Consider the following 68,590-nt stretch of genomic DNA (forward strand, 5'->3'; position numbering starts at 1 on the left):
TAAAAACTCTTTCTCTTGTTCATGACCAATGAAAGTAGCGTACAATACCCAAGAAGCACAGCAGGAAGAGGACCATGTAATAATACTTGCATAAAAGATAAACCTCTTATACACAATGTAGAAATGTCTTTCCCCCTTTCACGGCACAGGCGCAGTACTAAACGTGGTTCACTGTCGATTTGAAAAAGCCACACAACCAAGGTAGTCACGGCTTTCTGTCCACCCTGGACCAGGTTCAAGATCAATTCTGTGTTCTGGGTACCCATACACACCTTAACATGCTGCGTCCGCTGGAGTAATCTGCGGTAAAGGTTTCTTGTTTTCTCATACTCCTTTTGCTCAATTTCAAAGTCAATGTAGGATTTCCAAAGAACCTGCAAAAGAGAAGTCTCTCATTATGTTCACAGCATCTTCAAACAGCCCTATAACACTGAGATCACTGACATAATGCTTTTTTTTGTTTTCCCCTTGTTTTAATGGAGGAGCATGGATAAATGTGGAATTTGTAGCAATGAAATTCAGACATAAAAGTGTTGACTGTACAGATAGGATTAAGACTAAGTAATATCAAATCTTGTGCACATAATCCATTTAGCTTAGTCCTGTAAGCGTGTTTTATCGTGGGTTTTATAGTCCTGTGTACCCTGTCAAGAAAGACGGTAGCTTAGATGAGACACAGGCTAAGCCACTCTGGTAAGCAGTTCTGTTCAAGATGATAGACTGTTTACATTTTAATTAGCCACACTGTGTAATAAGTACTGTCGTTTTTTTTCCCAATTTTCTTCCATTCTTATATCCTGCTTTCCATCCCTTTTCCCTCTCACTTTCTGTCCAGTGTCCTGTCTCTCATCTTCTCTTACTCTGTCTGCTCCCCATCTGTATCCCATTCCCCATCACTATTCTGCTCTCTCCTTTCTCTCTTTTCTATCTTTTAAAAAAGTTTCCTGTGCCTTTATTTTCTTTTTTTTCACTTCCCCCATTCCTCTGTCTTGTGCCATGTCCCATTTCTGGGTCCATGGAAGTGACATTAGGAGTGACAGGTTGTCTGAAGCATGTCCCTCTGCCCATTTCTGTTTTCTGCATTCTCCGTCTCTTTGTCCCAATCTGCATCTCTCTCTGTTATCACGCAGTCCCTCTCCCCTGTTCTCTGTCCTACTTTTTCTCTCCATATGCCACATTCCCTGTCCCCATCTTTATTCTTCCTTCTTCCTCTCCTTTTTCTGTCCTTTTGTACTGCTCCCTAACCTTATTTCTTCCTTAATCTCAATGTCCTTTTCCCTGTACCTTTCTGTCTCTGCTTCTTAGTCCTCCTCCCTCGTCTTATTTCTATCTTTATAACCCTCTGTCCTGCTCGCCATCCCTCTCTCCCTCCATTCTTCTCTGCTGCTCCTTGCCCGTGTCTTTCTCTCCCCTCCCCAGTCATTATTTATCTCCCTCTGTCCTTGTCTCCCTCTTTGTCTCTCTGTCCCTCTCTACTGCTCTGTCCTGCTTGCTGCCCCTCTTTCTCTCATTCTGTCCCAGTGTCCTGCTCCCTGATCCTCTTTCCCACTGTTGCTGTATCCTTTTGTCTGTCCTCTCCTCACCCCTCACTCTGTTTCTCTCGTGCTCTCTCTTCCTTTTAAATTCTCTCTCTGTCCTGCTGCCCGTGCCATTGTTTCTTACAGCATCCCTCTGTCCTGCTCCTTGCCACTGTTGTTTTTCAGTTCCTCTCCTGTTGTGCTGCCCATCCCTGGTTTTAGTTCATCTCCATCTTGCTTCCTATTCTTATTTTTTTTCTGTCCTGCTCCCACTCGCTCTTTCTGCCTCTCCTCCTCTGTCCTTGCTGCTTCTTTATCTGTCTCTGTCCTGCTGCCTTTTTTTTCTCACTGTGCATCTGTCCTTCTTCTTGTCTGTGTCTTTCTCTTGCCATCCCGTTCCTTGCCTCATGCATTTTCACAATGCCCCCCTGTCCAGCTGGCTGCCACTTTTCTCCTTTCTTCTGATGTCCTGTGCCCTGCTCCTCATTTTTGGCAGCCTCCACCTCTGCCTAGCAGCCCAGCCCAACAGGAGCCAGTCAACCGACCATGCGAGACGAACATAGCTCTGGAAACGGCTGCCGAGGCATTCCAGGGGCTGGGGGAGCGTTGGCTGCACCTCACTTCTGGGGCTGAATAAACACTCGCCGTGTCCTTTGACTTTCCGGCTGCGTTTCTGCTCCCTGTGCCCGGGGCCAGGGGCTGTGAAGAGCCCATGGGAGGAGGTGATGCAGTGTGGGGGTCAGGCGATGGCCCCCAGTTCCTGCCGGGCTCCAGCTGTGGGCTGGGGCTGGAGGAGCCCCAGGTGCGGGCAGTGAGGGTGATGGAGGCGGCCCCTCCCTGTAAAGGGGTGGGTGCTGCTGGAGGGGCTGGTGCTGCCCTGCCCCGGGTGGCCGTGGAGGGGCCAGTGCGAGCCATGGGAGGACTTACTGGCTGTGGACAGGAGCTGCTGCAGCGGGAAGCTGGAGAGGCTGGTGAAAGGTAAGGAAGAAAAAAACAAATGCCGTCTGACTGGTATCTGCCTCCTGCTGCAGCCCAGAGGGAGCCTCCCTCTCCAGGTGAGGAAGAATTCCTCTTCGTAGCCGGCGGCAGGCCAGACTGGCAACATGCACCGCAGGGTCTGTATGCAACCGAAAGCGCAGGACAGGCACGTGTGTGCGCGTGAGGCTGTGTGTCCTCAAAGCCTCCTACTGTAAGAGTGTAAGACGCCAGTCTGTTCTCTTAAGTGGATGACAGTGAAGTGACCAGAGGTACAGAGGAGGAAGGGAGGGTGGGGTGAGAGAGAGAGAGAGAAAAACTCATCCAAACCGTCAAATTCTCGCAGCAGATCTGAGAGCAGGAGAAGCAATGGGTCCTGGACCAGCAGCGTTGTTTCATCCCTCTTCTGCATCCTCATCCCTCCCTGCCTCTCCCTCTCTTTCTCTCACTGCTGTAGGTTTTTTTTACTTCCCTATACCTCTCCCTCTCTCCTGCTACCTCTTTGCTTTATTTTTCTCTCTGCTGCCCATTTTTTTTCCATTTATCGGTCTGTCTTCCTATCACAATTTTCAAAATTTCTCCTCATCTGCCTTTTAGCCTTTCACAGTTCCCACCCCCCATCTCTCTATGTCCAGGTCCATGTCCCTGATTTTTCAGTTCCTCTCTCTCTGCCCTGTATCCTACATACACCTTTTCTTTCTTACATTAGATTAAGTTATTCCAGGTCCCTGTCCCTTTGTTTTAATTTCTTCCCTTTCTGTGCCATAGCCCACTTTTGTCTGTATCATTCTCTCTCTGTCTGGCTCCCTTGGTCCCTCCCCTTAGCTCTTTGAGGTTTTTTGGTATTTCTCCGCCCCCCCCCCCCCCCCCCCCCAACAACCCCTGCCCTCCTGTCTCATGCCCTCACTCCCCCCTCCACCCCTGTTCTGCCTCCCTATATTCCACCCTGACCCCCATAACCCCCTCTGCCTGCAGACCCTGGGGTGATGCCTGCCCCCCACCACCTGACACCTCCCACCTGCTTCCCTGCACCTCACTCCCATCTCAGTTGTTTTAATTGATAATTTGCAATTGTTTTCAGTTTTATCACTTGTCTTTCTGGGGGTTTATTGTTCTCTATTTGTTATTTTTTTACTCTTTTCCTCACAAGTGGTGGTGGTGGTTTGTTTCCTTTTAATTATTAAACTGTTTTCATCTCAACCCATGAGTTTCCTCACTTCCACCCTTCTCATTCTCTCCCCCTCCCACAAGGGCAGGGGCAGAAGACCAGCCCCAGCGGGGTGTATGTCATCCAGCCAGCAAGGTCACCCCCCCGCGTGGTGTGGTGCGACATGGACACCGAAGGCAAGGGCTGGACTGTTGTCCAGAGGAACTCTCATGACACTGAGATCACGTGGAAGCAATCCTGGACTACATACAAGTATGGCTTCGGGAATGTGCAGGGCGATCACTGGCTGGGCACCGAGTATCTGCACCTGCTGACGCAGCAGGGCACCTACAAAATCCGCTTCATCGTGCGGAACAAGGCCAACGTCACCCATTACGCCGAGTACGACATCTTCAGGGTGGAGAGCGAGGATAGCGGGTACCCGCTGAGGCTGGGCAGGTTTTCTGGTGATGGGGATGACTATCTGACCAGCTATCACCCCAAGAAGGGGGGCATACATGACAACATGAAGTTCAGCACGACCGACAGGGACCAGGACCAGTACAGCGGGAACTGCGCCAACAGCTACGGGGGCTGGTGGTATGACCGGTGCCAGAATGTCCTGCTCAATGCCAAAAAACACATCGTTTGGCCAGGATTCTGTGATAATGGCGACTGCACGTCCTCCCTCATCCTGGTCAAACCCACAGATGTGTGCTGACCGTGCCACAGTGCCCAGCCTCCTGGCAGTTTGTGGGAGTGCTGCCGTCCCCAGCTCAGTGCCCTGTTCCCGTGCCTGCCAACAGCCCTGTGCCAGCCCTGCTGCATGTCCTGCACTGCCTGCGGCTCCCGCACCGTCACCAGCTGAACGACAGCAGCTCTGGGGCTCAGGAGTGATCGCCCAGAGCCCCCAGAACGCGGGTGACTTCACTCAGTGCTGCGGTGGTGCCTGGCACTGGGACACAGGCACTGGTTTGGGGTGGGCGCTCCCGCTCCTGTCCTGGGGAGGGGAGACAGTGCAAGTTCCTTCCCTGTGCGATTGGTGTGTCCCTGCTTTGCTCAGGCCCTGCTCCCTCCCCGGGCCCCATACGCCCCACAGCTCTGCTACCCATGGTGGGAGAAATCATCTGCAATAAACCCTGGAGCCAAACTTTGCTGCCTCATGTCTACCAGCCGTCGTGACACTGCACACACGCGCGGGAGCAGTTGAGGTTGAGGTGGTGGATCTAGGGGAAAGTAGGTGTATGATGCAGATCCTCTCCTAGGCAAGGAGACACGCCTGCTTAAAGGATGCCCCATCTCCCTGGCATGTGCAGAGCTCACCTCTCACAGGGCTGACATGGTGGCTTCTGGTTTCAAGATGGTTTGCTCAGCCAGCTGATTCTGCTCCCTGGCTGAGCTGGTGCAGAGCTGGCATAGAATCATAGAATCATAGAATGGTTAGGGTTGGAAGGGACCTTCAAAGGTCATCTAGTCCAACCCCCCTGCAAGGAACAGGGACATCCACAACTAGATCAGGTTGCTCCAACCTGGCCTTGAACTTTTCCAGGGATGGAGCCTCCACCACCTCTCTGGGAAACCTGTTCCAGTGTTCTATAACCCTCATTGTAAAAAATTTTTTCCTAATATCTAATCTAAATCTACCCCCCTCTGTTTTAAAACCATTTCTCCTTGTCCTATCGCAACAGGCCCTACTAAACAGCCTTTCCCTGTCTTTCTTGTAGGCCCCCTTGAGGTGCTGGAAGACCGCTATCAGGTCTCCCCGGAGCCTCCTCTTCTCCAGGCTGAACAGCCCCAACTCTCTCAGCCTGTCCTCATAAGAGAGGTGCTCCAGCCCTTTTATCATCTTTGTGGCCCTCCTCTGGACCTTCTCCAACTGGTCCACGTCCTTCTTGTGTTGGGGGCTCCAGAACTGGACACAGTACTCCAGGTAGGGTCTCACCAGGGCAGAGTAGAGGGGGAGAATCACCTCCCTAGACCTGCTGGCCATGCTTCTCTTGATGCAGCCCAGGATGCGGTTGGCCTTCTGGGCCACAAGAGCACATTGACTGCTCATGTTGAGCTTCTCGTCCACCAGCACTCCCAAGTCCTTCTCCTCAGGGCTGCTCTCAATCCATTCTCTGCTCAGCCTGTATTTGTGCCTGGGATTGCCATGACCCAGGTGCAGGACCTTGCACTTGGCCTGGTTGAACTTCATGAGGTTGGCACGGGCCCACCTCTGCAGCCTGTCAAGGTCCCTCTGGATGGCATCCCTCCCTTCCAGTGTGGAAGCATAGCATGCAGCGGTTCTGTGCTGCTTTTACTTTTTTTTTTTTTTCCTGAAATATTTCAATGTTCCACAGCACTAGCCTGTACCGTGAGCTTTTCTCCCTTCAGTACGGTTGTTTGTTACAGCTGAGCACAGCTGTTGTACTTAATTCTGTCTGTGGTTTAATTCTTAGGTCTCTGGATGCAATATTGCTTCCAATGGCTTGTTTCAGCCACTGGGCACTGAACTGCGGCTGGAAGATTACGATTAGCCAACAGGGCCAGCAAAGCCCAGCGTTTTGCAAAATCCTTGCCCATAGTTTGCCCCTGTCCATTACTGGGTGGTTGGGGAAAGGGAAGAAACCACGGATTGAGGTGTGGAGAGGGTGGTGGGCTCCATGAGGGTGTGAGAGATGTGGGTCAGTCAGTCCCATAGTACTCTGCTGCACAGGGGGAATGTGGCTATGGATCTCCTTTGCAATGGAGGCAAGTTTCAACTTAGGATTCAAAAGAAGCCACGGTTCCTCTCCTCTTTTTTTTTTTTTGTAAGAAAACATGAGCTTGAGGAAGGCTTGTGGCTGTGAATCCTGAACAACTTGGGACTCTCAGGCCAAGATCTACAGCTGAGGTCCCAGGGCACCCTGCAGAGCTATAGCAGGGTTGCGCCGGCAGCCCTAACTGCCCTGGAGGCCTCTGTGGGCCTGCAGCCCTGATGCATGGGGAGATGAATGTATGAGGGTGCTGCTTGTTAAGAAAGGCTTCCCAGTTTGAGCTATGCAGCACATACAGATATCACCACACTGGAGCAAGCCTCTACAGACCCAAGCTGATCCAGGCCTCTTAAAATTCTAGGATCCCGGCCATGTCAGGCTGCCTCAGCTTTTAAACCTGCCCCAGATGTCCCTGTCATGCAGTGCTGTGTGGCTTTGCAGTGCTGTTGTCCCTTTCTTCCCTGTCCACTCTACCAGTTACCTTCCACGGCCTGGGCCAGCATTCACAAGGTTAACACGGCAGGGTGGTTGGCTCCAGGTCATGGCTGATAGGGCTGAACTGGGCTGATGCCTGCCTCCTACCCTCAGTGCTTGCTCTTGGCCATGTGGTACTGCATTCCCTTTTTGAAAGATGCTCACCTTGAAACACAACTATCTTCTTTAAGTGAAAGTTTTGTCTTTAATTCCTCATTTAAGCCTAATGAAAAATTTTCCCTTTGAAAGTCTTTTCTTACTGCACAGGAGCCTCAGGTCTGCTCCTGGCAAGAAACTGGCAGCGGTTACAAGAAGTTCCCAAGCAAATGAAGGATATTTAGGCATGTCTGTGAAGATTCTGAAAACAATTTTATTCTGCAGGATTGTTGTAGGTTAGCCCTGCTCTGAACCAAGCTACGCAGTCTCTCTCTCACTCCCCCCACCCTCCGAGAGACCGGGGGAGATGATATAAGAAAAAAGGCTTGAGGTTTGAGATAAGGTCAGGGAGAGATCCTTAAAGTTACCGTTATGGGCAAAACAGACTCGACTTGGGGAAAAATAGTCATTTATTTCTCAAACCAAAGCAGGAGAATGAGACAGAGAACAAGATAACCTCCCCCCACCCCCCCTCCCCGGGCTTAACATTATCTCTGCCACCTCCCCCCCCCCCGAATGGCACAGAGGGGGAAGAGGGAATGGGGGTTGCGGTCAGTCCATCACACGTTGTTTCACGCCGCTGCTTCATGGTCGGGGGAAGAACTCCTCACATTCCTCCCCTGCTCCTTCGTGGGGTCTCTCCCATGGGCCACAGTCCTCCGTGAAACTGCTCCGGCGTGGGTCATCTCTTCCACAGGGTGCAGTCTCTCCAGAACGGCTGCCCCAGTGGGGCCTCCATGGGCCACAGCCTCCTTCAGGCACCTGCCTGCTCCGGCATGGGGTCCTCCCCGGGCTGCAGGGGGACCTCTGCTCCTCCATGGGCCTCCCCGGGCTGCAGGGGCACAGCCGGCTCCACCATGTTCATCACCACAGGCTGCAGGGGAATTCTGGCCAGGAGCTGCATTACTGCTCCCCCTCCTTCTGCACTGACCTTAGCGTCTGCAGCCGTTCCTCTCACAAGAAATTCTTCTCAACAGGCTGGCAGACGCCTCTCAGAATCTCATTCACATCCCATCTTCTCTACTCTTTTTTTTCTGTTTTCCCCTTCTTAAATCTGTTATCGCAGAGGCGTTATCAGGGAACATTCTGCTACCAATCGGCTCGGCCTTGGCCAGCAGCGGGTCTGCCCTGGGCCCCACTGAGTCCACTGGATAAAGGGGAAACAACTTCTAGAAGCTTCTTACAGAAGCTGCCACCGTAGCTCCCCTCACTGAATAAAACCAGGACATTCCACCCCTCACCTCTGTGAATTTGTGCATGTCTGTGCAGATTCTGAAAACAATTTTATTCTGCAGGCTAAAAGCAAAGCAAGAAGAGAATAAGACCTTGCTGGATCAGGAGGGTTTTAGGTTTCTGTGCAGTTTTCTCTCCAGATGGAAAATGTTTGGAAACTGCTGTGTTTGTATAAAGACTTGTTCTACTAATGATCCCTAAAAACCCACCACAGGTGAAAGGCTAGAGACAAAGCAGGGAGCTTTGCTACTTTTCAGGAGAAGAGGAAAAGAAAACAGGTCTTCATATACAGGAACAACTCGATTCACCCCCAGTCCCCCAGCCAGCAAAATGGGTCCCAGCAGGACACTGGTCTGGCCGTGTGCCTGGTGCAGACAGGAGAGGAAAGAGTACTAATGGTAGGGAGCTGGTTTGATGAGGATGGCAGAAGCTTTGCAGTTCCCGTTGCACAGGCTGCCCCACTTTATGGCCCCCTTGACGTTCAGCTGTACGGAATAACATGCCGAGTACCACCACCCGCCCCCAGAGCGGGAAGCGCAGTTCCCTCTATAAGTGTCCTGATCCCAATCTTTTGTGGAGAACTTCATGTTGTTGTGAATGTTCCTGGGATTGTCTGAGTCCATGGCATCCTCCGCTGTCCCCGAGTACGTTCCCAGCCTCAGCCGGTACCCGTGGGACTCATCTTCCACACTGAAGAGGTTGTAGTCTGCAAACTTTGTATTGTTTGCGGCATCCCAGATGACAAACCTGACCTGGTAGACTTTCTGCCTGGAGATCTGATGGATGTACTCAGTGCCCAGCCAGAAATCAGTGTGCACGTTCCCAAAGCCATACTTGTAGGTGCTCCAGGACTCAGCCCAGGTGATCTCCGTGCTCTGCCGGTTCCTCTGGATGACCGTCCAGCCCCCGTCTGTTGTGTTCATCTCGCAGTACACCACGATGGGGTGCAGGCCTGTGGGCTGGATGACGTAGACGCCACTGGGGCTGGCAGCAAGGACCTCACTGCAGTCCTTGGGCAAACCTGCAGTGGGAGAGAAGGTGATATAACAAAAGTCTGTGCAACAGGACAAGACCATGTTTCACCCTGTGGCAGGGAAGAGGGACATCTGGCCAGAGTACCTGGGGGATAATCAGCTGTCCCAGCCCAGAGAGGTGAGTGTGCTTGGCTGGAGGTGAGAGTAGGTTGGCCTCAGCCCTCTGTTCCATTTCCATATGGGACACCTAACAGGAGGCAGCCTCAGTGAAAGGCACCAGACCCACTGGGCTCTGCTGGTATCAGACCAGGAGACTAAGGACACTAGTGGGCTGTTCTGGGTCTCCTGAAAAGGGATTGTGTCGCTAAAACCGGGTCACGCTGAGGAGGAAGGTGAAGAGGACCTTGCCTCTGCCTGTGACTGAGGGAATGGGTGAAAAATGACCCCTTCAAGCACACAGATACCCTTACCAGTCTGCACAGTGCGTGCGCACACACACACACGCACATGCATGCACAAGTGCAGCACTGCAATCTGCATGAGGTACACCTCCTCACATCCACCATCCTCAGTCCTGGAGCGGGGCCAGGGCTAGGGACAGCGTAGGGCCCTTCCCCACCCGGAGTTGGCTGCACATGAGTGCGCAGCACTGGGTCCCCCCTGTGCTGGCAGGTGTGGTCTCCCCATGCCTTCAGCTTGCTTGCTGCAGGACCTCCCACTGCGGTAAGGTCATCCTGACAGGTGGGCAGAGCTCCTCTCCACAGCTGAGCAAAGACTGGGGTTGATGTTGCCTCTCCCCAGCGTGCCTGCCTGTATACACTATGGAGGTGGTTTTTGGATCTGAGGCATGATGACACACCCTCTCCCAAGTGTCGCTTTATCAAGCCTCCACTGGCCCAGAGCATGGGCTGGGGCTGCTCACTAGCCAGGGCTGACCCAGACCGAGGAACTGAAGGGGGTTGGTGAGAGTACTGCGATGCCCATGGGATGCTACATACTGGTTTTCTTCAGAGCACTTGCCGAAGTGTTGGAGGGAGATTTCTTGAAGATGTTTAGGGTTTGTACACGCATGGAGTGGCCTGGGGCAGCCAAGACCAGCATGCAAGCAAGGAGTAGGAGGCACTGGGCTGCTAGAAAGGGAAAAGATGGAGAAAAGATGAAATGTGACCCTCCCTCCCGAGAGACGGGAAATCCCATGGCTCCAGCATTGCACAGTGTAACACGACCATGTGAGATGCAGGAGTGCACCAAGCATGCTGAGCAGCATCAGACTGGTCCATGGAAGCTGGAAAGCTTGCCAAAAGGCTTCAACTCTTTTGCCCTAGGGATAGAGAACCTTGCCTTTTCCCCTTGATTAGCTCCTGAAAAGTCACGCATGAGATAATTTTGGGTGGAGTGCCACTACCCTCCACAGTGCGCAAAGACCAGTGCACAGAGCCTCTCCCTACGGCTGGGCTGCCCCACCTGTGCTCCTCCCGTTGCTAGCAAGGAGCGCCCGCTTCCCAGCCCCGTACTCACCCACGGTGTTCAGAGAGGGATGCCCTCAGGAGCACAGACCTGTGGAGTGGCAGGTCTCACAGAGGCATTTGTAGAGTTCCCTGCTGTGGGCGGGGTGAGTGGATCCTAACCCCCCGCTCCCGGCTTTCTTCCTTCTGGAGGAGGAAACTGGGCTGGCTTTCCTCTGTGCCCTTAGAAAACACCAGCTGAGATGAAGGTGCCTGTGGCTCTAGATGCATAGTTTTCTGAGCTGCAAAGAAAATAACTCCTGTGCCAGCAAAATTTCTTTGAATGGTCTCTTCTGTGAGTGCTTAGCTGCTTGGATTGAATTTCCCCTGGAAACAGCATATTTGGGACCTTTGAAGAGTGCAGCTCAGTAAATAAACACTTGAATGCCAGTCACCAGCCAGTGTGGAAAGCAAACACTGGGGATGTCCCCGCCTCACACCATTACAGCAGGGTGCTGCCAGGTCAACTGCTTCTTGTCTAATGTGCTTGTGAGAAGCCCAGCCTAGCTCTTGGTGGGGAAGTTAGAGCAGTCTTGAGACTCCCAGAGAGACTGACTGTTGTGGGACAATATTTGGAGTGGCTAGTTTTTTCTAGACTGCATGACAGCAGGCAGGTGGTCCCCATCTGGGGGAAGCAGAAGAGGTCTCTGTTCCACATTCCCTATCTGCAAGGATGCAGCTGAATGGGTCTGCTGACAGTGGCTAAAAGGTTTCTGTAGGCCAGTTGAGATAGCTGTGGTCTCTGGGACACTGGGTTTGGGAGACTGGCCATGCAGGATGGATGGCTACAGAGTAGAGCAAGTGTCTGCCCAGGAACGGAACTAAACTGGGTAGATGCTAGGCAGCAACGGGGATCTGAGCATGTAGGGAGGGGAGTGGAGAGGTCTGAGCATGCACACAGGCGAAAACAGAAAGCTTGACCCTGTGTTCATAGGGAAGGAATGGGGGAGATATGAATGTGCACGGCGGGAAAGTGGAGGGGAACTGAGGGTGCCCAGAGGGACTGGAAGGGATCTGACGTTGGGAATCTTAGGAATGGAGTACCCACAGAAGGGACAAGTGGGACCTGAGTGTTGATGGAGGGCAACACTGGGAATCTGAGGGCACTTGTGGAAAAGAGAGATGTGAGTGTGCAGAGAGGGGAGAAGTCAGCACTAAGCAGGCACTGAAAGGAACAGAGGAAATCCGAGTATTCAAGAAGGGGAACAGAGGACATCTGGGTGCACACAGAGGGAAATGGAGGACACTTGAGTGTACAAGGAGGGGAATGGAGAAGCTATGAAACAGCTGGATAGGAATGGAGAGCATCTGAGAATGCTTGGAAGTGGACAGAATGAGTCTGAGGGGATCTAGAAGCACCCAGAAGGGAACAGAGGGAATCTGAAAGCATGGTTTGGATGTAAGGCACTCAGAAAGGATAGCGGGGACTGGGGGGTGCACAGAGGGGAGTGGAGGAGACCAGAGCATGCATGGGTGGGAACTGTGGGGTTCCAAGGCACAGGTAGGGAAGCAGAAAGGATCTACAAGCACTCAAAAGGGAATGGAAGGTAATCGAGGGTCCACAGAGGGGAACAGAGGAAGCATGAGCATAGAGAAGAATGGAGGGGACCACAGTACCATGTGGGAGAACAGAGTTGCATGGAGGGGATCTGGATGCATGTAGAATTGAATGAATGGTTTTGGTGTACCCTCTGATGCTCCCCAGGGTCTTTTATTTGCCCTCTGGTGCAATGCAGAGGCTTCCATTTGGTCTCTTGTCCCCTAAGAATCATTCCATTTACCTTTTGGTGCACCCAAAAGAAGGTGTATGTTCGGAGGGCTCTGATTTCCCTCCTGTACACCTCAGACTCCTCTGTTTGCATTCTGGTGCTGCCTAGAGCCCCCCATTTTCTTTGCAGTGCATCACAGTGTTCTACATTTGCTTTCCTTTTCATGCCAGAGCCCTCTGTATGCCCTCAGGTGCTCCCCAAGCCCTCACCTGCACTCTGTTTCCCTTTGCAAATCCTTGTCACCCCAGAGGCCCTGGGTGATGCTGAGTAGAAAGTCAGGATAAGACTCCAGTCTGGAGATAGTGACAGTCCATTCCTTGCTGGGGCCACAGACCAAGCCTGCCTGCAGAGATAGGGAAGGTCTGAGGTCAAGCCCAGTTCTGTCCCATCGGGGCAGAACTGGAGGAATGAGGCTTGGCACAGACATAGCTGCTGCACAGCTGCCATGTAGCCAAGAGTAAAGATGCAGCTTAAAAGCAACTCTCGAGGAGGAGTGGGCCGTCTCTTCTAGCTTTTTTCACAACAGTCCTTTTCAGTGAAGGAGCTAACTTTGGACATGGCCGGCTAAACTCCTTAACTCAGCAAACTATGCTCTGAGAAGGTGGAAACGACTCAAGGGCGCTGGCATTGGCCCACTCTCACAAGCAGTAACAGGGGAATCTCTGCAACAACCCAGGCAAAGTCCTGTGGTACGGGAAGCAATGCCTGATGGTTCCTAGGGCCAGCTCCTGCCTCAGGATCTAGGTCTTCCCTTCCAATAGGGAAGCACAAGGATCCCCAGTGCCAGGTAAAGACAGGTTTTACTTCCATAACTAGGGACAAAGGACAGTCTCTGGATGCCCAGGTATCGTGGTTACTCTAAGGTCTCTTGGGCTATGGCCCCACCATGCATTCTTCTCCCATCTGTAACAGTGACAGTGTCTGGGGTGGGTTGGGTAAGGGCCTGGGTGCTCTGGGCAAATGCAGAGGCCACAAACCTACAGGAGGCCCTTGATTCAACTATAGGATTGTTTTGGAGGGTGTGCTGATCCAGGAGGATGAGGGTAGGGTGTACTGACCTTAATAAATGTGGTCTGACCAGGCCCTCTTTGCTGCCATTGAGGTAAGATGTTTTCCGGCACTGGGGAAACAAGTGGTTTGCTGAGGCAGGTGGCAATGTGATGGCCTCTCTTGCCATCTCATTGGGATGTGATGGCAAGATGTGAAAGGACCTCTGGAGATCTCCTGGTCCAACACCCCCCTCAAGAAATATCAGTGACAGCAGGCCACCCAGGAAAGTGTCTGCTTGGGTTTTGAATATCCCCAAGGATGGAGACTCTAGCCCTGGGCAACCTATGCCAGTGTTTGGTCAGCCTCACAGTGAAAAAGTATTTTCTTGTGTTCAGATGGAACTGCCTATACATCAGTTTGTGGTCATTGCATCTTGTCCTGGCACTGGGCACCAACTGGAAAGAGCCCAGCTCGCACTTCTTTGTTCTGTCCCTTCAGGTATTTATACACACTGATAAGATCCCTCTCTGAGCCTTCTTTTCTCTAAGCTGAACAGTTCCAGCTCTCTCAGCCTTTCCACAAAGGAGAACTGCTCCAGTCCCTTCATCATCTTTGTGGCCCTTTGATGGACTCTGTCTAGCATATCCATGTCTCTCTTACACTGGTGAACCCAGAACTGGACTCCAGGTAAGGTCTCACCAGTGCTGAGCAGAGGGGAAGGCCTCCTTCAACCTGCTAGCAACACTACTCCTAGTGCAGTCCAGGGTGCTGCTGGCATTCTTTAGCATGACCGTACATTGCTGGCTGATGGTCAGTTTCTTGTCCACCAGGATCTCCATGTCCTTCTTCACAGACCTGCTTTGCAGCTGGATGGCCCCAGGGTTGACTCCAGGAGTATACCACTGGTGACTGGTGTCCAGCTGGACTTTATGCCACTGATCAGCACTCTCTGGGCCTGTCCATTCAGCTGTTTTTCAGTCCACCTCCCTGTTCACTTCTCTAATCCATATTTTGCCAGTTTGTCTGTTAGGAGGTTTTGGGAGACAGTGTCAAAAAGCTTACTAAAATCGAGGTGAACAATATCCACTGCTGTCCCCTTATCCATCATGCGAGTGTCATTGTAGAAGGCTAGCAGGTTACTTAAATACAACTTTCCCTTTGTAAATCTATGCTGACTAGTTCAGATCATCTTCTTGTCTTTCATGTGCTTGGAAATGGTTTCCAGGACTAGCTGCTTCATCACCTTCTGAGGATCAAGGTGAGGCAGACTAGCCTGTGGTTCCCTGGGTCCTCCTTCTTGCTCTTGAGTAACATTTACTTTCCTCCAGTCTTCAGACACTTCTCCCAGTGGCCAGGATCAATCAAAGATTATTGAAAGCGGCCTTCCAGTGACACTGGTCAACTCCCTCAGCATTTGCAGGTATATCCTGCCCATGGACTTCTGTATGTCCAGTTTGCTTAAGTATTCCCTAACCTGATCCTCTTCCAGCAAGAGTATGTGTTACTTGCTTCAGCCTTTCCCCTGATCTCTTGGGCTTGGGATTCCTGAAGACTGGTCTCCCCAGAAAAGCAGAAGTGAAGCCTTTTCCATGTCCTGTGTCACCAGGGCCTCTGAATGGAGATTCAGCAGCAGATTCACAGGAATTCCCATTTTCCATAGTATTCCTTTTGTTTATTTACTTGTAGAAATCTTTCTTGCTGCCCCTCACCTCTCTTGCCAGATGCCACTCCAGGCCAGCCTTGGCTTTCCCAGCCCCATCCCTGAATTGCTGGACAGCATCTCCTTATTCCAGCAGCCATCATACTCTGCTTCCATCTGGTGAACGCTTCCTTTATATGTGTAAGTTTACTCAGGAACTCCTTGCTCATCCACACAAGCTTTCTGCAACTTTTGCTTGATCTCTTGCTTGTTTGCAGAAAATATAAGAAAAGCATAATATAAACATATATAATAAAATCATGTCCCCTATCTCCATCTACTTTTTTGCTTTTGGGGTGAGAAGTGTGCTGGTGGTCCCCACTTCCATAGATTCCTCTGCTGGGGGTGGCAAGGTAGATGGTGCAGAGCATGGCAGATCACCTCTCAGGATGCTGGTACACACTCTGATGCACTGCCAGCCTCCTCTCCAAAGTGACAGCCAGGCCTAAGAGCTGCCGCAGTCTCTGGGGAGGGTCCACTCTAGCCATCTCATCACTGAGATTCTCAGTCAGCCCCAACCTGCAGCGGGCCAGAAGGGCTCATTCCCCTTTGGACAGTCTCAGGAACTGGATTTTGTGCTTGGCAGCTGATGGCTTCTGTGCTAGAGCTCCAGCCAGGCTGGTTGAGCTGCTGCTGTACAGCTGGGCCCTGCGCCAAACAGCTCGGAGCATACAATAATGAGTCAGGGTCCTGGAGGACAAGGTCACTGTGCTCTGTGTAGCAAATGACCATGTAGCAAGCCCTCCGCTGTGAGACTGCAGCAAACCAGCTCCCTCTCTGCCCTTGGCTGCTCCATGCTGTGCTGAGCCCCTCCAGCACTTGCCAGGGCCTGCCATGGAGAGGAGAAAAGAGCCCGAGAGGTCTGAGAGGAAGGGAGAGCCTATGCCCAGTGGTGGCATCTTTCTGTCACCCTCCTTTGCCAGCTGTGTATGCTCCTGTTATCAGCATTCAGGGTGGGAACAGCTTCATCCCCTTCCCTTTACTTCACACAGCCATCCACCTGAGGGAAACCTGTAACTGATTGCTTGGGACTGAATGCAACAGTGGGATATGGGACATCTTCGACTAGATCAGGTTGCTCAGAGCCTCATCCAACCTGGCCTTGAACAAGCTGTGTGGTGCTGTTGACACGCTGGAGGGGAGGGATTCCATCCAGAGGGACCCTGACAGGCTGCAGAGGTGGGCCCGTGCCAACCTCATGAAGTTCAACCAGGCCAAGTGCAAGGTCCTGCACCCGGGTCGTGGCAATCCCAGGCACAAATAGAGGCTGGGCAGAGAATGGATCGAGAGCAGCCCTGAGGAGAGGGACTTGGGAGTGATGGTGGACAAGAAGTCTAACATGAGCCGGCAATGTGTGCTTGCAGCCCAGAAGGCCAACCGCATCGTGGGCTGCATCTAAAGAAGCGTGGGCAGCAGGTTGAGGGAGGGGATTCTGGTGCTCTGCTCTGCTCTGGTGAGACCCCCCCCCCCTGCAGTGCTGCGTCCAGCTCTGGAGCCCCCAGCATCAGGAGGACGTGGAGCTGTTGGAGAGGGTCCAGAGGAGGCCACAAAGATGATCAGAGGGTTGGAGCAGCTCTGCTGTGAGGCCAGGCTGAGAAAGTTGGGGCTGTTCAGCCTGGAGAAGAGGAGGCTCTGGGGAGACCTTAGAGCAGCCTTCCAGTGCCTAAAGTCCCGGACAGGACAAGGGGTAATGGTTTCAAAATAGAGGGAGGTAGATTTAGATTGGATATTAGGAAATTTTTTTTTACAATGAAGGTTATAGAACACTGGAACAGGCTTCCCAGAGAGGTGGTGGAAGCCCCATCCCTGGAAACGTTCAAGGCCAGGCTGGATGAGGCTCTGAGCAACCTGATCTGGTTGGAGATGTCCCTGCTCCTTGCAGGGGGGTTGGACTAGATGACCTTTGAAGGTCCCTTCCAACCCTAACCATTCTATGATTCTATGATTCTATGATATAGGCGTACTCTGCATATACTGCGTTTGTTTTTCTGGTAGTTGTTTCTTTCTAACGTAAGTCTAGGTACATATTAAGGCCACACAGAGCACTGGAGACACTGTGATTTTTTTTTTCTTCAAGTAATCATATACCATTCTTCCTTTACTCTTTGGCCATTTTGTTACAGGCATAATGTCTAGAAAATCTCTAGCAATAGTTTATCCAAGTTACTGAATTGAAGTCAGCTGGGTTATAAAGTGGTATCAAAGTAAATATGTGATAAAATGCTTTTAGGCAAACAATCAGAGGAGAAAGTAACTTGGCATTTGGAGTGGCTATGACATCAGAAGGTATCTTTGATACATCAGTATCAAGAGAAAGCTTTCCTACAGGTAGCAGTCTGACCTTCCCTTAGTGCTAGCTGTTGAAATGCAGGGTGAGGAGCATCAAAACTATGTTTTGGACTGCTTATGTGCTGCGTGGTACCCAGTTATTCTGGACGCAACCCCATAGACTTCTATATGCAAGCCCAAGACCCCAGCTCTCTATCTCCAGCCTAATCCAGATTTTATCACTCTCTGGTTCTGTTTTCAGACTGTTCCCATTTGCACATGTCACCTCCAGCGCAAGAAAAGCAATTGCAGAAATGTTGGTCCTCAGGGATGGATCCAGGTGTCAAGCTCCCATAGTCTGAATCCAGGCATCGGGAATCCCCTGGGGGACCCTGTTGTCCATATCTGTGGGGTGTCCGGAGGTCACTGAGATCTGGGATGCTCTGACATTGCCAGGTGGCCCTGGGAGGCAGAAGGAGGAATGAGAAAGAGGAGGAGAGAGGAGGAGACCCTTATATCCCCATCTTAGGAGGGGTGATCATGGGGCATCTAGGGGGACCAAGGGACAATTGATGGCTCCTGGGGGCAACTGATGGGTCTAAAGGTGAAAGTATGTGACCCTGGGGGAAAGTGGGGGCATCTGGGTCAATTGACTGTAACTGGGACCCTGAAAGGCACAGTGAGAGGTCTGGGGAAAAATGGGGAAAAGTGGCAGGGTCTTAGGGGAAATTAGGGAATCTGGGGGAAGCAAGGCAGCCTGGAGTTGTCCTGGATGCAAGGGAGGGGTCCTGGAATGGGCCAGAGGACAATGGGAGTCACAGGGGGAAATAGGAGGCCCTGTGAGTTTAGGAGTCCCGGCAGCCTACAGCTGCCCCTGGACACCTGGGTCCCGTCACATTTGTAGGGAATCTCAAGAGACTGAGGGTCCAGAGGGAGTTCTGGGAGCCCCTGGTCTGCAGGGGGCTCCAGAAGCATGGGGATTTTGAGGGTAAGGTTTACCATGTCAGGAAGACTCACACCAGCAGCAGGACGAGCGCCATGGAGCCAAGTGCCAACACCAGCCTCAGCCATGCTGTGTGGTGTGGGGCCATCCTGCTGTGGGGCAAGCACAGCGCAGCGCTGAACCGAGCCTGGAGTGCCAGCTCTGCTGCCACTCTGACACTGTGGGGACTCAGGCACCTTGGGGCGCTGTGCCCCAGGGACCGGATGTCCCTGCAGCACCTGCTCCAGCCACAGACCTCACTGCCCCCAGAGAAGCCAGGCATTGGGAGCTCCTCCTCCACTCCATCTGTCCACCATGGACACAGGTGTCCTGGCACCCCGCTTACACCCCCATGCACCCCTCTCCCATGGACCCAGGTGTCTGTGGTCCCACTCCACCCCACACTGCTCACTGACCCCAAGGCACTCAGGTGTCTGGGCCCACCGTTGAGGTAGAAGTACTTAAGAACCATGCGCTCAGAAGGGACCCCTCGGGGACAGGCAAGGATTTCCGAAGTAGGGTCCTGAAGGGTCAGACCAAGAGCTCCATCTGCAATCCCATGCAGCTCCTCAAACATTGACAGATCTTGTGTGTGCATCTGAGGCACAGAGGAACACATCAGTGCAGCCTGGTCCTCCGGGTACACGAAACAGCAGACGTGTGCATGCAAAGGCACCCGTGTCCTGCACATGCTCGTCATGTCCCCTCCATGCTTCTTGTCCCCTTTGCTCATGCAGGTGTTGGATACCTGGAGTACCAGGGGCACTTAGTGAACAATCCAGACCGAATGGAATTGTTATGTTTGTGAGCAGCAGGCCTCAAGGACATCACTGAAGCCGCTTGTGAGAAAGTAATGAAGCCGCCTGTAAGAAAGTACTGAAGCCACCTGTGAGAAAATAATGAGGCCGCCTGTGAGAAAGTAATGAAGCTTCCTGTGAGAAAGTAAACGAAGCAACCTTGAGAAGAAGGAAAACAGCTGGCATACGTGACTGGGGGCTGAATGTGAAGCAGGGTGCAGGTGGAGAGAGCCGTGCGTGTGAACATGGAGACTTAACGAATCATATTTTAGCTAGGAGCGCGTGCATGATATAGTTAACCAATTAGTAGAGAGCTTGCGTATGATACGGAATTAGAAGGGCTATATTAACCGGGATGTATCAACAATAAATTGGCATTTGCTTGATCATATTGGTCGTCAGCAGTGTCCGTTACTTCCGCGTCAACACGCAGGTGCATGCCCCTCATGTCCCACACATGCTCCTCATGCCCCATGTGTGTGCACACAGAGATGCACAAGCAGAGCATACAGAAAAGTCACTTCCTTCACAGACGCGTACACACAAGTGGACATGGATCTGCAAACACACAAGCGACCTGCCTCTTGCTTGTGTGCACCCTTCACATGCATGAGCATTTGCATGCATCCTGTGCATGCTTATACACATGCTACTTATAGCACACACACCTACTGTAGAAGCAATACCTGCATCTCTTGACAGTCCTCATGCCAAGTGCACAACTGTGTGCGTGCAGGCGGTGGGACCCATGCCCAATCCTCTCATGAATATCTACATACACTTTTGCACATGCATGTGCAACTCATGTCCTTAGCAAACATCCAGGTAATGGGCAGGTGGTGGGGGGTGTCGCAAAGGGTGCGTCGCAGTGCAGCGTAAGGGCTGGGGGGGTGCTGAGCCCAGCTTGGATGCCCATACCTGGGCAGTCCAAGAAAAACTGGCAGTCCATGGGATAGCGGGTCACACGCTGGAAGATGCAGGCACTGGCTGGTACCCAGGGAGGAAGAGACTTGGTGGTCCCAGGGGGATGTTAGATGTAGTAGGGGACAGGGTGTGGCAAGACAGAGGGATAGGCACTCACCACAGGGAGGGACGCACGTTGGAGCTGGTGGGGAGGCAGCAGCTTTAGACTGGGGATCATTGTGGATCCACATCCCTGTGATAAGCCGTAAGGGCTCAGCCTTTGTTCAGCCCAGAAGGGTTCCCTGGGGGCCCAGGCCCTAGGGTGGGCCAGGTTGGGGGTGCCCTAGGGTGTAGATGTCCAGAGTGGGGGGGCCTGTGACAGTCCCTTGAGTGGAGGTCCTGGGTGTTCCCCAGGGTGGGAGTTCTGAATGGGTGATAGCACTGGCCCTGTACCTTTCTACAGCTGGCTCACCTTCACCCAAATTAGAATCAGAGAACCCTAGAATAGTTTGGGTTGGAAGGGACCTTTAAAGGTCATCTCGTGCAACGCCCCCCGCCCCTGCAAGGAGCAGGGACACCTGCAACCAGATCAGGTTTAGGGTGTCTCTGCACACGCCTCGGCCCAGTCGTGCTGACGGGGTCGTCACCTTTGGGGAGGGATGTGTGCATCACCCCTTCCTCCGTCCCACTGCAGCCGCTCACCGCTCCTGCACCTGTTTGGATATTATTGAATACCAGACTAAAGTCCGAGAAGATTTACACGAAGCCCTAGTGTTTGAAGGGAAAAGACTTTTTATAGATGGCTCCTCTAAATATTTTAATGGAAAACACTGTAGTTAGCCGTTAGGGCTTCCCTTTATCGGGAAGAACCTGTTTGTGGATCTTGCTGAAAGTATAGCGGGAGAATTGGAGGTTACCAACTGTTGGGTTTGTGGGGGTCTTCTAATGAGTGAAGAATGGCCATGGAAAGGAATCAGTTCAGGTCCCCTCCAAATTCAAAGGTTTTCACGACACACTAGTCCAGACACACGCAGGGTCTAAGGGAGTGACTGTGAATTACTTGAACCTTCAAGCGCCTGTCATTCAGAACAACCAGCCATGCCTGTGTTTCTATATGCATTCATTCACAAGAGCAACCAACTAGTTTCAATATTTTCTTAACTGGTTGTTTCCTGGGCTGCATCCCCAGCAGCGTGGCCAGCAGGTCGAGGGAGGGGATTCTGCCCCTCTACTCTGCTCTGGTGAGACCCCCCCTGCAGTACTGCATCCAGCTCTGCAGCCCCCAGCATCGGAAGGACGTGGACCAGTTGGAGCGGTGTGAAGCGACAGGGGATGAACTGACCATCACCCCCATTCCCTGTTCTCCCCTGTGCCGCTCGGGGGGAGGAAGGAGGTAAAGTTAAGCCCGGGAAGAGGGAGGGGTGGGGAGGAAGTTTGTTCTCTGTCTCATTCTCCTGCTTTGGTTTTAATATTTTTCCCCGCGTTGAGTCTGTTTTGCCCATAACTGTGACTTTAAGGATCTCTCCCTGACCTTATCTCAAACCTCAAGCCTTTTCTCTTATATTATCTCTCCCTATTCCCTCGGAGGGTGGGGGGAGTGAGAGAGAGACTGCGTAGCTTGGTCCCGAACAGGGCTCAACTATGACGCTAAGGAAGTCCAGTTTCCAAAGCTACATATCTAGGTAGCAATAGACTCCTCTTGGCATTTGAAATAAGCTGGCAGATGGGAGGTGAGCGCTGGTAGTGTGTTTGGGGGTGTGTGTACACATATTGTCCCTGAAATTGCCCTCGCCCTGGTGGGGCTTGGAGGGCTCGCTCGTCTGGGCAGGTGCGACTGCTGTAGCCACGGTGACGGGAAACAGAACTGGGGTCCACGCTGCCCACTCTGCCTTTGTTACCTCAGAGAGCTCAGTGGCTGCTTCTGAATGAACCTGTTGCCTGCAGAAGCAGAGAGGAAGGGCTGTGGGTGTTAATGGCCAAGTGGGAGGCGACGGCTGAGCAGAAGGTGTGCGGCGTGAGGCAGTTGGAGGTGCCACAGCAACGGTTCCACGGCCACCGGGAGCTCAGCTCCGTCCGTGGTGACAGCCCGATGGCGACGTCTCCACGGGGCAGTGGAGCCGCAATGGCTGCCGCGCAGGTAGCCAGGTCGGAGGGCGAAGAGAGGAGTGCCGGTGCCGGGCAGGGCCGGAAAGCAAAGCCCAGCCAGCGTGTCCAGGAGCTGCGCGCCATCTTGGCCTTGCAAGGTGCTGCCCCTTCGGTTTGGCGGGCGTAGCCCAGGGTGAGTGGGGGCTCTTGGTGCGCCCATCGTCCTGCATGGTACCAACACCACCTTAATGTCCTGCAGAGCAAGGGAGGAAGTTTCTCACGCAGTCACGTGAGGAAAAGCTCAGTCAGAACAGAGAGCTGCTCCCCGGCCTGCGTGAGGTTTTGGAGGAGGACGCCCATGCCCTGGGCATTGCCCAGAAGGTACCGACAGGTCCCGTGTGCTGTGTCCCTGCCTGGTGCTGGTCCTGCAGAGCCAGCTCCTGCGCCGGTCCTCTCCGGGAGCAGACTTTGCAGGGCAGCAAGAGGACGTGACCATCCCCAGGCTGGCGGTGATATTCTCTGCCCCTCTCCTGCCCACAGCGCAACAAGCTCACCATCTCCGAGGCTTGCGGAGCGCAGAAGCACTTGGACGTTGCTTTGGCCAGGAAGACAGTGGAGGTAACAGCAGGGTCCGGTGGGCGTGGGCTGCTCGCAGAGGGTCGGGGCTCCGGGAGCGCTGGGAAGAACAGGGTGCACAGCGGAGGGACGTGGTCCTGGCACAAGGACAGCCCCACAGGGCTAGTGTGGTGCGACACAGGGTGTTCACGTCTGTTGCCATAGGTCCCTTTTCACCGTGGGAGCTATCCACACGTGTCCTCCTTTAGCCCCCTCAGCGGATGCTTTGCTCCAGCAGAGCTCCTCGCCTTCCCACTCTGTGTGTCCCCAGGGCTGCTCGAATTCCTGCGGGCTCCAGCTGCACCCCTGGGAGAGAGATGCCGTCTCTGCCCTCGGCTGCCTGTCCCAAGGGTATCACCTGGTCATAAGGCCATGGAAATAGAGGCGCCGGCCCCGCGGAGCTGCCTTTGCCCAGGGGCCTCTTGCAGGGACAGAGTGGCGCCACCGCTCTCTGCCAGCTTCTGCATCTAGGGCACTGGTTGATTTTCTTGACGCCCAGCCCCCGGTCTGCGTTACACGGAGTCCCTAAGCCCGACCCGCCGCTGCCGTCAGCAGATGCCCACCTCTCCCTTATCCCAGTCAGCCCCCCAGAGCAAACCGCTCCCAGATCCCGTCCTGCCAAGGGAGTGACAATGTCCCGGACCAACATCCCAGCGTCCCCGGCTCTACCTTGGGAGGAGTTTTCCAGGCAGGACCCTCTTCTCCCTCGGGTGTCCAGTGAGCCCTGTCTCCAGCCTGGCGGACTCTCGTGCGCCCATCCAGGTGGGCCAGGAGAAGGTCCGGGCCGAAATCTATGACCGAGCAAACGTGTGCAACATGCTGCTGTACCAGATGAGGCAGCGCAGCCAAGTGCTGGACGAGCTGCAGCAGAGGTGGCAGCGGCAGCTGCAGGCTGCCGCCAAGGATGAGAAGCGGCACCAGGCGCAGGTGCAGGTAGCCAGGACCCCTTCCCAGGGTGGCAGCACCCGGCGGGGGGCTCGAACCCAACCCCTCCGTTCCCCGGGTGGGCACTGGGCTCAGCACATGGAGTCATCCCGTGTCCCCCCACCCGTCTCTGCCCCAGGCAATTTGCCAGCTGGAGAACAACATTGAGAAAATGTTCACCGCAGTTCACACGGGACAGACGGTGACCGCCCTGTACTTGGCAGTGCGGGATGTCCTGAGAAAGGTGAGCTCCCCTTCCCTGGGCCATCGGCCCTCCCACTCCCCCTTGCAAAGGCAATGAGGTGCCCCAGGGGCTGCGCTGGTGGGATGTCCTCCTGGCTTGGTGAGGTCCTCCTGCACCCCTCCATCCCCTGTCACAGCGCCAGGGACCCCCAGGGCTCCGTGAGGTGACATGCTGTGGCTCCCTGTGTCCCCTGTCCCAGGAGCTGGCCCACCTGCCTCCGCAGCTGGACCTCCTGTGCGGGATGGCTGAGCTGTGCCACGGGGAGTTGGAAGACATGGAGCTCATAGCCTTGGATGCTCTCAAAGCTGCTGATGTAACCAAGGTGAGATGGGGCAGGGCATCTTGGGGCCCTCTCCCACCCTCCAGAACCCACAGACAGCAGCACGCGCCCGGGCTGGTGAGTCTTCCTGCAATAAAGAGCAAAAGAGACTGAGCTGGGCGTGCCCGCAGCAGCCAGGTGCCTCCATAGCTCCTCCCATGTCTTGCTCTTGGGCCGGGCCGCCCTGGGGTCAGCCAGCCTGAAGCACCAGGCGTGGTGAAGGCAGCATGCTCCATCCTTCAGCCCTCCCCGCCCTCCTTCCACCCCAGTTTCCTACCCAGCCCATTTACACGGGGGGTCATTTTGGACGCTGGCCATCCCAGAAGCTTGGCAGGTCCATGCCAGCTTGGCAGCCACTTCTCCCTTCCCTGATGTGCTCCAGGAGGACATGGCCGAGATGAAAACCCGGTTTCTCGCAGAGAGAGACCACAGGTATCGCTCCCTGGCCACCCTGAAGGAGCACACCAAGAGGCTCTGGCTGAAGGAAGCAATGAAAAGGCACCAGAGAGCGGTGAGCTGGGGGCAGCCGGTGCAGGCAGGGCTGCGGGCAGATGGCAGGCATCAGTGCCAAGCCCCCCGTGGGTGTGGGGGCTGCAGGGCCAGCTCCCCCAGGGTGCTAGCAGCTCGGGGGGGTGACAATGAACATCCTTGCAGCACGGCACTGACGAGTTCACCGTGGACAACTCAACCCTGAACCCAGATGACCCACTGGTGGGTGAGTGCCTGGTGGGGTGCGGGGGGTGGGGGAGCGGGACGAGGGCGCAGCTGCCGGCATCCTTCTGTGCCGCTTTCCTCCCACCACAGGTGCCACACTGGAGGCCACCAAGTCCCGGCTGGGGCACGAGGCCTGGGTGACCGAGAAGATGGAGAAGGCCAAGGCTGCGGCGCAGTGCTCCTGCCTCTGGGTAACGTAAAAACCTGTCTCTGCTAGAGAACCCAGGGCTGCTCGAGCCCCGGGGAGCCAAGACCTCTCTGCTCTCCTTGTTTCATTGCAGGGTTATCTGCTCTGCTCTGTCCCTGGAGCCCCCCAAAGCCCCTCTTGTGCAGGCAGAGATGGAGCTGCCTTTCTCCACGCCACGAGGCTGAAGTGGTCCATGGAGCAGAAACCGCTCCGAGGCCATAGCTCAGATCCTGCACCCTGCAGGAGCACCCTGGGCTGAGTCCTCATGCTTTCCCCTGGCTAGGACATCCCCATCAGGCTCCTGGAACAGCAGAAGTCCTCGGTGGACATGGAGGCCTACCTGAAGGAGTGCAAGGAGAAGAAGCAGGCGCTGGAGCAGACGCTGAAAGAGCTGGAGCTCAAGCAGGCGGAGCTGAAGTTTGGCCAGCCCCCCGGCACAACCAGGTACTGCTGGCCTCGGCCCAGTCGTGCTGACGGGGTCGTCGCCTTTGGGGAGGGACGTGTGCATCACTCATTCCTCCGTCCCACTGCAGCCGCTCACCGCTCCTACACCGGGAGGTTTTCTGAGCAGGGTGCTCCCCCAACTCTGGTCCTGGCAGAGCAGCCAAAGCTGCTGCTGCGGCAGCAGGACCCTTGCTCCTTGCCTGGCATGGGAAGTTGGGTTGCCAGCAGCATCTCTGCTCTGCAGTTGGAGCGGGGACAACCTGAGCAGCTTTTGCAGCAGGTTTAGGGTGTCTCTGCACACCTGTGCAGTTGTATGGATGTGAATGTGGTTGGCTCCAGGATACTGGAGGAGGAGCTGAGGATGAAGCTGCAGCGGGAAGAGGCCCGGCTGGAGCGAATGCGAGCCCAGATGCTGAGGAATCGGGAGCTCCTGCTGGAGTTTGAAAACGGCATTGACAACCTCTTTGTCCGTCTGCATGGCATCACCATGCCCGGCCAGGTACCCACGTGGCCCTGGGGTGAGCACGACCCCGGCCGGTGCTCGGTGGTGCAACAGCACAGCGCGGTGACACTTGGGGCAGCCACCCTCACCCCAAGTGGTTCATTTTCCCCACCAAGGTTGTTGTTCTCTCTCTGACTCCAGGATGATTCTGTCAAGGCCAGGAGGGTGGAGGAGAAGCTCCAGCACTGTGAGCAGAAGCTGCAGTACCTGGTGCAGCGAGTGGCCGACCTGCCCACACACAGGCAAAGCCCTGACGAGGAGAACGAGGTGCGCCGGGACTCAGTCCTTGCTGTGGTCTTTGGGGACCCACACGGGGTTCTCCCGCATGGCCCATCCCAAGCCGTCCTCCCAGCTGGGAGGATGGAGGTGGCCCCAGGGAAGAGCCATGGAGCAGCTCAGCCCCAGGTGGCCCTGGGCACTGTGGGGCATCCCCCGCAGAGAGGCATGGAGGTGGGGTGCCCCTTGGGTTGTAACTCACCTCCCCGTCAGCAATTACCCCAGGATGTCTTTCACAGACTTTTGTGAAGGTCAGAAACATTCTGGAGCAAGCAACCGCAAACGATGCACAGAACCTGAAGGTTTGCTTGAAGGACATAGGCAGTAGCGTCCAAGGTAGGAGAGCACAGCGGGGACACGTCCCCCAGCGACTGTCGCAGCCCCTGCACGCTGGGATTTCTGAGTGTCTTTGCCTGTCTATCTCCCACTGTCCCAGCAGACCCCAACCGCTCCTCTCCGCTCTCTCCTCCAGACCCCTTTGATTTCGGTGACAAGGACCATGACCTTGTCCTCACGCGGGAAGACATCAAGAAGCAGGGGCTGCACGTGATCGAAAGCAAGAAGAAAAGCAGGAAGAAGTAGCGGTTGCGTCATGAGAGCCTTGGATGCCCGAGACCACCAGTTATACCCTTTTCCTGGCACGTTTAATAGAGCAGATCTTTTTCATTCCTCCCAAGCCTGCGGTAAAACTGGCACAGGGGGCCTAGGTCAGTTCTGTCTCCCGGGACGCATGGGGGTCAGAGCCTGAGGGGTGCTGAGCTGGGTTTGGAGGCAGCCCCATCCTCCTGTCCGTTGCCCAGCTGCTCTCCCCGCAGAGGTGGGGATGGGCTGGGGTGGGGACTGCTTTGCCGGCCAGAGCAAAGCTGAGGGCGAGCTGGCTTTCTCCCCCTTCGTCCTGTGGGGCCAGCACCTTCCTGCGACGTCTGCCCCCCAGGCAGCTCTGGGACACCCATGGGCTGGCGTGTGTTTGAGGCAGCTATGGGGCAACATGGGGCAGTGGCCAAGACCTGGACGGGTATCGGACCCGAGGGTGGGTGTTGTGGTGTCCGTGCATGGGAGGGGAAGGGCAGAGCCTGCCTTGGAACGGAGAGGGAAATCTGAGATGAAGCCCTTAGACTGGGGCTGCCTGACCTGTCATAGCGTCACTGAATCCTAGAATAGTTTGGGTTGGAAGGGACCTTTAAAGGTCATCTCGTGCAACACCTTCAACCAGATCAGGTTGCTCAGAGCGCTGTCCAGCCTGGCCTTGAATGTTTCCAGGGATGGGGGGGATCCACCACCTCTCTGGGCAACCTGGGCCAGCGTTTCACCACCCTCGTTGTAAAAAACGTCTTCCTTATATCCAGTCTAAATCAAACTTCCTTCTAGCTTAAAACCATTACCCCTTGTCCTGTCACAACAGGCCCTGGTAAAAAGTTTCTGCCCATCTTTCTTAGAAGCCCCCTTTAGGCACTGGAAGGCCACCAGAAGGTCTCTGCCGAGCCTCCTCTTCTCCAGGCTGAACAGCCCCAGCTCTCTCAGCCTGGCCTCACAGGAGAGGTGCTCCAGCCCTCTGATCATCTCTGTGGCTCCTCTGGACTCGTGCCAACAGGTCCGTGTTCTTGTGATGCTGGGGGCTCCAACATCAGTGGGAGGCGGTTGGCAAAACGCAGCCAGCGTGTCCAGGAGCTGCGCGCCATCTTGGCCTTGCAAGGTGCTGCCCCTTCGGTTTGGCGGGCGTAGCCCGGGGCGAGTGGGGGCTCTTGGTGCGCCCATCGTCCTGCATGGTACCAACACCACCTTAACGTCCTGCAGAGCAAGGGAGGAGGTTTCTCATGCAGTCACGTGAGGAAAAGCTCAGTCGGAGCAGAGGGCTGCTCCCCGGCCTGCGTGAGGTTTTGGAGGAGGATGCCCATGCCCTTGGCATTGCTCAGAAGGTACCAACAGGTCCCGCGTGCTGTTAGAGGCAGCGGGGCCGAGGGCCCGGCTCTCGCACGTGGGGAGGCGGGAGGGTGAGACCAAAAACCCCACCAGTCAGGCTTAGGGGCCTGCAGGAAAGGATGCAAGAGTCAAGTCATTGGCCCCACCAATCACGCCTGTCGGGAGAGCAGCACACGGATGACTGCTGTGGTCTTTGGGGACCCACACGGGGTTCTCCTGCATGGCCCATCCTGGCCAAGATTCCCCTGCAGCCGGTGGTGATGAGCATGGTGGAGCAGGTTGTCCCCCTGCAGCCCATGGAGTTCCACGGAGGAGCAGAGATCCACCTGGAGCCCGTGGAGGACCCCACACCGGGGTGGGGTCCGTCAGCAACTGGCTGAGTGTGTGGAGTGTGTGGAGCTCCGCCTGGCGATGGAGGAGGAGCTGACAGAGAGCTTATGGGTCAAGATTAGATGATGGGGATGGACAGGGGACATTACGGTGGGGGTCTGTTACAGGCCGCCTGGCCAGGAGGACAGAGCATATAAAGTGCTCTATAGGCAGATAGGAGCAGCCTCACGGTCACAGGCCCTGGTCCTCATGGGGGACTTCAACCACCCTGACATCTGTTGGAGAGACAACACGGCAGGGCACAGGCAGTCCAGGAGGTTCCTGGAATGCGTGGATGACAACTTCCTCCTGCAGGCGATAGAGGAGCCGACAAGGAGGTGTGCCATGCTCGACCTTGCGCTCACCAACAGGGAGGGTGCTCACCAACAGGGAGGGTGCTCACCAACAGGGAGGGGCTGGTGGGGGATGTTAAAGTAAAGGACAGCCTTGGCTGCAGCCACCATGACATGGTGGAGTTCAAGATCCACGGGGCAGCAAGGAAAATACACGGCAAGCTCTCTGCCCTAGACTTCAGGAAGGCGGACTTCGGCCTCTTCAGGGACCTGATGGGCCAAGTGCCATGGGAGGTGGCCCTGGAGGGAAGAGGGGCCCAGGAAAGTTGGTCTATATTCAAGGAGCACCTCCTCCAAGCTCAGCAGAGGTGCATCCCGATGAAAAACAAGTCGGGCAAAAAGGCCAGGAGGCCGGCCGTGGATGAGCAAGGAGCTCCTGGACCAACTGAAAGTAAAAAAGGAAGCCTATAGAGGGTGGAAGCGGGGACAGGTAGCCTGGGAGGACTACAAAGAGGCTGTGCGAGTGGCCAGGGATAAGGTAAGGAAGGCCAATGCCCTGGCAGAACTGAATCTGGCCAGGGGTATAAAATGCAACAAGAAGAGCTTTTATAGGTACATAGGGGACAAAAGAAAGTCCAGGGAAAATGTAGGCCCCCTCCAGAAGGGAACTGGTGTCCTGGTTACCCAGGACATGGAGAAGGCTGAGGTTCTCAATGACTTTTTTGCCTCAGTCTTCACCAACAAGAGTTCCTGTCCCACCGCCCAAGCTGTAGAAGGTGCAAGCAGGGACTGCGAGGATGAAGAACCGCCCATTGTACTCGAAGAGCAGGTTCGGGATCATCTGAGGAACCTAAAGGTGCACAAGTCCATGGGACCTGATGAGATCCATCCGCGGGTCCTGAGGGAACTGGCGGATGAAGTTGCCAAGCCACTGGCTATCATATTTGAGAAGTCGTGACGGTCTGGTGAGGTCCCCGATGACTGGAAGAGAGGGAACATAACCCCAATTTTTAAAAAGGGGAATAAGGAAGACCCAGGTAACTACGGGCCAGTCAGCCTCACCTCTGTGCCTGGCAAGGTCATGGAGCAGATTCTCCTGGAAACCATGCTAAGGCACATGGAGAGCCAGGAGGTGGTTGGTGACAGCCAACATGGCTTCACCAAGGGCAGATCGTGCCTGACCAATTTGGTGGCCTTCTATGACGGGGTGACGGCATCGGTGGACAAGGGACGAGCAACTGACATCATCTACCTGGACTCGTGCAAAGCTTTTGACACTGTCCTACACAACATCCTTCTCTCTCAACTAGAGAGACATGGGTCTGATGGACGGACCACTCGGTGGGTAAGGAGTTGGCTGGATGGCCACACTCAGAGAGTGGTGGTCAACGGCTCAATGTCCATGTGGAGACCGGTCACGAGTGGCGTCCCTCAGGGGTCCATGCTGGGCCCGGCCCTGTTCAACATCTTTGTTGGCGACATGGACAGTGGGATAGAGTGCACCCTCAACAAGTTCGCCGACGACACCAAGTTGTGTGGTGCTGTCGACACGCTGGAAGGGAGGGATGCCACCCAGAGGGACCTTGACAGGCTGGAGAGGTGGGCCCGTGCCAACCTCATGAAGTTCAACCAGGCCAAGTGCAAGGTCCTGCACCTGGGTCACGGCAATCCCAGGCACAAATACAGGCTGGGCGGGGAATGGATGGAGAGCAGCCCTGAGGAGACGGACTTGGGAGTGCTGGTGGATGAGAAGCTTAACATGAGCAGGCAATGCGCCCTTGCGGCCCAAAAGGCCAACAGCATCATGGGCTGCATCAAGAGGAGCGTGGCCAGCAGGTCGAGGGAGGTGATTCTCCCCCTCTACTCTGCCCTGGTGAGACCCCACCTGGAGTACTGTGTCCAGTTCTGGAGCCCCCAACACAAGAAGGACATGGACCAGTTGGGGAAGGTCCAGAGGAAGGCCACGAAGATGATAAAAGGGCTGGAGCACCTCTCTTATGAGGACAGGCTGAGAGAGTTGGGGCTGTTCAGCCTGCAGAAGAGGAGGCTCCGGGGAGACCTGATCGCGGTCTTCCAGTACCTCAAGGGGGCCTACAAGAAAGATGGGGAAAGGCTGTTTAGTAGGGCCTGTTGCGATAGGACGAGTGGTAATGGTTTTAAAATAGAGGGGGGTAGATTTAGATTAGAAATTAGGAAAAAATTTTTTACGATGCGAGTTATAGAACACTGGAACGGGTTGCCCAGAAAGGTGGTGGAGGCCCCATCCCTGGAAACGTTCAAGGCCAGGCTGGATGAGGCTCTGAGCAACCTGATCTAGTCAGGGATGTCCCTGCTCCTTTGCAGGGGGGTTGGACTAGATGACCTTTGAAGGTCCCTTCCAACCCTAACCATTCTATGATTCTATGATTCTATGACCGCAACCCCCATTCCCTCTTCCCCCCTGCGCTGCCCGGGGGGGGAAGGTGGTAGAGATAATGTTAGGCTTGGGAAGAGGGAGGAGTGGGGGAAGGTTATCTTGTTCTCTGTCTCATTATCCTGCTGTTTGTAGTAATAAATTAAGTTTTCCCCAAGTTGAGTCTCTTTGCCTGTAATGTTAACTTTAAGGATTTCTCCCTGTCCTTATCTCAAACCTCGAGCCGTTTTTCTTACATTATCTCCCTCTAGTCTCTTGGAGTGTGGGGGCAGTGAGAGAGACACTGAGCAGTCTGGTCCGGATCAGGCCTGAACTATGACACAAGCCTACACTTAACTAAGATTAATTCTTTGTTGATTTTAATGCTAAAAATTACACTGGCTTATAGATAAGAAGCATTCTAATGAAGAGGGAGTCCCTAAATGTTTAAAACACATGAGCGGTACAAAAAAGTATAGGTAACCAATCAATTATTTTATTGTGGTTATTACTTTGTAGAAAATGCCCCTTGTACTTCTAAGAGGCGTGCTGGCTGTGTTAGATACCTAGCACTCGCCACTGCCACTACAGATTGAAAAGAAATGAGTATCTCAACTCAGTATGTTGATTGGCTCTTGCATAGCGGGTAAAAGAACTTCTGCTTTGGGGAAAACTGATGGCATGAGGCACATCAGTTGTAAGAGAGAAGTCAAATCCACAATAAATTGTAAAAAGAGTGGGTTAATGAAGTGTAATGTTAAATGATACAGTCGTTTAACAAGATTCAATGGCAAGGTACACTGCATTATTTACTGCATATAGGACAAGGTCAGACAAAATTGTCAGGGAGATCTTGCCGTTTAGCAGTGCGTTTCAGAAAGGGCCCCTTACTTTCGAAACTTCTCAGCAAGGAGTCTAGGAGCCACTGAACTGGGGATTGCCGTACAGGGGGACTGGTGGAGAGGTACATCTCCTGACCTATGCAGCTCAGTGCTCACGGAAGCAGTGAGGGAAAATGGTGGGGCACCGAGTAAACCTCAAGATCATGGCTGTGCCGTCCCCTCAAGCCTGAGGTGATGCCTACCGATGACAAGATGACTCTGGGTGAGATGAACTGCAGGACCCTTACTGCCAGTGTGGATAGAGTGAGCAAAGGGACAGATAGAGGTGGGTAACTCTGGTGTTCCAGCCACCTCCTGCAAGGGAGTCTTGCTGACAGTGCTTGAATAAATTCTGTTGCTTCGCTTTTTAAACACTTAGAACAAACATCTAAATGCCTAATAAATTGTATGCTGCAACTGTAAGATACAGTTTAAGCAGTAAATTATAAAACTTTAACTTTTATAAGTTTTGATTTATTATTTAAAAAAGAGAGACCTAAGACATGCCCCATGTGATTTTACTTTAAGAAACAAAAAAAAATCCCCAGCACTACAATGGAAAGGCTACCAAAAAGACAGGCAAATTTGCTAATGCCTTTGACTGTATCGAAGCATGCAGAGGAACACACTTCTATGGTATCTCAACTCTTAAAAACGGAGAACCCAAAAACATGCACTACGACCAACCGTAGAAGATTTGCATGGGCTGCCATCAACTTTTTGGAGACTGTGCTGACTACGTGAGGTGCCCGGGCTGTGGTAGCTGCGTGGCCACTGTATGTCCCCATGCGCCTCCGTATGGCCCCGTGTCACAAAGAGGCAGTGATGCGGAACCCGCCTGGTGCTTGTGAGCTTGCCTGGCCACGCCTTGGTATCCCGGAAAGCAGGCCAGCAAAAGCTAGTTGGACTGAGCTGGCCTTCGGGATAGCTCGGCTCCTTCCTTTGCTACTTGTGTGGCTAGTCTTTTCCAACCGCTTATCGTTTACTGTCCGCTTCTCCTCAACTTCCATCCTCTTCCAAAGGCGATTATCATTTGACTTTCAGGACAGATAGGGGAGAAAAGCATAGGTTGGTCTAGACCTTCCAAGGTGCAGGCTGAGCTAGTACACCCTTATAGGCTGGCCAGATAAGCATATGGGGAGAGTTCCAGTTTGCTAATTGTTATTTCTTTACCGTATCCAAGGATAGTGAAGTGGGGGAGGGGACAGTGTAGTCTGAGGCATTGGGCTGATGACAAGAGGCCCATCCTGAGTGAAGCGGTAGGCAGGGAGAGAGAAAAGGAGCACAGCAAAGGCAGCTGTTAAAGTAATGGCCGAAAGCCGGCCCCTCCTGCGTACAAGGTGGGAAAGTGTGGGCTGGAGAACCAGAGGGCTCTGCTGCTAACCCTGGCAACAGGCAAGCAGCAGGTCCTCGTCAGAGAAGGTGACACGCAGTACAGTCTTTCAAAAGGGCCTTCATCACTGCTGTCAACTGGATTCCCATGACAGGGACAGTAGGGCTGTCAGCCTGTAGCTCTGCTGCAGTTCCAAGTACCACTGAAACACTTTTGATGGTGGTTGCTGTTCTGTGGGTTGCTGTTTTAAATCATTTTCCTGAGGTGCAATCATTTCTTTGCAACCAGGTGACGGGACTGGCGCTGATCTTCTCTTTCTGCAGCATGTCCTTTGTCCTCCAGAGCTTTCCCCTCTGTTCCTGAGAGGAGCGATGGCTGCAATGGGAAACGACTCCTGTGAGTAACAGCCTCACCCGCAGGCTTGGACTTTGTGAGTCCCCAAAGGCAACAGATGTAGCTGGTGCCCGATCCCTGAATGCTGATGTGCTGACCAGCCTAGCGTGAATTCTGGGGCATTTCCTGAGAGCAACCATGCTTCTGGGTTGGAGGTTCTAGCTGGTTGTCCTGCGTGCTCCTGTACAGAACTCGACTTTGACCATATGCTTTCGTGCAACAATATCGTCTCATCTCTTTTCAAATGTCATTTCCCTGCAGTTGTTGTGGAGGGAATGGCTCCTCCACAAAGAATCCTCTTTCCTCCGGAGAAGATTTGCATGGGCTGGCAGCAAAGACAGAGAGCTGGAGCAGGACTCAAGAACCTGGGCAATACATGCTTCCTGAACTCCGTCCTGCAGTGCCTGACGTACACACCCCCTCTGGCCAACTACCTGCTCTCTCGGGAGCACAGCCGGTTGTGTGAGTGCTTTTATGAACATCTCCTTGTAAATCTGTTGGGCACTTCCCAAGGAGTCCCACAATCTGGAAGCTGATGGAGGAGAAAAGCAGCCCCTTCTCTGGCCATCGCCCAACTTGGTGTTCTTTGGACACTCAAGCCTAGAAGCCACTTGTCGTATCTAGGTGTGTTCATCTTCAGAGAGCCACCTCTTCCTAGCCCTGGGTCTTGGTCCCTATCCCTGCAAGTTATACTCTCCTTGCTTATTGCACAGAAAACTTCTGTCAGTTTAGCATCCCTCTGCAGAACGTTTTCTACGCACGAAAATGTCCCGGGCTTGTTGGGACATTGGCACCCTGGGAGGAGAGGGGCGGAGACTCTTCTTGTAACTTCATGATCTCCGTTAGGTTTCCCATCGCTATGGACATTTTGCTAACCTGAGAAGCTTACTTCCGCCCTCCCTGTTCAGGTCACCAGCAAGGCTTCTGCGTGATGTGCAGAATGGAACAGCACGTTACCAACGTCTTGCATTCCTCAGACAGTGCCATCAGGCCTTTGGCACTCGTCAGTGTTCTCACAAGTAAGTAATTTCAGGTGCTTTGACATGTTTTCTTCCCTTCTTGTAGGACAGAACTACTAACTTCTTCTTTCTTAGGAATAGGAGAACACTTCAGGTTTGGAGTGCAGGAAGACGCCCACGAGTTCTTACACTGTACTGTCAATGCCATGCAGAGAGATTGTCTGACTGGAAGCAGCAAGTAAGCAGAAGCAAGTTACCTTTTCAGTGTTCATGAGCCCTTTGGACTCCTTGATGTCCTCCCATCAAGGAAAAGCTTACACCCAGTGCTTTCAGACAAAGCAAAACTCTTGGAGGAGATAACTGTCTGCCTTTCCATTTGTTCCCAGCTTGGACATCTCTTCTCAATCAACTACCATCATTCATCAAATATTTGGGGGCTTTCTGAGATCCAGAGGTACTTTCCCACAGCTATTGCTCTCCTTGCAATTGTCTGTGCCCTTCTGTCTGCCTGTGACAAACAGCTGATCATGTGACTGGCATAGCAGGTATGAAGAGTGCCTACCAACACGGTCAGTCGACCTCCTCTATCGCTGAGCGTTTTGTTTTGCCTTCCAGTCGCGTGCTTGAGCTGCAAAGCGGTTTCCAACTCGTACGAGGCCTTCCTGGATATGCCTTTGGCTATAGAAGTAAGAGGGTTTGTAACTGTGATTCAAGACGTTCCAAGGCCCCTGTAGCTTTCCAGAATCAAGGCAGTTGTCTTAAAAAACGTATACTGCAAACACAAGAGAGCTTGCTGGTGGGGGGGAAGCGGAATGGACGGTGTCCTTCTGGTGCGGCCATGGCAGTGGTCTCCCTGGAGGTGCTGGCTTTAAGCTGGACAAGCACGCATTGTCCTCGCTGCACCCTTGACACACTCTCATCCTTGTTCCCTTTGCCCTCCCTCAACACCCAGTCTGACTCCCAGGCTGATGGGTTGTGTTGTCTTCATTATTGATGACCCTGCACACCATCGGTAGCCGAACCGTGCGGTGCCTCAGAGAGGTAGCTCTTGATAGCCCTGGGAATCCCTGGGAATGGAGGAAAATGTGCATCACCATATCCTCCTTCTGCCACCTGCTGGACGCTGCTTGTGGGTTGACAGTGGGTCTCCTCAGCATCAGCTACCTGGCTCTCCTTGTCTGCTCCTAGTAAGTGTTTGGGCGAGGGCGCAAACACCTACCGCAGCTCAAGGCTCTCCTTTCTCACTCCTCCAGGCAGCCTCGTCTCTCATCGCAGCTCTGGAGGACTTTGTGAAACCCGAGCAGCTGGATGGTGAAAACTGCTTTAAATGTAGCCAGTAAGATGATTACTAACGACATAGTAATACTAGAGCCTACGAGAAGGTGCTCCATGTCATCGAGCATAAGTTATCTTTTCACATTGGTTAGATGCACGAGAATGAGACACGGACGGTTTTTAGTATGGCCTTATGGTACTGAATAGCCTTAAAATCACGTAAGGATGTGTGAGAAGATGTGAGAGCTTGTCTGGCCTTCTGGGGCGGAGAAAGGGTGCATTTCAGCAGCTGGCTCTGTGCTTGGTTTCAAGGTGTGACAAGATGGTTGCCGCCTCCAGGAGGTTTACAATCCATCGCGTGCCCAAGATTCTCACGGTGTGCCTGAAGAGGTTTGAAGCTTTCACCGGCAGGAAGATCAGCAAGGTGTGTACGCAATTGGAGTGCAACCTTCTTTTCCTGGAGCAGGAGATCTCTCAAAGCAGCAGGCTCTTTCAGAAGCTCTCGTGTTCATGAGCCCCAAAGATGCATTTATACCCCTCTGGCCCCTGGTCTTGGAAGGCTATTTCATCTGGTATTTCAGGATCATTTGTGAGCCCTCTTTGTCCCTCCATAGTTTGTGGAGTATCCCGAGTACTTGGATCTTCGGCCGTACACATCTCAGACAGCTGGAGAACCACTCCTCTACTCCTTGTATGCTGTCCTGGTGCATAGCGGTGGCAGCTGCCATGTAGGACACTATTTCTGCTACACAAAGGTAAAGAGCGACTTCCTTCCTAGCAAGGGAAAAATGTGTCCTGGGGAAGACAAACTCTCATGCTAGTGTTACCGGCAGCCCAGGTTTTGGGGGAGAAGGTCTCCTTACCAGCTGGATTGGATTTGTTTTGACGTACTCTTGGTTCTATAGTTTTTCTGCCTGGGGTTTTGTGGGGAAGCCACCTGCAGATACCAATGCCTTCTTTGCAGGCCAGCAATGGGCTGTGGTACAAGATGGACGATGAGAATGTGGTTCTTCACAACATCAACACAGTTCTCAGGCAGCAAGCCTATTTACTGTTCTACGTCAGGTAATGACAAGCGTCAAACTGTGCTCACAATACGTTTCCTTTTCGTGGTGTTGCTCTTCTTCTTCACCTCATCTTCCTGAGTGTTTCTGTCATAGGAGACAAAGACTACCTGCATTGCTCAGTGCCGAGGTCTTGCTCTGACAGGGGCGGACCTGGTGGGAAGACCTCAATCAAATTTTTATTTGTAGTCTTGCTTATGTCTTCTCTTTGTCATAGAAACCACCCCAAGAAAATGACTGAACCCCGGAGGAGACTGTAAGAAAGGCCCTAAATGCAGATAAATTGTTTCCCTGCAGGTGCTCTGATTTGAAAATTGAAGAAAGGGCTTCTCCCTCACCGGCCCCATCACATGCCCGTTCCTTCCTCAGCCAATGGGCAGCCGGCAGCAAGCAGGCGGGACCTGTGGGACCCCAGGCTCTGCCTGGTAGGACTAAGGTACGTCTGAGGGAGGTGGGTCTGGGCACCAGATGGACACTGAGTTTCTTTCTGGGTCCTTGGCATTGCTCTCGTTGCCCTCCAACACTGCAACTTTCTTCCCAGTTGCAACGCTGCTCCCTCTCAAAGCATCCCGCCTAGATCCATCCCGTTTGTGCGCCTTTGGCCCTTCTGCCTTTGCAGCCCTCCAGGAGAGCTTTTGGGAGGCCCTTAGCTGTCCCCTCACACCCACTGTTCTGGTCCTCTCAGGAGGAAAAAGCAGGATGTTTTCACTGCTCTCTTTGCAGGACATGGCGGTGGGCATGGAGGACTCTCCAGAGGACAGCAGCTCCTCCACAACAGCCAGCACCAGCCAGCTAAGCTGGGCAGCTGCACAGGAGGCATCTGCAGGCTGGCCATGCCCCCACCTGGCCACACAGGCTCAACATGGCCTCCTGGTCCATTGCCAGCCATGGGACCGTGTGCTGCACGCTGTGCAAGAAGACGGCAAGAAAGAGGAGCATGCTTTGAGCCCTTCTTCTTGCTGCCAGAGGAACAGGGCCAGGGAGAGGGCCTGGAGCAGATCACCGCAATGGGGCAGGGATCTCTACAGCAGGTTGCTGGTCAGCATGGACTACGAGCATTCAGCAGGGAGGAGGAGAAATAGTCCTCCTAGCCATCTCCGTGCTCGCAGGCATGACACAGCTCCAGGACTGTCCAACGGCAGCTTCCGGTTGGCCCCCATGGACGGTGTTGCTTGGGAGCAAACCCTGCCAATGCAGAGTCAGTGGGGCACATCCCTGCAGTGGGGCTATGATCTCCACAGCTGGTGTGTGGAGTGCAGAGACTACAACCCGTTAGTGAGCAGGAGGAAGAGGAAGTGGAGAACAAGTCCTCCACACTGTGCCCAAGCCCCAGGGGATGATACAGCACCAGGACCCTCCAAAGCCAGCTCGAAGTGGGCTCCTGCACCCAGGGCTGCCAAGGAGAGCACTCAGCTGAAGCAGAGAAGGTGGAGCAGATCCCTGCAGCGGGGCTATGATCTCCGCAGCCGGTTCGTGGAGCACACGGACTACCAGCCGTCAGCCAGGAGGAGGAGGAGCTGCACAACAAGTCCTCCCCATTGTCCCTGAACCTCAAGGGAGGATGCAGCTCCAGGGCCCTTCAACGCCAGCTCCAAGTCGGGTCCTGCCCCCAGGGCTGCTCAGGAGCAAACTCAGCTGAGGCAAGAGAGAGTACAGCAGATCCCCGCGGCAGGGCTGTGATCTCCACAGCCACTTTGTGGACACTACGGACTATCCATGTTCCACTTTTGGGATCAACTTGCAAAAATAACACCCGTTTGGTACCAACAGGTAGAAAAGCAAAAGCCAGAATTAAAACCACTTGTTGGCATTGCGTATGTAATTTCTGAGGTGTTTTCTTCCCTGTAGCTTTTGTGGCAGTTGCTGGAAATACCCAGTGTGGGAGATTTATGTCTTGGGATCTGGAAAGCAGTGTGCTTGCCTGTGCCCATCTTGCAGTCTCTTCATTCTAAATATGGAATTCAAGTCAACCTCAGGGAAATGGGCTGGATGAGCCGACAGGGAGGGGGACTTGACACCGGATAAACGTCCAGGCCCAGAGGGTGCTGCTCAGCGGCACCAAGCGTAGCGTGAGGCCAGTAACTGGTGGTGTCAGCCAGGGATCGGTACTGGGTCTCATCAGCGTGCAGAAATTCTGCTCTGAGCCATGGAGGATGCAAGGCTGGCGATTCTGTGAAAGGGATGCCTAGAAGAGGATCCAGCCACCAATGCTGCCCCCCCTCAGGCGGCCATCGACAGCTCCAGCAGGAAGCTGCAGCCCGTGGAGAGGAGCCCAGGCCGCAGGAGGCTCCTGGAGGAGCTGCGGTCCGTTGTGTGAAGCATTTCAGTGGTGGTCCGAGTAGGGCCACTCTGGGCAATTACAAGCTGCACACAGCTGTGGGAACGCGACCTTGGAGAGGGGAGCTAGGAGGGTTGTTATCTCAGAGAGGGGAGCTAGGAAGGTAGTTCTTGAGCAGGATGTTGTATCCGGGAACAGCTGTTCGCCTTTCTACTACGTCGTTTTGTTTGGTTTTTTTTCCTCACCTCCCTTGAGGTGGTGTCAACAAAGTTCTGGCTTGTTTCTCAAGCCAAGTGGCAACCAAGGCAGGAGACTGTTGGCCCCTGCCCGGCCTGTGGCTCAGCTGCACCCAGCAGCCAGGAACGGTGGGGAAAGGGTCTGTGCTGCTCGTACCAGGGGTGCCCTGAACCGGTGCTACACTGGGGGTAACTGTTTTGGGCTGCTGATCAGAGCCTCCTCAGCTGCCTCTGGCCCAGCTCACCTTGCCTTCTCCTCAGCCTGCTTGGGCCTCTGCCCCTCGGGCCCCAGGCCGGCTGTAACTGACAGGCCACCCTCTGGCTCTGCTGATTGGCTCTGCTGTGGCCAATGGCACAGCTGTTGCCAGGCTGCCAGTGAGAGCCCGGGCCTCCCCTCACCAGCAGGAAGATCAGGGGATTCACAAAGTCCAAGCATGCGGGTGAGGCTGTTACTCACAGGAGTCATTTCCCATTGCAGCCATCGCTCCAGTTACGTCATGGTAAAAGTCGGCGTCGCTGTTGCGCCTCCCCGGTGGGCACAGAAGGGCCTCCCGGAGCTCCCCGGAGGTGGGGACGCATCTGTCTGTATTATAGGGTGAGCGGTGACTCGTCCGGAGGGCAGTGTCAACCAAGGGCTGTTAGACGGTGTGCGAGACCGAGGTGGCTGAGGCAGTGAAGGGGCGAAGCACGGTGGCTGTAGTAGCCGGCACTCTAGCGCTGGAAGGCTGGGGCAGCGGCAGACGGCCGAGGAGGCGTGCGGAGCGTGTCCACAGCTCCCCCAGCCCCCAAGAGCCTGATGATGTGGAGCGGGCGAGGCGGCGGCACTGCTGCCTGCTGGTTCTCCGTTTTCCCCCGTGTAAACCCCACGTGGGCGGCCAGCGGGGTGCAGGGTCTCCCGGCTTGCCGGGGTCTGGAGGGCTCGGTGAAGGGACTGCATAGCATGGGCCAAGGTGGTGGCACCTCGTCCCCAGTTTCCCTGGGGCATGTGTTTCCCCACGGGGCAGGGCGAAGACCGGTGGCCAGCAGCGCTTGATCGGCACTCGAACGCTGAAAAGTCCGGGGGGGCAAGGCCTGCTGTGGCTTCCCCCGGGCTCCCCGGCAAGGTCCCCTTCACGGGGACGGGCGGTGGTGGCGGCACCTCGCCCGCTTTTTTTTTTTTTCCCCTGTCACTCTGGCCTTAAGCTGGAAGCCCGCGAAGCAGGGCAGATCGAGACCAAACGCAGATGGCCCCGGCGGCATGTGGAGCCCGCCTGCAGCTTCCCCTCTAAGAGCCCAATGACGGTGCGGGCGAGGCGGCGTCACCTCGCTGTCTTTTTTGCTGGTGTGAGACAAGCCCGGGCAGCCCGTGGCATCTGGCCTGCCCCGGCTTTGCCAGTTGGCCCTGAGGGCTCGGCAATGGGACTGCGTAGCGCCGGCGGTGGGTGTCAGCTGGAAACCAGTCCTTTTGTTTTTCCGCTCATTTTCTGGCCTTAAGCTGCCCGCCGGACCCCGTGGCCAGCAGCCGCGGGCAGACGGGACGGCCGGGGAACATGGAGCCTGCCGCAGCTTCCCCCGGCCCAGGAGAAGCCTGGCGGCGGCACGGGCAAGAGGGGGGACGGTGCCTTGCCTTCCTTTTCCTCCGGCCCTAAGCTGGAGCCCGCCAAGCGGGAAAGAGGCACGGTGGTGGCCAGCAGTTAAATGCAGATGGACCCGGGGTGTCGAGCCTTCAGTGGCTTTCCCCATCTCCCCAATACCGGGCAATGGCACAGGTTTGAGACTCTGGTTTTCTGTGTGGTACTTTTTTTTCTTTTTTTCCCACCCCCCACTTCTCTACTCCGGGTTAAGCAGCTCTCCCGGCGGGGGTTAGCAAAAACCGGTGGCCGAGTAACGGTCGCCGGCACTGTCGAACGCTAGAGCATCGCGGGAGGGAGGTGCCCGCTGCAACCTTCCCACCGTCCCGCCGGCCTCGTTGAAAAAGGGAACCATTGCCCGGAGCGGGTGGCCGGCGGCACCTCCAGCTTCCCCTGATTTGTGACCGATCCAGACCCGCAGGCAGTGCCTGCTGAGGCATTCTGGGGGCGCGGCGGGGGAAGGCTCCGCGGCGGGCCGACTGTGCCGGCGTCCAGGCCGCCATCGGACCTCTCCAAGGACGCCGCCATCTCTCGCTGTCACGCAGGGCCCCGCGTCTGCCATCCGCCCCCGGGGTTGGCGGCGGGTGTGCGCGGCTGTCACTGTCCCAGGAGCTGTGGCTGCGGGGCCTCCCTTTTTTCCGTCTTCTCTCTCCCTGTCCTTTAACTGATCGATGAGGCATCTCAGGTCGCATCGCAGAGGGCCCCCGGCAGGCCGGCTCTTCCGTGCTCCCTGCAACAGGGAAGCCACGGCGGTGTCCGGTGTTCAGGCAGGGCGGTCTCCTTTTCAATTCGCTTCCCGTCGCGTGTGAGGTGTGGTCCTCCTCCTCCTCCCCCGAACCCAAAGGGGTCCGCAAAGGGCCAGTCGCTGCTGGGGCGAGGTGACTTGGACTTCACCGAACCGGGCTGTGTGACGGCCGCGTGGCCCCGTGAGTCCTCAGGTGTCCTCCAGCATGCGAGGCGCCGGTGCCGGCCTCGGTCCAGGTTCCCATGGGTGCTGGCCGCAGGCAGCGCTTGGGCAGTGGGGCTGCTGAGCTCTGAATGAGTGTGGGGCAAGAGGGCCGAGCGCGGGGCTGTGGGCGGCAGGGGAGCATCCCCCCTCCACCACTGCCGCTGTCGTGGTGTTGTGTTCCGGTGCTGTCCCGCCACCTGCTGCGAAACGAGCCACCCTGGCAAGGGGCCTCGGTCCCGGGGTCGCGCCCGCCTCGGCGGGTCGCTGTCTCCTCTAGCGCGTCCAGCGCTCCCGCAGTCAGGGGAGTGACTCCCGCTCCCCATTCCTGCCGATCGCACCCGCGATCTGCAGCCGGGGCCAGCCTCGGAGGCAGCTCAGCCCCAGCCGGTCCACGGAGCTGCGCGGAGCTGTAAAGAAAAAGCGATAATGAAAGCTGCACAGCAGTCCTGGCCCTTTGCCTGCAGCGGCGCGGGAAGGGCAGTCCGCCGGGGCCAGTCGCGGGCCGCCCCCTCTCTGGGGACGGCGCCGCCGGCCCTGCCCAGGTGCCCCGGTTCGCGGTTCTCTGCCGCCGCTGCCGCTGCTGCCATGCCGCCACCGTCACGTCCGCAATGCCGCTCCCACGGGTCGGAACCGTGAAAGAGCTGGGGTGGTCAGGGTTGGCAGGACGCGCCGGTGGGCCGGGCGTCCCGCGCGCGCGCTGCGGGTGGCGGCTACCTGGTTGATCCTGCCAGTAGCGTATGCTTGTGTCAAAGCTTAAGCCATGCCTGTCTAAGTACACACGGGTGGTACAGTGAAACTGCGAATGGCTCATTAAATCAGTTATGGTTCCTTTGGTTACTCCTCTCCCGCTCCTTGGATAACTGTGGTAATTCTAGAGCTAATACATGCCGACAAGCGCCGACCTCTGGGGACGCGTGCATTTATCAGACCAAAACCAACCCGGGCCCACCCGGCAGCTTTGGTGACTCTAGATAACCTCGAGCCGATCGCACGCCCCCGCGGCGGCGACGACCCATTCGAATGTCTGCCCTATCAACTTTCAATGGGACTGTCTGTGCCTACCATGGTGACCACGGGTGATGGGGAATCAGGGTTCGATTCCGGAGAGGGAGCCTGAGAAACGGCTACCACATCCAAGGAAGGCAGCAGGCGCGCAAATGACCCACTCCCGACCCGGGGAGGTAGTGATGAAAAATAACAATACAGGACTCTTTTGAGGCCCTGTAATTGGAATGAGCACACTTTAAATCCTTGAGCGAGGATCCATTGGAGGACAAGTCTGTTGGCAGCAGCCACGGTAATTCCAGCTCCAATAGCGCATCTTAAAGTTGCTGCAGTTAAAAAGCTCGTAGTTGGATCTTGGGATCGAGCTGGCAGTCCGCCGCGAGGCGAGCCACCACCTGTCCCAGCCCCTGCCTCTCGGCGCCCCCTCGATGCTCTTAGCTGAGTGTCCCGCGGGGCCCAAAGCGTTTGAGAAAATTAGAGTGTTCAAAGCAGGCCAGCCGCCGGCATACTGCAGCTAGGAATAATGGAATAGGACTCCGGTTCTATTTTGTTGGTTTTCGGAAACGGGGCCATGATTAAGAGGGACGGCCGGGGGCATTCGTATTCATAGAATCATAGAATCATAGAATGGTTAGGGTTGGAAGGGACCTTCAAAGGTCATCTAGTCCAACCCCCCTGCAAGGAACAGGGACATCCACAACTAGATCAGGTTGCTCAGAGCCTCATCCAGCCTGGCCTTGAATGTTTCCAGGGATGGGGCCTCCACCACCTTTCTGGGCAACCCGTTCCAGTGTTCTATAACTCGCATCGTAAAAAAATTTTTCCTAATTTCTAATCTAAATCTACCCCCCTCTATTTTAAAACCATTACCCCTCGTCCTATTGCAACAGGCCCTACTAAACAGCCTTTCCCCATCTTTCTTGTAGGCCCCCTTGAGGTACTGGAAGACCGCTATCAGGTCTCCCCGGAGCCTCCTCTTCTGCAGGCTGAACAGCCCCAACTCTCTCAGCCTGTCCTCATAAGAGAGGTGCTCCAGCCCTTTTATCGTCTTCGTGGCCCTCCTCTGGACCTTCTCCAACTGGTCCATGTCCTTCTTGTGTTGGGGGCTCCAGAACTGGACACAGTACTCCAGGTGGGGTCTCACCAGGGCAGAGTAGAGGGGGAGAATCACCTCCCTCGACCTGCTGGCCACGCTCCTCTTGATGCAGCCCAGGATGCTGTTGGCCTTCTGGGCAACAAGGGTGCATTGCCTGCTCATGTTAAGCTTCTCATCCACCAGCACTCCCAAGTCCTTCTCCTCAGGGCTGCCGCTAGAGGTGAAATCCTTGGACCGGTGCAAGACGGCCTAGAGCGAAAGCATTTGCCAAGAATGTTTTCATTAATCAAGAACGAAAGTCGGAGGTTCGAAGACGATCAGATACTGTCGTAGTTCCGACCATAAACGATGCCGACTGGCGATCCGGCGGCGTTATTGCCATGACCTGCCGGGCGGCTCCTGGGAAACCCAAGTCTTTGGGTTCCGGGGGGAGTATGGTTGCAAAGCTGAAACTTAAAGGAATTGACGGAAGGGCACCACCAGGAGTGGAGCCTGCACCTTAATTTGACTCAACATGGGAAACCTCACCCAGCCCGGACACGGACAGGATTGAGAGATTGAGAGCTCTTTCTCGATTCTGTGGGTGGTGGTGCATGGCCATTCTTAGTTGGTGGAGCGATTTGTCTGGTTAATTCTGATAACGAACGAGACTCTGGCATGCTAACTAGTTACGTGACCCCCGAGCGGTCGGCATCCAACTTCTTAGAGGGACAAGTGGCGTTCAGCCACCCGAGATTGAGCAATAACAGGTCTGTGATGCCCTTAGATGTCCGGGGCCGCACGCGCGCTACACTGACTGGCTCAGCTTGTGCCTACCCTCTGCCGGCAGGCGCGGGTAACCCGTTGAACCCCATTCGTGATGGGGATCGGGGATTGCAATTCTTCCCCGTGAACGAGGAATTCCCAGTAAGTGTAGGTCATAAGCTCGCGTTGATTAAGTCCCTGCCCTTTGTACACACCACCCGTCGCTACTACCGATTGGTCGAGAAGACGCTGCAGTGCGAGCGACGAGAGAGGAGGGCCCATCCCGGTCGGGGGAGGTGGCTACCCCGACCCTCCTTTCCCCCCGATCCCCGCACCGTGGCGGGGCTGCCGCGCCGGCCGGCCGCGCAGGGCAAAGGCCTCCGGGTGTTCCGGTCAGGTACGCGTGGTGCCATGTGGCGCGGCAGCGGCCGCCGTTCCCCTCTCCTCGCCACCCTCCCCACTTCCTCCAGGGGGCGCCAGGAGGGCGGAGGTGGGGCCCGGGGGCAGCTCCGCCGCCGCCGCTTTCGGTGGGCGAGGCTTTACCGGGTCGCGCCCCTGTGCGCCAGCGGGGCAGCCCAAGCCACTCCTCCTGGGCACAGTGCCGGGCTACTGAGGGAAACCCAGGGCCCCGGGCAAGGAGGACGAGGCGGTGGCGGCGGATGTCGGGCGTGCCCCCGCGGGCAGTCGCTCCCCCAAGGAGGCAGTGGGGGAGACACCCCCGCGGGGCCTTCGGGTCGTTTCCCTCGCCCCAGGGCCAGGTACATAGCATCCGCGCTTCGGCAGCCCTCCCTCGGCCAGCGCTCGGGGGTCGAAGGCCAGCAGAGCCGGGCAGCGGTTTAAAGACTCGGGCGGCTCGGCACCAAGCCCTGCGGCAGGGGCAGCCGGCCGGCGGCGGTGCCTAAAGGGGGCGGGAGTTTGTCCCAGAGACCCCCACATGGGCGGCCACCAGCCGCGCTGGTCCCCCGTGGGCAGCTGTGCTGGGGAGGGGCTGCACTGCCACCCCCTCTCTGCGTTCCGGTCTCGGCGGAGAGACCGCAGCATCGGTCGGCCGCGGCCAAGCCACCAGCCTTGAAAATGGGCGACCCCCGCCCTTGGCTGGGAGCGCGGGCTCTCCGGCGTGGGCGTGGACAGCGAGTCCCCGCGGCGGACAAGCGAGCGGGCAGGGGCGTCCCAGTCCCAGTCTCTGCGTGGAAACGGGGAGAGCGGGCGCCGCCCCTGGCTTTGCCGCCGTCCGCCTTCCACTGGGCGCGTGCCTGTGGAAGGGGCCGAGGCGAGAAGCGGCGGTGGCGGTTCCGGGAGGCCAGCCGCACCGGTGCGGCGGTGGGTGTCGTCCGGTGGGCCGCAGGTGGGGTGCCGCCGGCTCGGGCTCCGGTTGTCGCCTCCTCTCCGGTGCGGCGGCGGAGCCGCTGAGGTGCGTCAGTGGGGCGATCCGGGGAAAGGGAGTCGGACGTGTCGGCAGCGCGGGGTGTGGGGGCGCGCGGGGGGCCAGCAGGGCACCCTGTGTCGTGAGCGAGGCAGGCGGGCGGTGCTGCCAGGCGTGCGCTGTGGCCTCTGTGCGGGGGTCAGGATGAGCCCAGGCGCCTTGGCCACCTCCGAAGCATGCAAGGCGCTTTTTTTTCTCCAACCCTCTCCGCGGGGGTTGGTCGGGAGCGCGGGCTCCTTTTTTCCCCGGCCCTTGCCGCTTGGAGTTTTCCCTTTTTTTCCCCTCTCTGTTGTGTGCTCGTACGGTCAGCCGAGGCGAGAGGCCTTCATCCATCTTGCCCCCTTCCCGCTGCGCCGGGCCACAACCCCCCCTCCTCCGCGCGGGCGGTGTTGGCGGGGGCCCGGCCGGTCGTCCACCGGGCTGGTCGGGCGGGGCGGCGGGGCCGCCCTCAGAGAAGGGGCCGCTCCTGCCGAGCGTTCCCGGCCCCTCCGCGTGCGCGGGGCAGTGCCCAAAGTCAGACAACTCTTAGCGGTGGATCACCCGGCTTGTGCGTCGATGAAGAACGCAGCTAGCTGCGAGAATTAATGTGAATTGCAGGACACATTGATCATCGACACTGCGAATGCACTTGCGGCCCCGGGTTCCTCCTGGGGCTACGCCTGTCTGAGCGTCGCTTGACGATCAATCGCCGGCTCAGGCGGCCGCCCTCGTCCTCGCGGCGGGGCGGCGTCCGCAGCGGCGCGACTGGGGTGGCTCGCAGGCCCGTGCCGTGGCCCCGGGCCCAGGGGAAGAGCCTTTCCCCGCAGCCCGTCGGCCACAAAGGGCCTTCGTCCCCCTAAATCGAGACTGGGGGAGCGCTCCGAAGCTCCCCACTCCCAGAGGGGGCCCGCTGGTCGGGGCTTGTCCCGCCGGGGCCGCCAGGGTTCGTCGGGCTGGTCGAGCCTGGCGCAGCGGTGGGGAGAGGGGCGGTTGTCAGGGTTGGGGGGGGAGGCGCGGGCCTCTCCCCCGGCGCGTCCCACATGGGCGGCTGTCTGCGGGCGGGTACCGGCGGCGGTACCGTGCCGTGCTGCCACCTGCGTGCGCCTGCGCGCCAGGGACACAGGGGGTTGTCCCCTGTCGCCCCCTCTTCCTTTCCTCGCTTCCTTCCCTTTCTCTCCCCGACCTCTGCCATGCCCCGGTCGGCTGCAGAGCGCATTTGCAGTAGCGGGTGGTTGGCAGGCGGCGGCGGCGCCGTTGCTCGCTCTGCCCGCCCAGCCGCTCCCCTTTCCCTCCACGGTCCCAGCCGGTCACCCCCGTCCATCTGTCCGTTCCCTGGCTTGCGCCCCGGGGGCTGTCTCCAGGCGTGTCCGACGTGTGTCGGGCCATCCCTCCGGGCTGGGGGCCTCCACGGCAGGAGCACCCGCAGTGTCAGCGCTCACGGCGCGACGTTTTTTTTTTTTTTTCCTTTGTGGGCTTGCGACCTCAGCTGAGACGTGGTGACCCGCTGAATTTAAGCATATTAGTCAGCGGAGGAAAATAAACTAACGAGGATTCCCTCAGTAACGGCGAGTGAAGAGGGAAGAGCCCAGCGCCCAATCCCCTCGCCGCGGTGGGGCATGGGACATGTGGCGTGCAGAAGCCCCACTCCCCGCCGGCGCTCTCGGGGGACCCAAGTCCTTGTGATCGAGGCCGCAGCCCGCGGACGGTGTGAGGCCGGTAGCGACCCCCCATCGTGCTGGGCCCGGGGCTTCTCGGAGTCGGGTTGCTTGGGAATGCAGCCCAAAGCAGGTGGTAAACTCCATCTAAGGCTAAATACCAGCACGAGACCGATAGCCAACAAGTACCATAAGGGAAAGTTGAAAAGAACTTTGAAGAGAGAGTTCAAGAGGGTGTGAAACTGTTAAGAGGTAAATGGGAGGGGCCCGCGCAGTCTGCCCAGAGGATTCAACCCGGCGAGTCGCAGTCGGCCGGCACGGGTCTGGCGGATCCCCGCCTCTGCCTCCCCTCCATCCCCCGGGCCCCCGCCCGTGGGGGCGGGCCGGCGCGGGGACCACTGCCCGGCTGGTGTCCTGCCCTGGCCGGGCACATTTCCTCCACGGTGGTGCGCCGCGACCGGCTCCGGGTCGGCTGGGAAGGCCTCTGGTGGGCAGGTGCCCTGGCGCCGCTCATGCGGCGGCGGGTGTTAGAGCTCTCGGGCAGCAGGTCTCGCCAAATCCCGGGGCCGAGGGAGAGGACCGCCGCCGCGCCCTCCCTCTGGCCCTTCCAGCCGTGTGGGGCCCTCCAGGCCCGTGGCACACGGCGGGGAGCGGAGGCGGCCGGGCCGGCCAGCCCCCGACGCCGGTGTCCGCGGTGATGTCGCCTACCCATGCGACCCGTCTTGAAACACGGACCAAGGAGTCTCGCACATGCGCGAGTCAGGGGCCGTCCCGAAAGCCCGCGGCGCAGTGAAGGTGAGGGCCATCGCGTGCTGGCTGAGGTGGGATCCCAGGGCGTGTTGAGCGAGAAGCCCCGGGCACACCACCGGCCCGTCTCGCCCGCGCCACCCGGCCGGGGAGGTGGAGCGTGAGCATCCGTGCTAGGACCCGAAAGATGGTGAACTGTGCCTGGGCAGGGCGAAGCCAGAGGAAACTGTGGAGGAGGTCCGTAGCAGTCCTGACGTGCAAATCGGTCGTCCGACCCGGGTCTAGGGGCGAAAGACTAATCGAACCATCTAGTAGCTGGTTCCCTCCGAAGTTTCCCTCAGGATAGCTGGCACTCGTCTTGTGGGCAGTTTTACCTGGTAAAGCGAATGATTAGAGGTCTTGGGGCCGAAACGATCTCAACCTATTCTCAAACTTTCAATGGGTAAGGGGGCCGGCTCGCTGGCTTGGAGCCACGCTGTGGAATGCGAGTTCTCAGTGGGCTGCTTTTGGTAAGCAGAACTGGCGCTGCGGGATGAACCGAGCACCAGGTTAAGGCGCCCGATGCCGATGCTCATCAGAGCCCAGAAAAGGTGTTGGTTGATCTAGACAGCAGGACGGTGGCCATGGAAGTCGGAATCCGCTAAGGAGTGTGTAACAACTCACCTGCCGAATCAACTAGCCCTGAAAATGGATGGCGCTGGAGCGTCGGGCCCATACCCGGCTGTCGCCGGCAGTGCCAGGCCCGTGGGGGCTATGCCGCGACGAGTAGGAGGGCCGCTGCGGTGTTCCTCGAAGCCTGGGGCGCAGGCCCGGGTGGAGCCGCCGCAGGTGCAGATCTTGGTGGTAGTAGCAAATATTGAAACGTAGTCCCCAATCGGGACCAGACTATGCAGTCTCTCTCTCGCTCCCCCCACCCTCCGAGAGAATAGGAGGAGATGATATAAGAAAAAACAGCTCAAGGTTTGAGATAAGGACGGGGAGAAATCCTTAAAGTTACCGTCATGGGCAAAACAGACTCGACTTGGGGAGAACTATTCATTTATTTCTAAAATTAGCAGGAGAATGAGACAGGGAACAAGATAACCTCCCCCCACCCCTCCCTCTTCCCGGGCTTAACATTATCTCTACTACCTTCCCCTCCCGAGCGGCACGGGGTGGGGGGGAAAGGGAATGGGCATCGTGGTCAGTTCATCACGCTTTGTTTTACACCGCTGTATCATCGTCAGGGGAAGAACTCCTTGCATTCCTCCTCTGCTCCAGCGTGGGGTCCCTCCCATGGGCCACAGTCCTCCGTGAAACTGCTCCGGCGTGGGTCATCTCTTCCACGGGGTGCAGTCCCTCTAGAACAGCTGTCCCAGCGGGCCCTCTACGGGCCACAGCCTCCTTCAGGCCTCTACCTGCTCCGGCGTGGGGTCCTCCACGGGCTGCAGGTGGATCTCTGCCCCTCCGTGGACCTCCATGGGCTGCAGGGGGACAACCCACTCCACCGTGGTCTTCACCACGAGTTGCAGAGGAATCTTGGCCAGGAGCCGCGTTACTCCTCCCCCTCCTTCTTCACTGACCTTACAACAGGCTGGCAGACGCCTCTCAGGATCCTTTTTACATCCTGTTCACTTCTCATCTCCTCTCCACTTCTTGCAGCCAGGCTGGGCCGAGTTGGGCCCAGTCGGCTGCCCGGCGGGAGGCCAGAGGGTGAGGCCTGCAAGGCCCACGAGGCTCGCGCCTCCCCCTTTCTGCCCCCCGCTCAGCTGCTTCACATCTCTCCTTTTTTTTTTTCCTGTTTTCCCCTACTTAAATACGTTATCGCAGAGGCGTTATCACGGGACATTCTGCTACCAATTGGCTCGGCCTTGGCCAGCAGTGGGTCTGCCCTAGGCCCGGCCGAGTCCACTAAACAAAGGGGAGTGACTTCTAGCAGTTTCCTACAGAAGCTACCACCTTAGGCACCCCCTCACTAACAAAACCAGAACAAGGCCGAAGTGGAGCAGGGTTCCATGTGAACAGCAGTTGAACGTCTGTCCTAAGCGATAGGCGAGCGCCGTTCCCAAAGGGCGGATGATGGCCTCCGTTGCCCTCAGCCAATCGAAAGGGAGTCGGGTTCAGATCCCCGAATCCAGAGTGGCGGAGACGGGCACCGCGAGGTGTCCAGTGCAGTGACACAACCGATCCCGGAGAAGCCGGCGGGTGCCCCGGGGAGAGTTCTCTTTTCTTTGTGAAGGGCCGGGCGCCCTGGAATGGGTTCGCCCCGAGAGAGGGGCCCGCGCCTTGGAAAGCGTCGCGGTTCCAGCGGTGTCCGGTGAGCTCTCGCTGGCCCGTGAAAATCCAGGGGAGAGGGTGTAAGTCTCGCGCCAGGCTGTACCCATATCCACAGCAGGTCTCCAAGGTGAACAGCCTCTGGCATGTTGGAACAGTGTAGGTAAGGGAAGTCGGCAAGCTGGATCTGTAACTTTGGGATAAGGATTGACTCTAAGGGCTGGGTCGGTCGGGCTGGGGCGCGAAGCGGGGCTGGGTGCGTGCTGCGGCTGGACGAGGTGCTGCGCGCCGCCCGCCCGGGCGTGCACACGGCGGCGACTCTGGACGCGCGCCGGGCCCTTCCCGTGGATCGCCCCAGCTGCAGCAGGCGCTGCCTGCCCCCGCCTCCGCCCGCCGCCGCCCTTTCCGTCCGCACCCAGTGGCAGGGGGCTGGAGGGTTCCCGTGGTGCGTGGTCCAGTGCACACACGTGTGGCCGCCGCCGGCATTGGCACGCGGTTTCGTGTGAAGGGGTTCCCGGGGGTTCTCCGGGCCGGTGCCCCGCCTCAGCTGGTGCCTAGCAGCCGGCTTAGAACTGGTGCAGACCAGGGGAATCCGACTGTTCAATTAAAACAAAGCATCGCGAAGGCCCACGGCGGGTGTTGACGCGATGTGATTTCTGCCCAGTGCTCTGAATGTCAAAGTGAAGAAATTCAATGAAGCACGGGTAAACGGCGGGAGTAACTATGACTCTCTTAAATCTCATGGATTTTATATCAAACCGACTAAGGACTCATATACAATCAATGATTGTCCAACTTGGAATATAAATGGCACGCCACTGAATATGATCAAACCTGGGAAAACTGAGGAATATCTGGGTCTCCGCATTGATCCATGAGTTGGTATATCTAAACCCGTATTACATATGAAAATTGAAGATTGGCTCCAACGGATTGGGAGGGCTCCTTTAAAGCCGTTTCAGAAGGTTGACATCTTGAAAGGGTATACCATTCCTCGCTTGATCTATCTGGCAGATCAGGCTGACGTGAAAGTCACATATCTTGAATCCCTTGACCTGATTATACAAACTACGGTCAAGGAGTGGCTACATCTACCAGCCAGCACTTGCGACGCCATACTCTATTCCAGCACTCGAGATGGTGGATTGGGGATTGTGAGACTCGTGGGCCTGATCCCGAGTGTCCAGGCCTGAAGACTGCATAGAACAAAGTAGTCATCGGATGAACTAGTTCGATCTGTCGTCCAAGAAGAGACGGCATAGAGCGAGAATTTGAGAAACTATGGGTTACAGCTGGAAGAAAAGTGGATAAAATTCCATCGATTTGGGACCCAGGGACAGTCTTGGTAATATCAGAGGAAGTGGGTGGTGAGGAACCAGCCTCGGAATGGGAGATAGCCGCTCCGAAAGCCATCTTTCCGAGACCTTGCGACTGGAGAAAACAAGAATTTGTGAACTGGACCAAACTCTTATCCCAGGGCTGTGGTATTTCCAGCTTTGAAAAAGACAAAATCAGTAACAGCTGGCTAGAATTTTATAGGGGCATTATGCACAGAAAACTAATCACTGCATTACAACTAAGAGCAAACGTCTGCCCTACAAGGGAATTCTTAGTGAGAGGCAGACAAGAACTACAAATTAAAGCGTGCCGACATTGTCTGGCAGAAAATGAATCCTGTTCCCATATTATAGGCTATTGTCCCGCGGTACAAGACACAAGGACAAAGCGGCATAATCAACTCTGTGGAACTTTGGCAAATGAAGCCAAAAATAAAAACTGGATTGTATTTAATGAACCAGTACTCAAAAATGAGCAAAATGAGTTGTACAAACCAGACCTAATATTTGTCAAGGAAAATCAGGCTATGGTGGTAGATATAACAATAAGGTATGAAAGCAAAATCACTTCCGTTGTAGATGCGGCCAATAAAAAAGTTAAAAAGTACGAACCTTTAAAAATACAAATTCAAGATCTGACTAATTGTGAGAATATAAAATTTTATGGCTTTCCTGTTGGTGCATGCGGAAAATGGCATCAAGGCAACTATCAATTATTAACTTAATTGAGACTCTCCTCATCCCGACGGGAGAAAGTAGCTCGACAAATGTCAAATCGAGCGTTGTTTACATCTGTAGATATTATGCATATATTTATGAGCAAATCGAGAAGCGTCGTGAGATCATAATTGTAATGATATTTTATGAATTGGGAATAAAGTTATTTATTGTCTATTTATTAAAGGGAACAAGAGCGGAGGTCGAGGCCCCGGAGGCGACTTCGACACAATGTTAACATCCTGGTACGATGGTCTAAACTATGATCTATTAGTGGGTGAACGATATTTTTATGGTATTGTAAATTTTATTAACATCAAAGATAGTATGTAGGGATATCTCTGGAATCGGAATCATGGCATGTCACTTAACAACAATTTGACACTAAAATATTGGTCTGACTTTATACTGAATTTGACACTAAATTACTGGTTTTGTCCAAGGTGTACGGGCCACCTATACTTAACCCGGAAAAGGACCATGTATAAATTATATATGTTCAATAAATAACCAAATGCCTCGTCATCTAATTAGTGACGCGCATGAATGGATGAATGAGATTCCCACTGTCCCTACCTACTACCAGCGAAACCACCGCCAAGGGAACGGGCTTGGCAGAATCAGCGGGGAAAGAAGACCCTGTTGAGCTTGACTCTAGCCTGGAGTTGTGAAGAGACATGAGAGGTGTAGAATAAGTGGGAGACCGGGCGCGCGCTCGGCGGTGCGGGGCGACCCGCCTGCCGGCATCCCGCCCGCCAGTGAAATACCACTACTCTGATCGTTTTTTCACTTACCCGGTGAGGCGGGGGGGCGAGCCCCCAGGGGGGCTCTCGCTTCTGGTGCCAAGTGCCCGGCGCGCGCTGGGCACGACCCGCTCCGGGGACAGCGGCAGGTGGGGAATTTGACTGGGGCGGTACACCTGTCAAAGCGTAACGCAGGTGTCCTAAGGCAAGCTCAGGGAGGACGGAAACCTCCCGCGGAGCAGAAGGGCAAAAGCTCGCTTGATCTTGATTTTCAGTACGAATACAGACCGTGAAAGTGGGGCCTCACGATCCTTCTGGCTTTTTGGGTTTTAAGCAGGACGTGTCAGAAAAGTTACCACAGGGATAACTGGCTTGTGGCAGCCAAGCGTTCATAGCAATGTCGCTTTTTGATCCTTCGATGTTGGCTCTTCCTATCGTTGTGAAGCAGAATTCACCAAGCGTTGGATTGTTCACCCACTAATAGGGAACGTGAGCTGGGTTTAGACCGTCGTGAGACAGGTTAGTTTTACCCTACTGATGATATGTTGTTGCAATAGTAATCCTGCTCAGTTCGAGAGGAACCGCAGGTTCAGACCCCTGGTGTGTGCGCTTGGCTGAGGAGCCACTGGCGCGAGGCTACCATCTGCGGGCTTATGACTGAACGCCTCTAAGTCAGAATCCCGCCTAGACTTAGCGATACCGCAGCGCCACCGGTGCCTCCGTGGGCTCGCGATAGCCAGCTGCCCGTCCCGCGCGGGGCGGGCCCAGTGCAGAGCGCCGCTCGTGGTCGGGACCGGAGGGGTGGACAGATGTGGTGCCGCCTCTCCCCTGTCGCGTACCGCATGATCGTGGGGCACCCGGCGCTAAATCATTCGTAGACGACCTGATTCTGGGTGAGGGTTTCGTAGGTAGCAGAGCAGCTCCCTCGCTGCGATCTATTGAGAATCAGCCCTCAACACAAGCTTTTGTTGCGCCTCTGGGCAAAGGCGGCCGGTCGCAGGTGCCTGCGGCCGGCTGGCTCCGCCTCGACCTCCACGCCCCAGGCCCCCTCTTCGCCTCCCGGGCAGGAGGGGGACGTGTGGGGCCAAGGGAACCCAGCAGGGGGCACGCGCGGGCGAGCTCCCCGCTGAGCCTGCGGGCTCCGCCACCTTTCCCCATCCGCCGTGGGGGTGGGAGGGGAAGGGCCAGGGTGAGAGCCAGGCGCCCACCTCCGTCGTGCAATGGAGGGGGTCCGGCTCCCGTCCATTTTTTTAATCAATTTTTTTCCATTTTTTTTATTCCAATTTCCCCCCTACCCAGGGTCACTGGGTAGAGCTGGTGGCCCCCCAGTGCAAGGGCCCCCAACCCCAACGGTGGTCAGTTGGGTAGACCTGGCCTCCCTGTCGGCAGGGTAGACCTGGCTACCCCGGGGTGGGGGGGTGGTGTGTGGGGGTGTTTTGGAGGTTAAAGGTGTCAGGATTGCAGGAGGGACGGGGTGCATGGGGGGGCAGGGAGGCCCCAGGGGGTCACGAGGCAGGGCGTGGGAGTGCAGGGCCGGGTGCACAGACGTGCGCCAACATATGTTTTTATTTTTGTGTGGGCGCACACCCGTGTCTCACGGTTTGGGGTTTATTTGGTGGGTTTTTTTTTTTTGTTCGGTTTTGTGGGGCTGTGTGGTTCGTGTTTGTCCTGGTTCTGGCCAGGATAGAGTTAATATTTACCTGAGCTGGGTGGAGAACTGAAGCTGGTAGCCCCTATGGCTGGGATAGTTAACTAATTAGCTAACAGCTGGGGTTAATTTACCCAAATTAGCCAAAGGGCTATTCCATCCCATCTGACATCATGCTCAGTATATAAGTGAGGAGGGTGCTGAAGGGAGGCCCTCCTAGTTGGAAGAGACTGGATGTGGAGATCTGTTGTGAGCTATTATACTGTATTTGTGTTCCATCACTCTATTGTTTTCTTCTGTCATTACTGTTAAATTTACTTTTTGTTCAATCTCAACCTGCGTGTTTGGTTTTTTTTTTCCCTGGTTTTCTTTTGTTTGTCAAATCTCCTCCTATTCTCTTGGAGAGTGGGGGGAGTGAGAGAGAGACTGCGTAGTCTGGTCCCTGTTGGGGCTGAACTACGACAGTGTTGTTGGGCTTTCTTGTTTCACCGATGTGGTTAACTAGCGAGGGAACTAACCGTCGTGTGGTACCTGGTTAATAGAAATGCAGAGGAAGTCAACAGGGATAGTTGCCCTAGGCCCAGCCTCCCTTCCCCCGCCCACCCCTCCGCCCCAGCCCCCCGCAAACAGCCCGCCCACCCCAGTCCCGGCTGGTTCCCCGTAAGGAAGGACACGGAACACCCCGCCTGCACCCCGCTCCATTTATTATTACCGATTCTTGAGCCATTTCTTGACCAACTTTCCTCCTTTCCTCTTTTCTTTTTTCTTTTCTTTTTTAACCACTTGTTTATTTCCTTTTCCCTCCTCTTCTTTTTATTTATTTCTCTTTTCTTTGCTGCCACCTGCACCTCTGGCCCCCACCCCCACCACCCCCAGGCCTCCGCACCCCCGGCCAGGCGAAGACCCCGCTCCCCAAATCTCCTGGCAGGGCTGCTCCTGGCTCCACCAAGGTTGGCGCCAAGGCTGGCCCGTCCCTGCCCTCCGGCTCAGCAGCGACGGGCTGGCAGGAGGGCCTGGGCCGCGCGGCCCTCCCGCTTATCCCCCGCCCATCGCTCGTGACTGGTACCCAGTGGGTCGGGGACGGCGCCGCCGCCGTCGTCTCGCCCGTCCGTCGGTCCCGTCCGTCCGCCCATGTCCCGTTCCACGCCCCCACCAGGCGGCTCGCCGCCGGGCTGCCTCGGCGGCAGGTCTGGCCTCCGGAGCCGCTCTCGGCCGACGGTGGGAAGCCCCTTCCGCGTCTCCTGGAGGCCTGGAAGGAACGGAGAAGAGCGCGGGCCGTTAGCCGGGCGGTCCTGCCGCACCGCTACATCGCTCCCAGTGGCCTGTCCCTCCCAAGAAGGCCACTCGGCGGTCCGGTGGGCCTCCAAGCACAGTCGCTCGGCCGCTGGACAAAGGGTCACCCTGAGAGAAGGGGTTAAAAGAAAACTCCTAAGTAGGTATAGCATTAATCAATTGCAGCTGTGCATACTAAGACAGATGGTGCTCTATGCTTTACTAACCAGCCATTGTGCAGACTATCTAAAGCGAGAAGTCTTGTCTCCCTCCCAAGGACAGTTCTTGATAAGAGTGGAGGGGCCTTCTGTATGAACCAGCCAGAACCGACCCTGCGGGTTGGACAAGAACCAAAGCATAACCGAGTCTGCGCGAAAACAAAGGGTTACTAGCTGTGACGAAGAGGAGCAGCTCATCTTCATCCCCACAACCCGCGATGACCACCACCAGGAGGCACTGCGCAAGTGCAGGTGGGGGGAGTTTATGAAAATGGCCCCTTAGGACTAATTTTAATACGAAGCGAGGATAGATCATGCATATCTATAGGTGAATTACAGAACTTCATGTATATGTAACACCTGGATGTATAAATTCAAAGTGAGTTGCCACGTCAGGTGCGCATGGTTTTGGCAGGACTACCCCCCACGGTGCTGCCCGGTGCCAAATAAACATACCTACTTTACAATCTCACAGATTGTGGAGTCCGTTTTCTGCACGTCAGTTTGGCGAGCCAGCCAGGAGTCTCTCTGCTTGGCTACGGGAGCAGCTGCGCAGCAGACGCTCCTAGGTGTGCCCCGAGCACTTTCCTCGGAGGAGCCTCCGCTGCCAGCCGCTCACCGTGGGAGCAGACAACAACTTCCTGAAGCCACAGACCAAATGGTATGTTTTCAAACAGGGAACAGGGCTGCTGATGAGACGCACGGAGACGTCCGGCGCACAGCATAGTCCCTAGGAGGAAAGGTACCTTAGGAAGGTTTTGCTGACCAAAGGGTGGCCGCTAGCGATCTTGAGAGTAGATCGAGTGAGTCCAAGGTAACCGCTGCATCCCATTTTTGGGAGCCAGGATGGACCTGCTGATGACCGGTATATGAGAAGCAGAAGGGTAAGCGGGCCTCTTGCAATTTTAAAAGATACTTGCAGCTGCTAGAAGGTTGACAACTGGAGCAATGCTATGTTAAATCTCTTTAGGTATTGACTTTTGGTTATTGTAATAAGGCATTTGGTGTTGGCTACTGGTTTGCACTTGTTGAACCACAGTGTTTGTGTGAAGGATTTTTGTGTGTGTGATCTTCTACGTTGCATGGTAGAAAGTTTATGTGGTGTGGGACCTTCTATGATGTAAATGCGTGTGTTGTGAGAGCGTGAGTGAGTCCCGGGAATCTGAGCAAAGCTGTGACTGCGTGTGTGGCGTGAGGTCTGTCCAGCTGCCCCTAGCCGCCCAGATTCTTCTGAGGTGGGCTAGAAAGCAAGGGGACTTTCCTCTTTCCAAAGTTTCTTGTATGATTGTGTGACTACTATGAGTGTGTGGATGTCCGTGAGAGTGTGGACACTGTGAGTACCTTTGTATGCAGGCACAAAGAGAAGTGAGAGACTGTTTTCTGTGTGAGTTGTATTGTTTGTGTGCAAAGATTGAATTGGATCCAAAGTGTGTGTTTGTAACTGCGGTAGTAATTTATTGTGTTTTGGCATTGTAGATTCCTTTGTTCCTTTGTAGTGGGACCCCGATGGTCCTGAATGGTGTCTTTTACACCACGATAACTCTTGTAAACCTGTATTTGTTCCAGAGTGTAAGTGTTGTAGTGAAAAGTTGTGGGTAGTGTTTGGCTGGAATTTTGAGTGGCGTAGGTGAGTAAAGAGAGGGCTGTGTATGTGCACGCTGGAAAAGAGGAAGTCAGACTGAGGGAAAAGAGGAAGTAGTTGCCCAGTCGGACTCCGGGGGAGTGGCAGCCCCCCGTCAGACTCTGGGGAAGGGGTGGTACAGCAACTGAGTTGCTGGACACGGAGCAAAGACAGGATCAGAGAATAAATCAATGAATATGGGAGGGGGTCAGAGTGGAGGAATATTAAAGAAAAGTCCTCTAGGTTGTGTACTTGCTCACTGGAAAGATATTGTTGGGACTGGAGGTACGGAAAGTAAGAAGACCCTTATCAAATATTGCAATCAGTGGTGGCCGTTGTATAAGTTAGAAGGCGAGGCTAAGTGGCCGCACAATGGGTCAATAGATTATAACACCCTTTTACAACTGATGTTGTTTTTAAGAAGAGAAGGGAAATGGGACGAGGTTTCGTATGCAGATATGTTTTTCACCCTCCGAAACCACCCAGAGTGGCAAAGGGACTGTGGAATGGTACCCCCACAGGACCCTATGGTACTCGCACTTGAGCGAGAAAACAACAAGGAGCTTAGAGGTAAACTGAGGCGGTGTTGTTCTGCATGTAGCATTGGACAAAGATGTACTAAGACAGATAAAATTCACCAGGCATCAGAACAAGATTTAACTGATTTGTTTAAGCCTCCCCCTTGACCACAGGAACGGGATGTGGACTCGGACAGAACCCCCCCGGACAGCCCCGTATCTTCCCGTACCAGGAAGAAATCCGCTCCAACAGTTTTGCAAGCACCTCTCCGGGAGGCGGTGGGGCCGGATGGTGGGATGATGTTAATTAAAGTACCCTTTTCTACTGCTGACCTAGGGGAATGGAAAAGATTGCAAAAGATTATAGAAGTTGACCCGGTAAGTGTAACTAAACATTTCCAATTTATTGTAAGACAACACAATCCTGATTGGAATGATATACAATTATTATTGGAATATCTGACTGAGACAGAGAAGCAGCTAGTTTTAAGGACAGCAGGGAATCTGGCCGAAGACTATTATAAAGTCACAGGAGGGGATGTTAAGGAACATTTCCCCCTCTGAGATCCAAAGTGGGATGTCAATACATCCGCACATATGGAAAGATTGCAGGAGTATCAGGAATGGATTTCAAAGGGAATGGAGAAGGCAATCCCCAAAACTATGAATTGGTCAGCTTTATATACAGTTAAGCAAAGTCCTTCCGAGTCCCCATCCGAATTCCTGGATCAACTGAGGGACGTGATGTGCCACAACACACCGCTGGATCCTGGGTCAGAGATAGGACAACTAGTCTCCCTATTCTTGGGTCAATCCACAGGAGATTTAAGGCACAAACTTCAGAAATTACACCTCACGGAAAGCAGGAATCTTGAAGTGCTGCTGGATGAAGCATGGAGAGTGTTTAGTAACAGAGAGGAAGAATCTAGGCGAGGGCAAAAGAAGCTGATAGCCATTATCCGGGAAGAAGGGGAAAGAGGGACTAAACGGGACCTGCCCCGGGTGGGTAAAAATCAGTGTGCTCTCTGTAAGAAGTTTGGTCACTGGAAGAGGGAATGCCCAAAGAATAAAAAAGAAGGCCAAAGGGCTCAAACAGGAAGAACAATAGCCCACGTAGGGGAAGACTGACGGGAACGTGGGGGATCTACCCTAGCGGATCCACTGGTTGTAATTAAGCTGGGGGAAAAACAAGAAGAAGTAGAATTCTTAGTAGATACAGGGGCAACATACTCGGTTTTGAATCAAGCTTTGATGCCTCTGGGAAACGATTATGTTATGGTAAAAGGGGCGACTGGCCAAAGTGAAAAGGCATATTTTTGTAAGCCTCTAGAATACAAACTGGGAAAACAATGGGGCATCCACAAATTCTTATATATGCCCAACTCCCACTCCCCAAAAGCACTTTTGGGAAGAGATTTGTTGGAACAATTGGGAGCAAAAATTACATTTGAAAAAGAAGAAATTACTCTGGAGGTAAAAGACCAACAATATGTTCAGATATTAAGTCCAACCCTAACTAGTCTCCCCTCAGAAGGAAAAATTAATGAGGAAATCCTAAACCAAGTGTATCCAGGAGCATGGGCTACCGACGTACCTGGAAGAGCAAAAAGTGCTCCACCTGTCGAAGTCAGAATTAAGGAAGGCCAACGACTGGTAAGAATTAAACAATATCCCCTAAAGAAGGAAGATAGGGAAGGAATCCGGCCGGTGATAGAAAAATTTCTACAGTTAGGACTATGAAAGGAGTGTGAGTCAGAATTCAATACCCCCATATTACCTGTTCGGAAACCCGGTGGCTCATATCGGGTGGTCCAAGACTTACGGGCAGTGAATAAGATAACTGAAGACCTCTACCCAGTAGTGGCAAATCCATATACCCTGCTGACTGTGTTGACACCTGAACTAACTTGGTTTACTGTTTTAGATTTGAAGGATGCTTTCTTTTGCCTCCCTCTCCACGAAGCCAGTCAAAAATTGTTTGCATTCAAATGGGAAAATCCTAAAAGTGGTCGGAAGACCCAGCTCACTCGGACGGTGTTGCCGCAAGGATTTAAGAATAGTCCTGCCATTTTCGGCAATCAGCTTGCAAAAGACCTGGAATCCTGGGAAGCCCCGTCTGAGAAAGGAAAATTGTTGCAGTATGTGGATGACATCCTGATCGCTACCAACACAGAGAAAGACTGTATGGCATGGACGGTGAGTCTGTTGAATTTCTTAGGACTCCAAGGATACCGGGTGTCCAAGGAAAAGGCCCAGGTAATGCAGCGCAAAGTGACTTATTTGGGTTATGAAATTAGTGCAGGACAAAGAACTTTGGGACAGGCCTGCAAAGAGGCAATATGCCAAACTCAAATACCTCACACGGTAAAGGAGTTGCGGAGTTTTCTGGGAATGACAGGGTGGTGCCGATTGTGGATCTATAATTATGGACTGCTTGTTAAACCACTGTATGCGCTGACAGCCACTGAGCAGAAGTATCTTGAGTGGAACAAGGAGACTGAACGAGCCTTTGAGCTACTGAAGAAGGCTTTGATGTCGGCCCCAGCCTTAGGACTGCCAGATGTGAGTAAGCCGTTTCTTCTTTTCTCTCATGAGAAGCAGGGCATTGCCCTGGGAATATTGGCACAAGATCTGGGTTCATATCGACGGGCAGTTGCCTACCTCTCTAAGCAGTTAGACGCCACTGCAAAGGGTTGGCCTGGATGCCTATGGGCGGTTGCAGCCGTGACATTAAACATTCAGGAAGCCCGAAAGTTTACTCTGGGCCAGAAGATGACTGTTTTGGTGTCCCATGCAGTATCAGCAGTACTGGAAGCAAAGGGTGGGCACTGGCTCTCTCCACAAAGATTCCTGAGATATCAAGCTGTATTGGTAGAACAGGACGACGTGGAAATTATAGTCACTAACATTGTCAACCCAGCTTCTTTTCTCAACGGGACCCCAAGAGAACCAGTGCACCATGACTGTTTGGAAACCATTGAAGCAACATACGCAAGCTGCCCAGACCTGAGGGACAGCCCCATGGAAAATGGGGAAAACTGGTTCACAGACGGGAGCAGTTATGTCTTAAATGGCAATCGACATGCGGGATATGCCATCACCACCAGTCAGGAGGTAACAGAATCAGGGCCTTTGCCCATGAATACCTCCGCACAGAAGGCAGAAATAATTGCCCTAACCCGAGCCTTGGAATTGGCCCAGGGCAAGGTTGTGAACATTTATACAGACTCGAAATATGCCTTCGGAGTTGTGCACGCACATGGAGCAATTTGGAAAAAGAGAGGACTATTGACCCCTCAAGGGAAAAATATCAAATATGCAGAAGAGATTCTGCATAGGCAAGGTAAAAATAGAAGGGACTCTGATACCTGATAGGCAAATCTCTCTAGAAGGTAAGCCAGAATATACCAAGGAAGATTGGAAACTTATTACAGACTTAGAAGGGTCATATAATGAAGAAGGGTGGGCATATACCCCACAGGGAAGACTAATTATTCCCTCCTGTTTACTGTGGCACTTGATACGGGAGGAATATAGAAGAAGGCATTGGGGAACAGAGGCTCTGCATAAACATTTAATAAGAGAAATTGTAGCCAGAAACTTATATACCACGGTGAGACAGGTGACTCAACAGTGTGACCTTTGCCTCCAGACTATTCCTAAAAATACTCCCAAACCAGAAATGGGCCAAATTGGGAAAGGCAATGGGCCTGGACAACAATGGCATGTTGATTTTACAGAACTTCCAAGAAAAGGGGGGTATCGGTATTTACTGGTAGTAACTGATACCTTTTCAGGTTGGCCAGAAGCATTTCCGACCAGCTGAAGCCCGGGAGGTAACTAAAGTATTGGTACAAGAGATAATACCACGCTTTGGGGTTCTAGCAACCATATCCTCTGACAGAGGACCAAATTTTGTCTCAAAAATAGTACAACAAATTAGCCACCATTTGGGAGTAGATTGGCAACTTCATACCCCCTATCGCCCCCAATCGAGTGGTCAAGTGGAGAAAATGAACCACTTAATCAAACAGCAAATTGTAAAATTGTGACAAGAAACAAACCTCACATGGGCTCAGTCTCTCCCTTTAGCCCTTTTACGTATACGAACGAGACCAAGGGCGAGAGAAGGACTTTGAAAGAGTCCCTTTGAAATTTTGTATGGGTGACCCTATGAGATACAAAAGGGGATATCTATGCAAATTGGGGACGAAATTATGACTTCCTACATGGTGGCATTGGGCAAACAGATTAATAAAATCAGAAAGCATGTGATTGGGACCCGAGGAAGAGGTCTAGATGAACCTGTGCATGATATACAACCTGGAGATTATGTATATGTAAAGTCTCTTACAGAGAAAACCCTGGAACCGCAGTGGGAAGGACCGTACCAGGTACTCCTCACCTCCATTACAGCAATCAAGATCAAGGAGCAAAACGCCTGGATACACCACACTAAGGTAAAAAGAGCACCCAAGTCTACATGGAGGGTCACACAAGTACAGCCTCAAAAACTCGTAACTCATGTTATCGCGGCATTAACCACTATCACTATTCTGATGACGGGAGTCGGGGCATGGGAGGATAACACATTTTTGCAACTTCATGAAAAGGTCGCTTAGGTCATGAATCTGTCTGATTGCTGGTTGTGCTCTCACTTACCGAGGAACGCGGAAAGTGGACACCCTGTGACAGCTATAATCTTCCCAGACTCCAAAGCCGGTCACAGCACTCTTTTTAATGATCTAAAAATGTAAGACCAGGGGATCTTGATTGGCAAATAGACCTAAATCTGGGGCATGAAACCCAAAGTACAACGTGTAGCCGAAGGTGTGACAATTTGCGGAATGAAGGTATGGAGCGTGATTCAAACGGACTGAGGCCCGACAATTTTGATTCATGGGTAACAAACTGTAGTTGTAGCTTGGGGCACCTCGATACGCGATGTAGCAACGCAACATTTGTAGGACAATACCCCAACTGTACTAAATGTGTTCCGGGATTATTAGACTTCATCTCTCCCACGCCAGCCCCCGCCTCAGAAAATGAAAGCTCCCAGAGGCCGCAGATAATGTCAATCGCTAACTGGTGGACGACATGGACTGAAAACATCACAGTGATCAGGCTCCCCGCCCCACATGGTTGGTATTGGATTTGTGGGCGTACAGGGTATAAAGTTTTACCATTGCATTGGGCTGGTCGTTGCATTATTGTTAGAAGAGACCTAACCCACCTCAACACACCAAAATTCCTACGCACATACATGCGATCCTTTAGGCACAGACGTGGCAGCAACCCCTTGATAGACAGGCCCACTGGTTTTCATAGCTTTGCGAGGTGGTTTATTCCATGGTTGGGAGTGAGTGAATTAGAGAAGGCATTAGTGAATATTTCAGCTACTATGGAAGCTCTCGGCACCACGACAAGGAATGCAATTCAGGCCCTCCAAGAGGAAATTTCATCTCTAAAGAAAATGGTCATCCAGAATAGATTAGGTTTGGATTATGTTGTTTGCCCAGCAAGGGGGGCTGTGTACTGCCATAGGCAAACATTGTTGTACATATGTAGATCAAGAACAAAGGGTAGAAAGGAACTAGTCAGGAATCTGGGAACAGACTAAAATTTTCCACAAGATGACCAGGGATGACACCTCCTGGGGGTTTTCTGACTTATGGGAGAAACTAACCTCTTGGTTGCCAAACTTAGCATGGTTAAAGCAATTATTTATCGCGGCAATCATAATCATAGTTCTGATCATAATTCTTTGCATGGTGATTCGATGTGGCCTCAGGTGTTTTCAGAATACAGGAAGTTCCTATAGTGATTGGAAGAAAAAGCAATTACAACAAAGCCTTGAGTTCGACAAATATTTCGAGAAAGTGCTGGAGAGGGAGACGTCATATTAAAACGTAGTAAAATAATTTACTAATTTCCTAGAAAAGGGGGGACTGAGAGAAGGGGTTAAAAGAAAACTTTGTTTTTAAGCACAGCTTGGATTTGCAAGGCAAGATTTAGCTTGGGATGAAAAGCATCAATCTCAGATACAGGGACACACATTCTCCAGCTCTGATGAAACATTTCTGTTCAAGAATATATCACTTCTGAAGACCAAAAACTAGCAAGTGTGAAAAACAATTTCCTCAAGGTATTTGAGAGAAAATAAGAATGGTACTGTTAGGGGGAGGCAGTAGTCATAAATAGAACAGAGTATGACATGCACAAACCCCCCAAACTAGGAAAGAAAAGGCAAGTTTGCACAAAAAAAACCCCCATAAATAATTATACTTCAGTAATTAAGAAAATAATACTCTGAAAAACCCTTCAGGTTGAGGGGGAGCACAATTGACTCATTCAGTGTTGTTTACTGTGCATGGTAGAAGGCCAGAGTGACTTTTCCCAAATTCCCCCTGGAATCTTAGTTGCTCACTTTATCACTGTTGGGTGACAGAAGAATGCAGAAAAAGCCCTCTGCCTCTTTCCCACCTTCTGCATGGAACAACAAAGATTTATACAGAAGAAAAGGTAAAAGGCTGGAAAGCGTCTTTCATCATATTGTAGCCTGAGTAAATGGCATAGTGCAGTTGTCCCCAACTCTTCAAAGCTGTTTAAAAAGGCACCTGCACTCAATTTGGGCACAGCTTTTACGTTGGCCACTACAAACCAGCACCTATGGAAAGCCAGAGTTCACATTTGTTAATTTGGAAGAACAAACGGGTGTTACAAGCAATGCTGTCTCACAAAGAGTGGGCTAGAGTGTATTTCAAACAGGGCTGGCACAATTTTTCCACAGAACAAGCTTATTCCAAAGGCATGGCCCCCTGCAGAAAAACAAGAAAGGAAGGCTATACAGCCTCTGCAAAACATAAAGACCAAAGAAAGATCTCATCTTGGGGCTCCTCATGCCATGTGAGAATCATGTACTATTGCAATTCAGGCACAAACATGAAAATCTGGAACGTGGTCTGTCTGATTGGTTACATTTCATGTGAACTCCACAGGCACCTGAGCTTTTAAGCACCATATCACCTTCCAGACTCCTGTCATGGGGAATCAGAATTCTCAGGCCAGGAGAATAATAAAAAAATAAAAACAGTTTACTTCAAAACCCAGTGGTGTATAATCTCTTCACATCTCTTCTTAACTCGTTATAGAGGAAGTACTCTAGGGAGAAGACCTTAATCTCCCATTGTAATCTCTCCCTCAAATTTCAACATCAAAATACTGATCTTAAAGTGACTTCTCAAAATACATGCCCTTGAGAGCTACAGTTGTGCTGGCCTAAGCATTCCACTTGAGAAGTCCTTTTGGCTGCAGATAAATGTTGGGCTATGCTCAAGGTTTCAGAGAGCGAATCTGCCCCAGATTGATTTCTTTCCTCTTTCAGCACTGCAGAAAGCTGTTATGCTCTCTCTCAAGTAGAAGCTGCAAAAGATAACAGCACACTTCTGCTCTGAAGTTCTTAATCTCCTTCGTTGTTAATAACTCTAGCGCTTCCCGTCTTCAGAGCAGGGCTAGAAGTCTGGCAAAATTTGCACCAGACTCAGGAAAATTATTTGGAACAAACTTACTAAAACAACAAAACAGTAGAACAAACTGGCCTCCGAAGATGACACTGGTCTGGTTATACCCAGCTTCAGATTCTCTAGATAAGAAGTATGGCTTTATTTCCCTAGGACCTGCAAGGGCCTCTGGAAGGAGAGAGCATCTGTTCCTTTAAAGTCACTTGCTCAAGGGCCTTTTCCATGCAAAAAGGTTATTAGTGTTAGGATTATTAGGGTTAGGGGTTAGTGTTAGTGTTATTAGGGCTAGGGCTGGGGTTAGGGTAAGGGTTAGGTTTAGGGGTTAGGGTTAGGGTTGTTAGTGTTAGGATTAGTGGTTAGGCTTAGGATTAAATTTTGGATTTTGTTTCAGGTCGTTTTTAATGTATATACCTTTAGAATAAATGTATCAAAACAGTTAATGTCGGACCACTCCTCCCACATGAAAACTGCCAGCACTGAAAGCTCTTTCTCATCTTCATTGTCACTTGCCAGTACATCTTCTGGCCCATAAACACTGTGGCTCTGCACTCAGTGTTAGCGTTAATTTTAGATTTAGAATTAGGGTATATGTTTAGGATCAAGGATTGACTATATAATATCAAAGAGGTGTTTGACAATGCTTGCTAGCCATCTTCTTGTCTCCTCCCTGTTACCTTGACGGTGGGGCAACAGGTTATCTGAGGAGGGGGGATAGTGAGATGCAGAGAGAGGACGTGCCTCTGGTCGGGATGCATCACGCCAGGCTTGCGGGGACAGTGCAGCACATCTTGAGAAGTGCTCAGTGCCCTAGAGCTATACCCCATTTACCCTCACTGTTTCCATGAGCACTGAGAGCAAGCTGCATGTGCTAGGAGAGGTACCTCTCCATCGGTTCCCCCTGCACAACCCCTCTAGCAGTCCCTAGTTCAGACTCAGGAATGCATACGCCCTTCTCTTTCAGACTTGCACACTAAGCAAGCTGTTTAGTGCAGTGGCCAGAGCAGCAGCATGGCTGGCAGGCTACTGGTCTTACTGGCCCTCCAAAAGCCAGTCCCAGTCAAGCACATGATCAGGCAGCACTTTGGCCATGGCAGTTCCCACATGCACCATCCATGAAAGAAAAGCTGGCCAGCTGAAAGCTGGCATCCAGCACAGCCAGGCTGCCGCTCTCATGTGTTTGTTCCTGCAAACTCACCACGAGCCACTGGGAACCACAAGAAGAGACCTTTCAAGAACGTCGTCTTCTGTAGGGGCATCTTTTGCCTGGAGAAGAGGGAGGGAAGCACTCACAACACAGGGAAAGCACATGTGTCTCTGTTCCTTGCCTTAGAAAGTTACCTGCCTCAGAAAGGACTTGTGCCCTCTGCACCAAAGCAAGATCTAATTGATGTACCAGAACCTCTGTCAAAAAGCGCATGTCCTCAGTGAGGGCAGTGAGCCACCCTATCTGTCAGATACAAACCACATATTGGCTCTCTGATAAACATTTTAAATTTGTCATTCCCATCCCAGTTTGACCAAGAAAAATTTCTGTAGATTTTTCTTTCTTTTTAAATGGATACTCAAATGTCTGTAATAACTAATGAAACCACCCAGACCCTAGGTGTAGACCTGGTCACCGTAAGGTGAAAGGCAGTGGAATTGAAGGAATTCAAAGAAATATCAAGCAGCAAAAAAATATCTCTCTGGCTTCCAGGTTAGAAAA

General features: G+C 54.1%; 3 protein-coding genes, 1 non-coding gene and 3 pseudogenes across 4 annotated transcripts; 6 read left to right on the forward strand and 1 right to left on the reverse strand.

Annotated features, from left to right (window-relative positions):
- Positions 1-2,620: 2,620 nt before the first annotated feature.
- On the forward strand, positions 2,621-4,473 carry LOC147601538 (fibrinogen-like protein 1-like protein pseudogene; annotated as a pseudogene).
- Positions 4,474-7,838: 3,365 nt separating this feature from the next.
- Positions 7,839-10,385, reverse strand: LOC147601539 (fibrinogen-like protein 1-like protein). Its single transcript, XM_086745026.1, has 2 exons — positions 10,213-10,385; positions 7,839-9,261 (listed from the first exon to the last, which is right to left on the reverse strand). Exons 1-2 carry the CDS (start codon positions 10,313-10,315, stop codon positions 8,633-8,635), a joined length of 732 nt encoding a protein of 243 aa, XP_086601152.1. The 5' UTR covers positions 10,316-10,385; the 3' UTR covers positions 7,839-8,632.
- An 11,714-nt stretch (positions 10,386-22,099) lies between these two features.
- On the forward strand, positions 22,100-27,019 carry LOC147601540 (coiled-coil domain-containing protein 183-like). Its single transcript, XM_086744695.1, has 14 exons — positions 22,100-22,370; positions 22,472-22,593; positions 22,753-22,830; positions 23,590-23,754; positions 23,891-23,995; positions 24,195-24,317; positions 24,697-24,825; positions 24,969-25,029; positions 25,119-25,219; positions 25,499-25,659; positions 25,999-26,158; positions 26,303-26,428; positions 26,677-26,773; positions 26,910-27,019. Exons 1-14 carry the CDS (start codon positions 22,100-22,102, stop codon positions 27,017-27,019), a joined length of 1,809 nt encoding a protein of 602 aa, XP_086600821.1.
- Positions 27,020-34,338: 7,319 nt separating this feature from the next.
- LOC147601541 (ubiquitin carboxyl-terminal hydrolase 42-like) lies at positions 34,339-36,317 on the forward strand. The gene is made up of 6 exons (XM_086743226.1): positions 34,339-34,480; positions 34,927-35,037; positions 35,113-35,215; positions 35,364-35,431; positions 35,593-35,663; positions 36,231-36,317. Exons 1-6 carry the CDS (start codon positions 34,339-34,341, stop codon positions 36,315-36,317), a joined length of 582 nt encoding a protein of 193 aa, XP_086599352.1.
- Positions 36,318-43,100: 6,783 nt separating this feature from the next.
- On the forward strand, positions 43,101-45,518 carry LOC147601542 (18S ribosomal RNA; annotated as a pseudogene).
- A 1,659-nt stretch (positions 45,519-47,177) lies between these two features.
- LOC147601543 (5.8S ribosomal RNA) lies at positions 47,178-47,330 on the forward strand. The gene has a single exon (XR_015258338.1). It is a non-coding gene; the product is annotated as a 5.8S ribosomal RNA (ribosomal RNA).
- Positions 47,331-48,113: 783 nt separating this feature from the next.
- LOC147601544 (28S ribosomal RNA) lies at positions 48,114-55,057 on the forward strand (annotated as a pseudogene).
- The last annotated feature ends 13,533 nt before the right edge of the window (positions 55,058-68,590 follow it).

This window comes from Chlamydotis macqueenii, chromosome 3, assembly GCF_036417535.1.
Source record: "Chlamydotis macqueenii isolate bChlMac1 chromosome 3, bChlMac1.mat, whole genome shotgun sequence".
NCBI lineage: Eukaryota > Metazoa > Chordata > Aves > Otidiformes > Otididae > Chlamydotis > Chlamydotis macqueenii.

Bases quoted from the DNA above. Each gene is read 5' to 3' on its own strand.
- LOC147601541 (XM_086743226.1), top strand. From the start codon at position 34,339: ATGGGCTGGCAGCAAAGACAGAGAGCTGGAGCAGGACTCAAGAACCTG. The intron at 35,216-35,363 runs GTAAGCAGAAGC...ATTTGTTCCCAG, and splicing joins TGTCTGACTGGAAGCAGCAA to CTTGGACATCTCTTCTCAAT. The intron at 35,432-35,592 runs GTACTTTCCCAC...TTTGCCTTCCAG, and splicing joins GGGCTTTCTGAGATCCAGAG to TCGCGTGCTTGAGCTGCAAA.
- LOC147601540 (XM_086744695.1), top strand. From the start codon at position 22,100: ATGGCCAAGTGGGAGGCGACGGCTGAGCAGAAGGTGTGCGGCGTGAGG. The intron at 24,318-24,696 runs GTGAGATGGGGC...GATGTGCTCCAG, and splicing joins AAGCTGCTGATGTAACCAAG to GAGGACATGGCCGAGATGAA. The intron at 25,220-25,498 runs GTAACGTAAAAA...TCCCCTGGCTAG, and splicing joins CGCAGTGCTCCTGCCTCTGG to GACATCCCCATCAGGCTCCT.
- LOC147601539 (XM_086745026.1), bottom strand. From the start codon at position 10,315: ATGCTGGTCTTGGCTGCCCCAGGCCACTCCATGCGTGTACAAACCCTA. The intron at 9,262-10,212 runs GTATGTAGCATC...CTCCCACTGCAG, and splicing joins AAGTGCTCTGAAGAAAACCA to GTTTGCCCAAGGACTGCAGT.